The 72,089-nt window shown below is 44.5% G+C and overlaps 1 protein-coding gene and 2 long non-coding RNA genes across 3 annotated transcripts; all 3 read right to left on the bottom strand.

The window, feature by feature from the left end:
- Positions 1 to 12,534: 12,534 nt before the first annotated feature.
- On the bottom strand, positions 12,535 to 14,731 carry LOC139434049 (uncharacterized). Its single transcript, XR_011643446.1, has 4 exons — positions 14,622 to 14,731; positions 13,965 to 14,173; positions 13,724 to 13,850; positions 12,535 to 13,641 (listed from the first exon to the last, which is right to left on the bottom strand). It is a non-coding gene; the product is annotated as an uncharacterized lncRNA (long non-coding RNA).
- Positions 14,732 to 21,767: 7,036 nt separating this feature from the next.
- Positions 21,768 to 48,350, bottom strand: LOC117448331 (carbohydrate sulfotransferase 1). The gene is made up of 3 exons (XM_034085586.2): positions 48,130 to 48,350; positions 26,436 to 26,607; positions 21,768 to 23,743 (listed from the first exon to the last, which is right to left on the bottom strand). The coding sequence occupies exons 1-3, from the start codon at positions 48,130 to 48,132 to the stop codon at positions 22,617 to 22,619; spliced, it is 1,302 nt and encodes a 433-aa protein (XP_033941477.1). The 5' UTR covers positions 48,133 to 48,350; the 3' UTR covers positions 21,768 to 22,616.
- LOC117448332 (uncharacterized) lies at positions 39,536 to 43,198 on the bottom strand. The gene is made up of 3 exons (XR_004552323.2): positions 43,039 to 43,198; positions 40,409 to 40,518; positions 39,536 to 39,870 (listed from the first exon to the last, which is right to left on the bottom strand). It is a non-coding gene; the product is annotated as an uncharacterized lncRNA (long non-coding RNA).
- Positions 48,351 to 72,089: the final 23,739 nt, after the last annotated feature.

The following is a 72,089-nucleotide window of genomic DNA, read 5'->3' as shown; positions in this document are numbered from 1 at the left end:
TCACTCCTTTAGTTTCTCACCTGATAGGCACAGAGTAAAATACTTTTGCTTGGTGAAACAAGGAAGTAATATCTAACACCAGTGTGATTTCAGTGAGATTATGAGAGCGAGAGAGAGAGAGAGAGATCCGCTGAAGAGCTGGGTGCATATGGAGGGCTGTGTGTGTGTGTGTGTGTGTGTGTGTGTGTGTGTGTGTGTGTGTGTGTGTGTGTGTGTGTGTGTGTGTGTGTGTGTGTGTGTGTGTGTGTGTGTGTGTGTGTGTGTGTGTGTGTGTGTGTGTGTGTGTGTGTGTGTGTGTGTGTGTGTATGTGTGTGTGTGTGTGTCGCATGGGAGGAAATAACAGCATTTGAATGATGGGTGTGACAGAGGCTGATGTGAGCTCAGGGCCCGTGTGGCTCCAGTAATAAAGATAATGTGGCTCAAAGTCGTTTCATTCTGTTTTAAATGCTCCTTAATCTCTCTGTAAATGACGTCTCTGGCTCCCAGTAAGGAAGGTGAACAATTCAAACTGTTGGTGCCAGTGCAACTGGGATTTCAATGGTTGTGTCAATAGAGAAAAAGCTGCAGGGCTTTAATGTCAAGAGAGCTCTGTGTATTTTCATTTTTTTTAATATTACATTACATGTTACTTGTTAGACGTTTTTATCCAAAGCGACTTACATACTCAATGCTGTGGACAATCCCCACAGGAGCAATTTGGTGTGAAGTGTCTTGCCCAGGGCAATACACTCTCACTCCCTAAGCGTCCAGGAGTGACGTTTGGTCAGTGTCCGTGGCGTCCAATTGTGACGCTCCTAGGCTCCTTCAGCGTCATAAAGGGACGCAAATAGCTTTCAACTGATTGCAATGTATTCCCATCTGCGTCGGGATTTGACGCTCATGGAAGCACGGCATTCGTTTGAGTCGGCTGCCCTTAAAGACAATGTGAGCGTCCATTCCCATTGGATAACGGAGAATTGTACACCCGGAAGTAAGTACTCCTCTTACTGTCGATTGATTTTACAGTGATACCTGCACTACTCATCGACTAAAAAACACCAGATTATCCTTGTTAATTACACAACATTGATTGGTTTAAATTGTGTGCAATGCTTTTTTATTTTTCCCCTTCGATTCGGAGAAACAAATATTTTTTCTGAGTAAAGGATGGCAGAAGACACTACACTACCCAGAATCCCCAGCTATGGTTTGGACTACACCATGTGCTCTGTTTGACAAACCCCGTGATAGTCCTCAAGCTCTTTGATTGGAGAGTGTGCTCCGAGGGTTAAGCCGATTCTCGAACAGCACTTGAAATGGGATGGAACCACGGCAGACTGTCCAAAACTGGATTTGAACGGGTCCACCGCGTCCCCCCTCCCCCACCCCCTCCCCAGAACTACACATGCTGGCTATTCTGTTTCGCAACATGTTCTCTATGGCACGTCTCTACTGGGAGTTGTAGTTTTAAAAGACGTTTTCGTATTTCCCATAATAAGAAGTTGCCAGTATTAAACTGTGTACATCCCTGGAGGTTTAGGGGATAGGAAAGACTCACATTTAAAAAAAAATAATAATAAATGGGTGAAAATTGCTTGTGCCCATAATGGGCAGTATTAATATATATACCCACATGCCAGCTAAGGTCAGAAGAGCTTTATTTAACAGCTGGTCTTATGTTTGTGACCCCTCCTGTTGTTCATTGATAACATTACATTAATTGATAAGCCTGAAACATGCACTTGTCAAAGTTCAGAGGCACATTTTGCAAATATGGCAGTAGCCATCGATCAGCTTAAGATAAGATATACTTTATTGATCCCAAGTTGGAACATTTGCGTTACATCAGCATGTTTAACAGTTAAATATGCAGTGGTGTTTATTTGAAAATAATGTAGTATAATCACACAAATTCTGTGTTTTATATTCAACAATTCTGTGTTCTTTATTTATTGATTCTTCAATACCTGACAAGGCCGGAGATGAAATATCTACATACATCTTATAAGAGTATAATACATTATGTATAATATCAGTTAAAATAAGTGCTTCAACATAGTTAACATTGCTGGAGGTATGCACACATATTGATAGATGTCTTTTTTTTTTAACTGCAGTGTGTGTGATAATGCTGACAGTGCTAAGTTTGACATAGGGGGGGGGGGTCTGCTTGCATCTACCTTGAGGAGCTCAACCCAAGATGCAGCTCCGCCAGCTGGCCTTTTGATGTTCACTACGAAAGCCCCTTATTAGGATCAGTGAAAACAAAATAAAGAGATTGGGCCCTCGTACATCTATGCACATCGGGATACTTCCAGGATTAATGCAGCGCCATGCATGACCGCTGGAGACAGGCCCCAAGGAAGACAGGCCCCAAGGAAGACAGGCCCCAAGGAAGACAGGCCCCAAGGAAGACATTACTTTTTGCATGGAGGGTGATACGTTGAAAATGACGTATTGCAAATCTAGCAGTACCTCTGGTTAGGCTGACCAGCAGTCCTGCTTTGTGAGGGACTGCACAGCATATTTATCATTTGTCCTGTGTCCCACTGATTGAGACTTTGCAATATACTGGCATCCAGAACACCAGCTCTGTCATATTTAGAATCACTCCTTTAGTTTCTCACCTGATAGGCACAGAGTAAAATACCTTTGCTTGGTGAAACAAGGAAGTAATATCTAACACCAGTGTGATTTCAGTGAGATTATGAGAGCGAGAGAGAGAGAGAGAGAGAGATCCGCTGAAGAGCTGGGTGCATATGGAGGGCTGTGTGTGTGTGTGTGTGTGTGTGTGTGTGTGTGTGTGTGTGTGTGTGTGTGTGTGTGTGTGTGTGTGTGTGTGTGTGTGTGTGTGTGTGTGTGTGTGTGTGTGTGTGTGTGTGTGTGTGTGTCGCATGGGAGGAAATAACAGCATTTGAATGATGGGTGTGACAGAGGCTGATGTGAGCTCAGGGCCCGTGTGGCTCCAGTAATAAAGATAATGTGGCTCAAAGTCGTTTCATTCTGTTTTAAATGCTCCTTAATCTCTCCGTAAATGACGTCTCTGGCTCCCAGTAAGGAAGGTGAACAATTCAAACTGTTGGTGCCAGTGCAACTGGGATTTCAATGGTTGTGTCAATAGAGAAAAAGCTGCAGGGCTTTAATGTCAAGAGAGCTCTGTGTATTTTCATTTTTTTTAATATTACATTACATGTTACTTGTTAGACGTTTTTATCCAAAGCGACTTACATACTCAATGCTGTGGACAATCCCCACAGGAGCAATTTGGTGTGAAGTGTCTTGCCCAGGGCAATACACTCTCACTCCCTAAGCGTCCAGGAGTGACGTTTGGTCAGTGTCCGTGGCGTCCAATTGTGACGCTCCTAGGCTCCTTCAGCGTCATAAAGGGACGCAAATAGCTTTCAACTGATTGCAATGTATTCCCATCTGCGTCGGGATTTGACGCTCATGGAAGCACGGCATTCGTTTGAGTCGGCTGCCCTTAAAGACAATGTGAGCGTCCATTCCCATTGGATAACGGAGAATTGTACACCCGGAAGTAAGTACTCCTCTTACTGTCGATTGATTTTACAGTGATACCTGCACTACTCATCGACTAAAAAACACCAGATTATCCTTGTTAATTACACAACATTGATTGGTTTAAATTGTGTGCAATGCTTTTTTATTTTTCCCCTTCGATTCGGAGAAACAAATATTTTTTCTGAGTAAAGGATGGCAGAAGACACTACACTACCCAGAATCCCCAGCTATGGTTTGGACTACACCATGTGCTCTGTTTGACAAACCCCGTGATAGTCCTCAAGCTCTTTGATTGGAGAGTGTGCTCCGAGGGTTAAGCCGATTCTCGAACAGCACTTGAAATGGGATGGAACCACGGCAGACTGTCCAAAACTGGATTTGAACGGGTCCACCGCGTCCCCCCTCCCCCACCCCGTCCCCAGAACTACACATGCTGGCTATTCTGTTTCGCAACATGTTCTCTATGGCACGTCTCTACTGGGAGTTGTAGTTTTAAAAGACGTTTTCGTATTTCCCATAATAAGAAGTTGCCAGTATTAAACTGTGTACATCCCTGGAGGTTTAGGGGATAGGAAACACTCACATTTAAAAAAAAATAATAATAAATGGGTGAAAATTGCTTGTGCCCATAATGGGCAGTATTAATATATATACCCACATGCCAGCGAAGGTCAGAAGAGCTTTATTTAACAGCTGGTCTTATGTTTGTGACCGCTCCTGTTGTTCATTGATAACATTACATTAATTGATAAGCCTGAAACATGCACTTGTCAAAGTTCAGAGGCACATTTTGCAAATATGGCAGTAGCCATCGATCAGCTTAAGATAAGATATACTTTATTGATCCCAAGTTGGAACATTTGCGTTACATCAGCATGTGTAACAGTTAAATATGCAGTTGTGTTTATTTGAAAATCATTTAGTATAATCACACAAATTCTGTGTTTTATATTCAACAATTCTGTGTTCTTTATTTATTGATTCTTCAATACCTGACAAGGCCGGAGATGAAATATCTACATACATCTTATAAGAGTATAATACATTATGTATAATATCAGTTAAAATAAGTGCTTCAACATAGTTAACATTGCTGGAGGTATGCACACATATTGATAGATGTCTTGTAATGCACTATTGAGGAACCTGCAACCCAAGTTTTTCATTCAGTGCAGAACTACACCACAGTTGTGTAGGCCTATATGATATGTCAATAAACCTTAGCAAATCTTGAAATCTTGAAAGGGATGTGCAAAATAGTCATTATATACAGTCTTTAATTAACTATTAGAAGAGAATAACGAGTAATGAATATACTTTATAGGGATCCTATTAATATCTAATAATAAAAATAATTAAATTCAATAACATGCTTTAACCACTAGGTTAAATCAGCTGTGCACCTTTATGGTGTAAATACAGCCTATCTACCAATTGGATCAAATATAAAAGTGAGCCGAATTAGTGTTGATACTGCAAGGAGACGTATTGTGTGAAAAGAAATGTAGATGTTGTTTAATGGCTGATATATTTATGATCCACGTCACGTTTTCAGTTCCTCATGTTTGTCTAGAAGTCTTCTCATCAGGGCTCTATAAATACAGAACTACGGCAGATATGTAATATGTAATGCAGCCGAACTGTGTATTACAATGCCGTTATGTGATGACTTTCAAAGAGAAAAGCAAGTACACTCGGAATAAAGTATTATTATTTTTTTTAATGTTTTCGGTCTGTTTCCGGTATTTGTTAATGACGATGTGCTGTGAGATGTGAGACTGGAATTGCACAGGGGGAAATAACGTAGGCTATCTTTAGATGCAGATTTTGTTAAACTAATATGTTTGCGCTGTGGACCAACACTATACATTGACGGGGAAGGGGGTAGCAATAAAGATAACACCATTACACAGTTACACAACATAACAGAAATAATATCGATAGCAGCGTCCCTAGCAACCACCTTGGTAACAATGAAAACGTTGCGATTTCCTGAAGTAATCTTCGTAATAACTAGCAAACTAAAGATCATGTACATCCACTGCACACATAATCTGAAATAACAACTAATATTTCTCACATCAAATGACATCAAAACGCATTTTAATGGCCAAACTAACTTTAAAATAGGCATTTTCCACCGAGAATAAAACTAAGTTCGGCCATGTTTTCTTTTTCTGCAGGGAGAAATTTGAAGATCACGTGACATAGACGCCAGCCATTGGAATGAATGGTGAAAAAAAACGGGGTTTGTCAAACAGAGCACATGGTGTAGTCCAAACGATAGCTGGGGATTCTGGGTAGTGTAGTGTCTTCTGCCATCCTTTACTCAGAAAAAATATTTGTTTCTCCGAATCGAAGGGGAAAAATACAAAAGCATTGCACACAATTTAAACCAATCAATGTTGTGTAATTAACAAGGATAATCTGGTGTTTTTTAGTCGATGAGTAGTGCAGATATCACTGTAAAATCAATCGACAGTAAGAGGAATACTTACTTCCGGGTGTACAATTCTCCGTTATCCAATGGGAATGGGCGCTCACATTGCCTTTAAGGGCAGCCAACACAAACGAATGCCGTGCTTCCATGAGCGTCAAATCCAGACGCAGATGGGAATACATTGCAATCAGTTGAAAGCTATTTGCGTCCCTTTATGACGCTGAAGGAGCCTAGGAGCGTCACAATTGGACGCCACGGACACTGACCAAACGTCGCTCCTGGACGCTTAGGGAGTGAGAGTGTGTTGCCCAGGGACACTACGACATGCTGACTGCAGTGGGGTTTGAACCTGTAACCCCTTGATCCGAACACCAACGCACAATGCACTGCACCACACGCCTCCCTAATATAAAACATTCAGATATGATACACAGCACATACTTATCTTGTGGACATCACAGCATTACAGTAGCTCTCAGCTCTTAAGTGACATGGAAAATGATAATGTTTGTGTAAGGCTATTGATATATCAGTCTTGGGCAGAGTTGGGTGTACCGACAAAGTGTACCTACTTTTATAATCCAGTAATCACACTACAGTTACTAACATTGCCCCGACACGCGTTACTTCGTTACTTTCTAAAATCAGTCATAATCAAACCTCAACAAACACCTGCAAAGAACGATAGTTACGGCTGTAACTACGGTTCTATGAGTCCCGGATGACCGCCAGAGGCGGTGCTTTAGCACTGGATATGTCCATCGCGCGCATGCGCAGCTCGAGTACCAATAACAACAAAGTCACCTGTGACCCACGTGACACCGGCTATATCAGCCGGTATTGTCAGAGGATCTGTTCCCAGAATCTTCTCGCGAGCACACAAGAATTCTGAGTGACAGGGAACTCTGGCGGTCATCCGGGACTCATAGAACCGTAGTTACAGCCGTAACTATCGTTCTATTTCATCCCTACTGACCGCCAGAGGCGGTGCTTTAGCACTGGATGACCTATACCAACAATGTCATGAAGAATCCAAGCCCTTGCTCACCACTGGAAGCAGCGGAGCTCGGCAAAAGGACCACGCCCAAAGAATGGGGAGTGGCGACATTGACCTGATGACAACTGGAGAATGTGCCAGAAGACGCCCACGACGCCGCGGCGCAGATGGTCTCCAGGGGCACCCCTCTCAGGGCAGCCCAATATGTTGAGATGCTCCTTGTAGAGTGGCATCTCAGCCTGGTGGCAGGGGGCGGCCACTGGCCCCGTAAGCCTGTGAGATGGTATCGACAACCCAGTGGGGAAGCCACTGGTTAGAGGGCATAACCTCCTTTAGTGCCACCAGGGCAAAATCAAGAGTTGCTCCTCCTGCCGTATACAGGCAGTAGCCTTGATATACGCCCTTTGGGCACCCCCCGGGCACAGCAACTTCGATGTGCCGTACTCCTGAATGTCAAAGCGTGCCAGCTGGGCAGGCTGATTGGAGTGGGTTTGTGGAAGGACCCCGGCGGGAATGCCACATTTGCCCAAAGGGCAACGCATGAGAGTCCCACCTCGGGCATGTATTGTTTATGGAGAGGACATGCAACTCCCCGACTCACTTCCCTGAGGCTATGGCAAGCAGAAATGCTGCCTTGGTGGGCAGCCACCTAAGCCCCACCTGGGCCAGGGGCTCGAAGGGAGGAGGTGATAGGGCATCCGGCAGCAAGGGCAGGTCCCAAGCCGGAGCCCTCGGGGTGCAAGGGGGACGCTGCCGTAAAGCCCCTCTCATAAAGAGGGACACCGACCTGTGGCACCCCGCCGTGGCGCCGTCGACCCGAACATGTCGGGCAGAATCGCAGCCACATAAATTCAGAGTGGAGTGAGAACGTCCACTATCTAGAAGGGACTGTTGTCTAAGCAACAATGTACATGCTGTCCCCAAGGAACACGCACATTCTTGCCCCCCAGTTGGGGTAGAAAGTGCGTGAGTGCAAGCTGCACGGCCCGAAGCTCTAGCACGTTGACCTGGCGCGCACTCTGCTGGGCAGACCACTGACCCTGAACGGTCCTGCCCTGCCGCACTGCACCCCACCCTGAGAGACATGCACCTATGGTGATGGTCTCCTGGCGGGATGGGATGGCGCCCATGGGCACGCCTACCAGAGATAGGCCCTGCCCCTCCAGCGTGACGGAGAGTGGAGCAATGCTGCGACACCCTGACTTCACTGTGCCTGTGCCACTTGGCGTCCAAGTGAAGGCTGTTCAGCCACATCTGCATGGGGCACAACGACAGCGGGCCTAAGGGCCCAGCGGCCGAGGCAGCTGCCAGTCTGCCCAAGGGCCGGAGGAACTGAATATAAGGCACCCTCTTGCCCGGCCCACGTGGAAGTAGGCATCCCTCGGTTGGGAACCACTCCACCTGTGCGTATGCAGTAGTCAGCATATAGAATGGCAGCACCTTCAGGAATCTGTTGATTCCTCTGAGGTCCAAGATCGGGCGAAATCCGCCGACTTTCTTGCTCACGAGAAAGTATGCCGAGTAGAACCCCCTGGCTAAGCAGAGGGTCTTACTGGGTTGATTGCGTCCTTGGACAAAAGGACGGACAACTCTTGGCCCAGAGGTAAGGCCCCTGCCGGATCGCTGACGACTGTCAATTAGACCCAGCCGAAGGCTAGGGGCCGGAGCTGCGGTCCGTACCCCTGGGTTAAGGTGAAAACCACCCAAGGGACGGAAGTACAGACTGCCCAGAAACTGAGCTGCTGCTGGGAAAGCAGCCGCCGACCACCCCCGGGATTTCAGAGCCCAGCCCCCCGGACCCTGGAGCCTCTTGGGGGGTTCCGGTCAGGCTCTGGGGCACGAGGCCGCCTGGAAGGCGGGCGACATGGGGCACGAAAGTCATTGGGAGGCGGTTGAGTGGGCCGCTAAGACCTCTGCAGACCACCCCTGTAATCCAGCGGCTGAGTGCGGCTGCTAGAGCGGCCCCTGGGCCTGCTGGGAGTGGGCACAGGTCTGCGAGGACCCGAGTGCTGCTGCCTGGTCTGCCTAGCTTGGGCGGCACACTCCAGTGCCTCCGAGGGCAGCTGATCTAAACAGCTCCCCTGGCTCGACTGGTACGCGACGGAGGACTCTCCGTCAACCGGAGGAGGTGCGTCAGCCGAAGGAGGGGCGCCCACCGAAGGAGGGGGGGGGGGGGGGGTTAGCAGGCTGATAGGGCCAAGAGGCGACTTCATCATGCCCCTATCGGCAGCTAGCCGATCCACTTTAGAGGACAGCCTATTTCTAGTCCTTCTATTGGGGGGAGCACACAAAGCCATCGCTCCCTCAAGTCGCCGGGAACGGCCGAATTGATCTGGAGGAGTACGTGACAAGGAGAGGTGTCTGTTGGCTGCTGCCAGACGTTCCACCTCAGTGATTCGAGCCACTCTGAGCACCCGAGGCATGCAGCTACAGCTCATGCAGGCGTTTACCGTGAGAACCTCCCTCAGATGCTCGAATTTCGTCCCCACTGACCGCCAGAAGCGGCCGAGGCAGGAGGGGCAGCGGTCGTGGCCGTCCTCGGGCTCAAGAGAAACCCTACAGGCGCTACATGAATGAACCATTCTGTAGGTAGCCAGATGCAGCGTAGCCGGGAGCGGGTGCGGGAACACGCCTTCACCAGCTACCTGCTTAATGGAAAGAGTAGAGCGTTGCTGCTACTCGCCGAACAGAAAGAGGGATGTAATTACACCCACGTTACGGCAGAGGAAGCGGGATCACTGCCTTCACCTAGCTGGATTATTAAATAAGGCAGTTTACCAAGAGCGGGGGCGAAAACACTGCCTTCACTGGCTGAGCTAGAGGCGAGTGCCAGATGCAGCATAACCGGGAGCGGGTGCGGGAACGCAGCCTTCACCAGCTACCTGCTTAACAGAATAAACCAGGCAGTTTAGCGGCTACCAGGAGCGGGGGCGAGAACACTGCCTTCACTGGTTGAGTTGGAGACGAATGCCAGATGCAGCGTAACCGGGAGCGGGTGCGGGAACACAGCCTTCACCAGCTACCTGCTTAACAGAAAAACAAGGCAGTTCCGCGTCTACCAGGAGCGGGGGCGAGAACACTGCCTTCACTGGTCGAGTTAGAGACGAATGCCAGATGCAGTGTAACCGGGAGCGGGTGCGGGAACACAGCCTTCACCGGCTACCTGCTTAACGGAAAATCAAGGCCGTTTGGCGTCTACCAGGAGTGGGGGCGAGAACTGCCTTCACTGGTTAAGTTAGAGTCGAACGCCAGATGCAGTGTAACCGGGAGCGGGAACACAGCCTTCACCGGCTACCTGCTGAACGGGAAGAGTAGAGCGGTGCTACTACTCGCCGAACAGAAAAAGGGATGTAGCTACATCCGCATTACCGGTAGAGGGAGCGGGAGCGAGAGCACTGCCTTCACCTAGCTGGGTAAAATAAAGAAGCTAACAGTATACGCAAGACGTTAGCCGAGCGGCTGCTGCTAACGATCAAGCGAGATCAAGTCAAATAACACACGGGTTTAAGACCAGATAACTAGCTTCTAAAGAATAGAATAGCACAGAGCCGTAGTTACAGCAGTAACCATGGCCAGGGCTCACATGGCATCTAACCGTAGTTACAGTAGTAACTATGGCCAGTACTTACACGGCTTAGCACCGTCGTTACAGTCGTAACTCTGGCCAGTACTTGCACGGCTTGGATACTTACACAGCATAGACCCGTAGTTACAGTAGTAACTCTGGCCAGTACTTGCACGGCTTGGAACCGTAGTTACAGTAGTAACTATGGCCAGAACTTACATGGTTTAGAACCGTAGTTACAGTAGTAACTATGGCCATTACACGGCATAGAGCCGTAGTTACGGTATTGCCTATGGCCAGTACGTGCACGGCTTGGAACCGTAGTTACAGTATTAACTATGGCCAGTACTTACACAGCTTGGAACCGTAGTTACAGTAGTAATTATGGCCAGTACTTACGGCTTAGGACCTTAGTTACAATAGTAACTGTGGCCGGTGCCTAAAAGTGTCAGCCCACTAGACAATATAATATTGGGAGGATGAAATCCTCCTTAATGGCCATACATGCAGAGCACACGGCACACACAGTGAAGATTGTTCTCTGCATATCGTCCTAGTGCTAGGAGTCTAGTACTAGGAGCAGTAAATACCACGATATAGCGTTACTGCAACCATACCATGCGTTTACCGGGAGCAGCAGCGAGAGCACTGCCCTCACCGGCTGAGTTAAATAATGAAGCTTAACCGTACATGCAAGGTGTTAGCCAAGCGGCTGCTGCTAACAATCAAGCAACCAAGTCAGAACACAATGTTAAGACCAGATAATTAGCTTCTAAGAAAGAGAACAGCCCGCATAGAACCGTGTCTGGTTACAGTAGTAACCGCACATGCCGAGCACACAGCACCCGCCGTGAAGATGTTCTCTGCATATCATCCTAGTGCTAGGAGTCTAGTACTAGGAGCAGTAATACAACGAACTAGCGCTACTGCAATCAAACCCTATGCTACAGGGAGCGGGAGCACTGCCCTGAGTTAATAGTTAAGCTCAACAGCAAGGTGTTAGCAGCGGCTAGTAAGCGGCTGCTGCTAACAAACAAGCGACCAAGTCAGAACACAAATGTTAAGACCAGATAATAGCTTCTAGAAAATAGAAAGTACTTACCTTACTTTCTGCATCTAAACAAAAACGGGTTTAAAGTATGACACTCTTGGCTTTCCATACTAAATCGAATGAGGGACGCAGCCAAAGCTGGGACTCAAATGCTAATGATAGCTCGGGCACAACGCCACAAGCAGAACTTTCAAAAGAGCATAAGGGCAACTTTATGGGAGAGGAAGCGGGAACACTGTCGTCACCAGAAAGTCTAAGCCACAAACAATAAGACGGTAATCAGGACAACTTGGCTGGGAGCGGGTGTGGAAACACAGCCATCACTAGCAACAAGCTGACACAAACCTGTCTGTCGAGGCTCTGCACAGCCGGCGCAGCTCCTGGAGGACGCGTCTAACGACCCGTAGCTCCGACTGTCAGTCGCGAAGCTTCACGCGGCCAGCTGTTTGCAGAGAAATCCCTCCGATCAAACGTTCAAGCCTGAACGCTGTAGGCTACGAAAACGTAGCCACGGTACCCTCGCGCAGCGAGAAGATGAAAAGGAACAGATCCTCTGACAATACCGGCTGATATAGCCGGTGTCACGTGGGTCACAGGTGACTTTGTTGTTATTGGTACTCGAGCTGCGCATGCGCGCGATGGACATATCCAGTGCTAAAGCACCGCCTCTGGCGGTCAGTAGGGACGAAATAGAACACATGCTAGGTGAAGCTAACGCACATAGCTGTTGTTTATTTATATCACACACACACACACACACACACACACACACACACACACACACACACACACACACACACGTAGTTCTTCTTCTCTGTTTTCCGGTTGTTGCTTGTTTTGAATGACGAATACACACTACCGCTGCCTGCTGGTAAGGAGAGTTATTGCCACTCACGCATGCGCAGTTCGTACGTGCTCGGCTGAAGTCTGGCTCCAGTGCAACACATCATAGACATATAAAGAGTAGACGCCGCATCGACCGCTGCTGCCTATTGGCGCTGACGAGCCGTGGGGCCGCCATCTTGGACCGGTCACCCGCTCCACTCAGTGTAATCTGTCTGGCAGGCGCAATGAAGTGTCAGCGCATTTTATCAATCATAACTCGCTGAATACAAAACTGATTTTCACGGGGGGGGGGTTTCTGCAAACGTCATATATGTAGGCATGATACCGGACACATGATTCGGCGTATTTTAATATTCATAGTAGGCTTAACAGCAATAGAATATTCTGGTATTTGATAGCCTATGTTATGTATGATAGGTATTTTGCAAAAGACACACGATATATAATATATACACACACACACACATAAAAAAACACTAATGGTCTATATATGATAGAGAAGCATATTGTGTAGGCCTATACTCAGCTATTTTAATAAGTTGAAAAATGAAGAAACAATAATACATTATACATAGACAGAAGTTATATATCAGTAAAAATGAATATCTATGTCATAAAAAATGAAAATGTACTTCTACATCTATATAAAAAATGTAAATGTTCAAGTTAAACACAAGAACATGACACCACCCCGCCCAAACCATATTTACACAAAGTTGCTCATGACACCCGAATGCCCCGTGCATGCTGCTCCTCCAAAGCATGACTGAGAACCTCTTTCTCATATCTTTGTCTTTGGGAAACCATCAAAATAAAAACGGGAAATTTGAGAGTCAACACAAAAACATTTTAAGAAGGAGGTCAAGCTTATTTTCTTCCTTCTCCTTCCTAGATAGATTAGATTAGATTTTAGATTTAGATTAGGACCCTTTGTGTTTCAGGTGACAAAGACTTCGTCAGGTAATATGCAATGGGAGCCTTCCAATGTCCGTGTAGGCCAACCACCATGAACACAAGAGCCTCAGTAGCAGCATCGGTCTCATTGTTTCCATCACCCATGTCTACAAAAGCAGACATTGACTGGTTATGTGGATTATATTGCACATGTTTTCTGATGGCCATGTCATCCAACATGAGTGAAACACATCCATATTTAGCCTGGTCGTCCTGGCATCTTCTCTCCAGCATATCCAGCATCATCTTGTTCAGGCCAGGCTTGCCATCCACCGAACACAGCCACCTGTAAAAAAATTGAGAAGTAGCTATTTAACGTACTTGCAACCGTAATTTCCAAAAATGAAATTGAACAACATTAAGACTACCTTTTTGTTGTAGTCTCTCTGAGGTATTTGTATGCCTTTGGACCATGTAGATGGAGTGTGAGGGCACATTCTCTGTGGTCCTTTGAGTACTCATGGCCCTGCTTTGCCTTCAAGTCTATTTGAAGATCTGAAATTGTATGAGAAAAAATTAATAAGTCCACTTCATATAATAACAAAGGAGTTTAATAAAGAGTGTAAGAGTAAGATGTACATGAATTTCAAAGTGCTAATTTCATCTTACCTGAGTAGAAATCAAGCCTCTTTGAGTTCTTCATTAATGAGGTTCTTTTCCCTCAAATCCCCCAAAAGAGTCCTCACTGTGGTCTCTGCCCTCTTTTCTCTAGCCATGGCATTCTTCCTCTCTCGCTCTCCACTCTCCACTCTTGCTAAAGCTTCATTGAGTCTGGCCTTAAGAGCAGTAGGAGAAGCAGGCAAGACATAGCTATGATCCTAGTAGAAAGAGGGATGAACATGGTTTGAGTGATGTTTCACTTCACACACATCACTTTGACACAACTAGAGTATGGCCCACATTCTTTCTTATAGTCATCACCTGTCAAAGCCACTGCCAGCATCATGCGTGTGTGTGTGTGTGTGTGTGTGTGTGTGTGTGTGTGTGTGTGTGTGTGTGTGTGTGTGTGTGTGTGTGTGTGTGTGTGTGTGTGTGTGTGTGTGTGTGTGTGTGTGTGTGCGCGTGTGTGTGTGTGTGTGTGTGTGTGTGTGTGTGTGTGTGTGTGCGCGCGTGTGTGAGTGTGCCAGGAATGCATGTTCAACATGTCTTCAATTGTGTGTGTATGTGTTTATTTGTGAGTGTGTTTAATATGAGTGGCAGCAAACAAGAGAGATTTTACTTTGTCTAGGACCATTATGATATGATGTTGAAAATAGAAATACTCACATCATTAGGCTGAGGTTGTGAGTGTGAGGTTGAAGCTTCTGGGTCGTCCTGAGGGGCCACAGACAGGCTCTCTTCAGCTTTTCTGGAAGTAGACGTAGTCCTGCCCTTTTCTGGCTAAAAGCAGAAACACACACACACACACACACACACACACACACACACACACACACAGTAACCGTATGATGATACACCTACTGTTTGGAGGTGAACCGGGAAGCTGAAGATGGAGGGAATAACACCATCTCTGAGTCGGACAATCTGTCCTGTCCTGTCAAACTCGTCCTGCTTAAAATGCTCACTGCAAATCACGGATGACTCGCTTGCAGTGAACCCTTCCCTCCTCAAAGCAACTTCCCACTTCGTTCTCATATCTTTGTCTTTAGGAAACCTTCAAAATAAAAACGGGAGATTTGAGAGTCAACACAAAAACATTTTAAGAAGGAGGTCAAGCTTATTTTCTTCCTTCTTCTTCCTAGATAGATTAGATTAGATTTTACTGTATTCATCCCACAACGGGGACATTCACTTGTTACAGCAGCGATTTATAAAGTCTCAGTTGGCCATGAACATAATGTTTGCTGGCTACGATTTCGCTGGCGGACATCAATACAGTACAATAATATTCTATTTACAAAATACAACCAATTATAATGTTGAATCTTACTTGTGAAAAGTAATCCCCCGACCCCTGTTCGCAATCGTCCGCCGATTTGCACAGCAATATGCTGCACAGTGCTCTGGCATCTTGAAACCTCTGCTGTCTATGGGTAGAATGTCTGTAGGATGACCGGTCCAAGATGGCGGCCGTATTTCTTGCGCCCCAGCAGCCAATGTGGCGTCTACTCTTTATATGTCTATGCAACACATGGCCAACACGCAGGAGAACACGCTGACGCAACAGCGTGAGCAGAGATAGACTGCGCAAAATATACAGATAGCAGGAGACAGAGGACAGCCACGGTCAGATAGCAGGAGACAGAGGACAGCCATGGTCAGATAGGAAAACATTCAGGAGCTATCTGGATCAGTCTTATGCGACAATGGAAACTGAACTAAAGAGAACATTTGAAACTTTAGCAGTCTGCGTGATCTGCCTGTAGGGAGGGGCGGGCCGGCCCTGCGAGTAAAGTAACGAGTAAAGTAACGAGTAAAGTAACGAATTACTTTATGTAGATAGTAACGAAGTAGTGTAATATATTACTTTTTTTTAAAGTAATATGTAATATGTAATATATTACTTTTTTTTAGTAACGACCCCATCTCTGGTCTTGGGCCATAACTAGGTCTGTTATTGAGTTAAGTTTCCAGAGCAAAGAGGCCCATCGTCTCTTCCGCAATTATTACCAGATGCATTCACGCTAAGTAAATTGACCAAGGTCAGCTGAGGAGCAAAGAGGCCCTGATTAGATTAAAATGTAGTTTGTCTTGTTCGTTGGGTAATTCATATCCTGACAGGGCATGAATTACTCCGAAAGAGGTCATGAGATAGTGACCTTTCGACATCTGGAACATATCCACGTATGGCATTTAGAGGGAAAATTAGTGTGCGTTCATTTGCAAAACGTATGCTGTATGGAAACTTGTACTCTTCGGGGCATTTCCGCCATTGGTTGCTGTTGAAGCAAGGTGATCCATTATTGTTGTTGTTGCGCAACTGAATAATAATTCATCTCAACCATATCTGTGTTTGTGTTTTATTGATCTCTCTCTCTCTCTCTCTCTGTTAACATTTAAAGTTGGTGAGCGATTAATTGCACTAACACTATCTTTAAGTGCTATTAAGTGTTCCGGTCATCGACAGCACTTTTCACAAGTATTTTAACTGGATTGTCAATATGCTTCGTGCTCTTCATCAGTTTGATGAAATCAATATTTTCCCCATAAAGAGGGCAATTTGTGGAGCCTCTTTGCTGCCGCGTGTCACCTTTGTCATATGCCATATTTCCATTATGACCCTTTATGTATACAGTCTATGTTATGAACACAGGTACACACATGTTTATGTATGCTCACATTCACACAGGATGACATTGATTTTGATCAAAGCATGCAGTGATGTGACAGCGAGAGAGCTCATCATTTTCTGGCTCTTCCCCCAGATAAGGACCATAAAGAATCGACGGTAGGATAATGAACCTGGATGGCACACCTGCAGCTAGAGGAGCGGCTCCAAGGACAGCGGCGCAACCTCTTCGCTCACACATCTCATTATAGGAGCGAATGGTTAAAGCCGGTGATTACAGGCAGGCATCAGGGTGGAGCAGAAGGACTGGATTTACGTGATTGAGCTTTTTTCGACTGACACGAGGGAGCTGGAAGGTCAAGAAGGTGTTCGAAACCTTGTTGTGGAGGCAGGTTCAGACTGTGCTCCTAGAGTCCTGTGACCTGCAGTTGTTAAACATTATGCATCTGTGGCCCCAGCTGTTCGAACATTTTAATTGCAGGTTAACTTTTTGGGCACCATGTTGCAAAGGAATAATTTGTGACAAATGATGTTTCTGAGTCTAATTAAGTCAATGTTAGTTGTTATAATAGTATGATCAATGTTATACCCTGAAAGAAAATCTCAATTTTGTTCACACTGTAGATGAGAATGCATGTGTCACAAACGAGCTGAGGACCAAAATGCAGAACACGGGAAACCAGGGATAGTCGATAACCAGCTTTATTGAAGGCAATAGGCTGGTAGGAGACAAAACGGCAGATAGTAGGCAAAGGGCTGGTCGGGGACAGGCGAGGGTTCCAGGAGAAAGCAGGACGGGAGTCGCAGGTACAGAACGGGTCAGGGAGCAGGCGAGGCAGGCTGGTCAGGGACAGGCAGGGTCGAAACCGGGAGAGCAATCTGAAGGGTAATGCGGGAAAGACTGGCATGCTGCAAAGTACGATCTGGCCAACACATCCTCACTCCCAGGTCGGCCTATGTTGACGTTATGTCAAGTCCCCTGCCGGCTTTTTCCAACGCAAGGGGGGGGGCCTTAGCGTCCATTTTCAACGCAAGGGGGGGGGCCTTAGCGTCCATTTTCAGCTTTCCGGGATGTCCATGTGCTTCTATGGACGCTCATGGAAGCACGGCATTCATTTGTGTCGACTGCCCTTAAAGGCAATGTGAGCGTCCATTCTCATTGGATAGCGGAGAATTGTACACCCGGAAGTAAATATTCCCCTTACTGACGATTGATTTTACAGTGATATCTGCACTACTCATCGACTAAAAAACACCAGATTATCCTTGTTAATTACACAACATTGATTGGTTTAAATTGTGTGCAATGCTTTTGTATTTTTCCCCTTCGATTCGGAGAAACAAATCTTTTTTCGGAGTAAATGATGGCAGAAGACACTACACTACCCAGAATCCCCAGCTATCATTTCTCCCTGCAGAAAAAGAAAACATGGCCGAACTTCGTTTTATTCTGGGTGTTAAATGCCTATTTTAAAGTTAGTTTGGCTATTAAAATGCGTTTTGATGTCATTTGATGCGAGAAATATGAGTTGTTATTTCAGATTATGTGTGCAGTGGATGTACATGATCTTTAGTTTGCTAGTTATTACGAAGATTACTTCAGGAAATTGCGTCCAACGTTTTCATTGTTACCAAGGTGGTTGCTAGGGACGCTGCTATCGATATTATTTCTGTTATGTTGTGTAACTGTTTAATGGTGTTATCTTTATTTCTACCCCCTTCCCCGTCAATGTATAGTGTTGGTCCACAGCGCAAACATATTAGTTAACAAAATCCGCATCTAAAGATACGTTATTTCCCCCTGTGCAATTCCAGTCTCACATCTCACAGCACATCGTCATTAACAAATACCGGAAACAGACCGAAAACGTTTAAAGAAAATAAAATAATACCTTATTCCGAGTGTGCTTGCTTTTCTCTTTGAAAGTCATCACATAACGGCATTGTAATACACGGTTCGGCTGCATTAAATATTACATATCTGCCGTAGTTCTGTATTTATAGAGCCCTGATGAGAAGACAAACATGAGGAACTGAAAACGTGACGTGGATCATAAATATATCAGCCATTAAACAACATCTTACATTTCTTTTCACACAATACGTCTCTTTGCCGTATCAACACTAATTCGGCTAACTTTTATATTTGATCCAATTGGTAGATAGGCTGTATTTACACCATAAAGGTGCACAGATGATATAAAGAGACACCTGGTGGTTAAAGCATGTTATTGAATTTCATTATTTTTATTATTAGATATTAATAGGATCCCTATAAAGTATATTCATTACTCGTTATTCTCTACTAATAGTTAATTAAAGACTGTATACAATGACTATTTTGCACATCCCGTTCAAGATTTCAAGATTTTCTAAGGTTTATTGACAGATCATATAGGCCTACACAACTATGGTGTAGTTCTGCACTGAATGAAAAACTTGGGTCGCAGGTTCCTCAATAGTGCATTACAAGACATCTATCAATATTTGTGCATACCTCCAGCAATGTTAACTATGTTGAAGCACTTATTTTAACTGATATTATACATAATGTATTATGCTCTTATAAGATGTATGCAGATATTTCATCTCCGGCCTTGTCAGGTATTGAACAATCAATAAATAAAGAACACAGAATTGTTAAATATAAAACACAGAATTTGTGTGATTATACTAAATGATTTTCAAATAAACACCACTGCAGATTTAACTGTTACACATGCTGATGTAACGCAAATGTTCCAACTTGGGATCAATAAAGTATATCTTATCTTAAGCTGATCGATGGCTACTGCCATATTTGCAAAATGTGCCTATGAACCTTGACAAGTGCATGTTTCAGGCTTATCAATTAATGTAATGTAATGTAATGTTATCAATTAACAACAGGAGGGGTCACAAACATAAGTCCAGCTGTTAAATAAAGCTCTTCTGACCTTAGCTGGCGTGTGGGTATATATATTAATACTGGGCACCAGCAATTTTCACCCATTTATTAATTATATGTTTTAAATGTGAGTGTTTCCTGTCCCCTAAACCTCCAGGGATGTACACAGTTTAATACTGGCAACTTCTTATTATGGGAAATACGAAAACGTCTTTTAAAACTACAACTCCCAGTAGAGACGTGCCATAGAGAACATGTTGCGAAACAGAATAGCCAGCATGTGTAGTTCTGGGGACGGGGTGGGGGAGGGGGGGGGGACGCGGTGGACCCGTTCAAATCCAGTTTTGAACAGTCTGCCGTGGTTCCATCCCATTTCAAGTGCTGTTCGAGGCTCGGTAACCCTCGGAGCACACTCTCCAATCACAGAGCTTGAGGACTATCACGGGGTTTGTCAAACAGAGCACATGGTGTAGTCCAAACGATAGCTGGGGATTCTGGGTAGTGTAGTGTCTTCATTGCCTTTAAGGGCAGTTGACACAAACGAATGCCGTGCTTCCATGAGCGTCCATAGAAGCACATGGACATCCCGGAAAGCTGAAAATGGACGCTAAGGGCCCCCCCCTTGCGTTGAAAATGGACGCTAAGCCCCCCCCCCCCTCGCTTTGAAAATGGACGCTAAGGCCCCCCCCCTTGCGTTGGAAAAAGCCGGCAGGGGACTTGACATAACGTCAACATAGGCCGACCTGGGAGTGAGGATGTGTTGATCTGGCACTGAGGTGAAAGTGAAGTGGGCTTAAATACTAATGAAGCTGATGGGTGTAACAGAGTGAGAGAGAGAGACAGGGTGTGACTACCAGGTGACTAAGGAATGTTAATGCAGAAAATAGGTGAGTGAGAAAGCAGAATGTGACAGCATGAGTGTGGACAGCTCAGCTAACTTGATAAAAAAAGACATTGTGATTTGAATACAAATATTATGCACATATTGATTCAGCAGCAGGAGTAGAAGTCTCAGGATTTAGCTAAGATAATGTACAAAAGGTAAATTAGGAAGCTACTTTAAATGTAATGGATGTTGGTTTAAATTAATCAATAAAGAAGTACTTAAATGTATCTGGCCAGGCACCATGGATGTAGATTAACAGTGGCCGATGACCCATTGCATGTACCTTATATTTGTTACTCATATTGATAAGACCTAAATTTGTCAGCACAGTTAAGCAGACAGAAAGAGGTTGCCGGTATTGAGTGCAAAGAAATGGGTAATTAGCTGACGGCTGACTCAGGCCACTTGCTGCTTTGTGTGTCAGGTTGAGGATGGAAAAACCGATGAAGCACATCTCCCCGGGTGTCATAAAGCTTTGCTTTATGGCCAGTTTGTGTTGCCTTGCAGATGAAGTTCAAGAAAGACGGCCAATCTTTTCTCCATGCATCTTAAATCCTGTTTCTCCTCAGCTGGATGTATGGATCAATTCTTTGGTGCGCTGAGATATCCCTGGTGTCAGCAGCTATAGGGCTTCTACAGAAAAGATGGGGAGGACTGTGTGTCTATAAATACATTATTATGGCGTTATTAAAGGGACAATTTCACCTCAGATTTAATAGTGCTCACAGAGCAGCATGACCGTTCCACTCAAATTGCATACTTTCCGCCACTCTGGAGTGGCTTTCTGCAGCGGAATAAGCATTAAAGCTCAAAGCTCCCAGCGGGCTTCAATTGCAGCCTCCATAGGAAGATGCAATGTTAGCATTTGAAAGGCAAGCAAATCACAGTCAATCAATGGTTCCTCCATGATTCATGCAATGAGTTCCTCCTCAAAAACTCCCTCCAGCATGTATCTCAAGAGAGCAGCTTTACATGGAAATAAATGGGCTGGTGTCTGGAGATGGCAAGCTTCCTTTTGTGTTTAGACACAAAGACCAGTTTCAAATGGAGGGACTGGCAGAGAACCTGCAGCTGTTTGATATCTGACTGTCCTTCACAGCAGTACATCTCAATGGTCCTGGTATTCATATTTTTAGGTTCAAAGTTAACCCAGAATAAAACACAGTGTGGTACATCCGGTCCTACAGACACATCTGCAGGATGGACATTTGGCAAAAGAACAAACCAAATACAGAGGGATTACAAGATAAAAGACAATGAATTTGCAGTGTGTCAGTTTTCAGCACTAACGCTCAAGCACTTTCTTCTCAGGATTGAAGAAATTAAAAAGAACACATCAAAGAAATGTGGTTTCAAGAAGATTTCATATGTATTACTTATAAATAATTTATTTTATAAAGGCTAGAAAATATAAACAGTATAGTAACACTGACAAAACTGTTCAAACACATCATAACATTTGCACACTTGCATTGCAACGGTTTATCAGTATTTACAAGAAAAAATGTTTTGTCATGGTCTCAACGTCTCAACATAGAAATTAGACCTGCTGTGCACTGCAGAAGATTTTCTACCAAAGATGTGACATTTTAATATTTTCCCGAAATGCATTAGAGACACTTGGAATGCAAGCCCTATTATTTTCTAAATAAATCCACTTCTGTCTCACCTTCAGGAACATCACTTACTTCACTGTGGTACCTAGGCTCTTTCAAGTATCATATTTCTCACGATAAAAGTAATACTTCAAGCTCAAAACTACCTTTAGTATATACTCTCCCCATGTTACCTTTAATTCTAGCATTAGCATTCTGCTCAGAGTTTTAAATGAATTATTTGATATATAGTTTTGCTGTTGTTAGAACCAATCGTCTTCATTTTGTGTTCACATTCACGGCGGGGAGAGAACGTTTTCTTCATAAATTGAATCTAGCATTTGTGACTAATTGATACACAAATGGTGATTTTGTGAGTGAAGCATTCCCTTGAACAATGAGAACATGGTATCATAAAAACATGTTCCATCAACACAGCAGTACAGACCATATTCTGGATAATACCTTTCGCAGCATCACACTCGCTTGACATTTGGCACTTATATATTTAACAAAACCATAAAAAGTCATGTTGAATTACTTTATGGTAAAATAAAATAGATTACATTCATGTCTTCAGCATAGAGACAGAGGAAAGTCAGCTGAAATAAATAAATAAACAAACAAACCAACCAACCCACCAACCAACCAACCAATCAATCTACTACTTGACTGGTTGAAAAGTCCTGTGTTCCACTAAACTGTGAGACAGGTTTCTGAGATCGGCTGCAGAGTGAACCTGCTTGTATCCCAGCAGCGCCAGAGTGTCGTTGCACAGATTCTGCAAAGTCCTGACGATGTCAAAGCCCAAACGAAGCCTCCAGCTCTCCGCTGTCGCTCTGGAGTCTCTGGTGGTTGAGTACCTGTAGTTCCACTCCGACGGAGACGACACGTTACTGTTTGTGTTCTTTGCAATCCACAACCGCACCCTGTCCTCCATCTCCAGCCCCACAAACCTGTAGATCTCAGTGGCTTTGTCCTTCGGATTGAAGGCCAGGTCCTCATAGCGCACTAGCAGGTAGCGTCCCCGCAGCCATGCCGGTGTTTGCAGGCCTGTTGCCGCGGAGGCCGCCATGTCTTTGCAGGTGCTGGTGATCTGCGTCAGGTCCACGTACCGAGGCTGCCGTCCCGTTGCGTTCCATATTTTCCAAGCGCGGAATTGATCAGAGAACGCCATCATGCGCGACGCTAGGATAGCTCTGGGGTCTCTCACCAGGTGGATGATCTTCAGGTCTAAACGAGGATCTTCTGTCAGGGTGCGCAGGTCCCCCACCTCCGGGACCCGCACAGTCTTTATGGCTACATGTTCCTTTGAAAGACACGACATAGAGGCAAGGGTGATGTTCAGGGCCCCACACTTCTTTGGACACCAGGCTTCATCCGGGGAATCCGAAACTGCTACATCCCCTGCTTCCATGCACACGGGAGGGGAGCAGAGGGCATGGCTGGAGCTTCTGCGAAAGAAGGAGCTGGTGACGTGGTCCTGGGGCTCCGGGCGGATGTAATTCTCCATGAAGTGAAGATCGCAGGTGTACAGGTTGAGGAGGAGATCCCTGTATGCTCCCAGGAGGGATCGGCGGTCCAGGGTGCGATGCAGCCTGCTGCTGGAGTTGGTGAAGGCCTGCTGGACGTGGTAGAGAGGTTCAAACACGTAGAAGATCCCTGGGTGCTGATTGAGGAGCTGCCCGGTGAAGGAGGAGCCGCTGCGGGTGGTGGCGAACAGCAGGATGTGCTTCCGAGGCGAATCTACAGGCATCCAGCTGTCATCGCACAAGGCTCTCCACCTGGAGTCTGGAAGAAAGAAACAACAAATAAATGTGCTGTATGTTTAACTCAATGTTTGCTACACTGACATCAATTGCATCATGTTTTTTCTTACAAAGAGGTAATTAACAACTCTAAATCGCACACTAAACCACATGTTTTTCTCTTAGATTCATAGATTCAAGTTCTGGTGAAAGAGAGGGGTAACATTTTCTATGAAATACACTTCTATAGTGTATGATTAGGGCATTTTTAGTGGATTATCATGCATTTATGGTACTCTGGTACCTTATCACTGTAGGCTACTTGTGTCTTGTCTATAATATAACTGTTTTATGAATATTCTTGACTCGTGTTAGAAATTAAAATCAATGTTTTATGGCATAATGTACCTTAAACATACCGTCAGTTTAAATCATAGACTGGTTTAAATGCTATTTTATTCTGGAAAAAAACGGAAGTTCTCAATACCAAGCTTTTATTCTGAAAATCCTTCATGACGACTTCCGGGACTACCGCTCATTAGTATCATTAAAGTGGCTATTGACGCCGTTAACATGTATTACATATAAAGTTATGAAAGAGATAAGGAGGAGAAAAGGCATGTGGAAGTAAGCAATGAATGTAAAATGTCGAAATCCTCTGTTTAACGCGATATCGGACACAGGAGAACGAGGGGGGAAGTCCCCTACGTCACTACAGCTCCCAGAGAGGAGGAGCGACCAGCCAGCAAGCGGGAAGGACGAATGCTTGTAAGCTCTCTTCTGCACGGCAATCACAGGGAGAGGAAGCTGCAGACTTTCTCTCCTGACTGAACAATATCCTGCTTGTAACATTACCGCGCTTTTTATTAATTAAAGTACCAATTTTGAACCTTCTCAGAGACTCCATTTAGTCTCCTTTTAAGCTTCTTACCTGGACGCGAGAATAACGAACACAGTATAACACTAGTTATCGGTTGACTGATAGTGTTTATGAGCGTATTCATGATGCATAGCATGCTATTCTTTCACACACAGTGACGTCACGAGCTACCCACAATGCAACACGCGCCATATATATATATATATATATAAATACGCCATTTTCCTGGAGGTGCTAATATCCTGGAAGTGCAAATATAAACAGCTAGCTAACGTAGCCAGGCAGAGCGCACTAGGTTTTTTTTTTTTTAATTAACGACCGAAGAAATCGCTGCATGTCTTCGGATTACATCTCTGGACTTGAGGGGTGTGCTTTAGGTCGTTACCAGCGTAAACTAGAGCTGTGTGGGTTGTCGGATTGCCCTTACAGACTGCCTGCAGATGTATGGAAAAACGACAGTGGCCATCGTCGATTTTGGCTGCATCTACGTCTAATTTCTGGAAACATCAGGTGAATACCCCACTTGTCACAATAATATTATCATGCCATTGCATATATGTGGTATTTTAGATTTGACTAGATATTGATTAAGGCAATAGACTATGATATTCAGTACAGGAAGCTTAGCAACACCTAGACGGTGTACGGCTGCTTGCACCTTGCGTAAAACGGCGGATACTGGAAGTACGGTGTCGCGCTCGGCCCAATACCCGTATGTGTGTGTGAAAGAATAGAAGTGGCATTCATAAAAAGCGTAACTAATAGGCTTTATCTTACTTATTTTGGAAGAGTTACTTCAGCTCATAAAAGTGAAAAATAATTGGTTTCCGTCATAACTCTAGTCCAGGAGAAAGTGAACTACTGAATCAAGCCAATAAAGCTTAAATAATTTAGAGGGTAAACATGCCTGAGTAAGTTGCTTGTCTGCTGGTGGTTACTGAGGGGGTTTATGAAATGGCGGATCTCTAAATATAGCCTAGCGCAAATAGCTAATGTGTAATTACTGCTGATGAGGAGTTGATTGCAAAGGGGATGTTTCTTTCGTACACAGGAGCTTGGCGCTGGCAAACTACAGCGGCGCTATGAGACGGGATTAATGGGGATAAATTGGAGGATAATTGTAAAATGAATCACACATATTTCATTTCTTTATCCTCCCTACTTGTTGGGAATTCCCTCATTAAATGAACCTTTTTCTTTAGCTTTAGTAACAGCTGTAATGCTGGCACGGATACTCTATGCATCAGGTTTTCTTCTAAAATTATGTTAGTAATCAAATGTGTGTTTGTGCATGACCTCTGCAGGTGCCTCACAGGCAGGGTGGGAAGTAGATGTACTCAAGTACAATTTTGAGATACTTGTACTTTACATTTCAATTGTATGATACTTTGTACTTCTACATCACTACAATTCAGAGGTAAATTGTGTACTTTTACTACACTACATTTACTTTGTACCTTTAGTTACTTGTCAGATTTGGTTTAATGATGTGAAATATAATCGACACTTAAATAAGACTTTACCTGGAGAATATTCACAAGCTACCCTGCAGTATACAAAGTAATTAAAACTAGCTTTGATAACACTTTAATGCATCTATAATTATAATAAAAAGAAACATATAATATATATTATTCTGAAATCTGCCAATCTGCAGCATGAGTACTTTACTTTTGGTTACTTTAAGTACATTTTTAATAATAATAATAATTAATAATTCCTTACATTTATTATAGCGTTTTTCCAGATGCTCAAAGCTCAAAAATAATATTTATGTAACTTTTACAAAATAATATTACCATACAGCCACACACATCATGCTCTCCTGTAGTGAGGTATGTTTGTGGAGGTGTACCTCTGAAGTGCCTGCTCTGGCAGCGGTAGGGTCCCTGACAGGGCCCGGACAGCGAGTCCCTCAGGGTGCGGATGGCCGTGTACTGGACCCCCAGAGACGCACACACCAGCAGCAGCACCGTCTTCCAGGAGCACTCCATCCTGCCCCTCCCTCTGGCTCTACATCCTTCACGCTAATGCCGCGCAGGGAGGCACAGAGACACACACAATGAGATTTCACCTTGATGCATTTTCTCAGCTTCATACAGGCATGAAGCTCCCACTCCTTCTAGCCTGCAGTCCTCTACTGATAGCCAATGAACAGCTATTATGATTATTGCTAAAGGCCACTTAGACAGTAGAAGGTAAAGTAAGTCACATTCATCCAGATTTCCCTTGCCAGTTAAGTTTGTCCTTACCTGGCAAAAAAACTGAAATGCAATTATGTGTGCAGAGTATTTTGAATAGTGGAGTTACTTTAGATTTAGGGACACCATTTTCCAGTAGAGGTCTGATCTTTTGGTCATGTTTTTGCTGAACAAATCTATTGAGCCTTTAGGAAATAAATCCTGTACTTATTTATTCAAAGCGTTTAAGCTACTTATGGTAGAAAATAAACAGCATGTGTAACAGGGTATTTCTTTAGTTAAGCAAAAACAATCATTAGAGCAAATATAGGAATAGGTCAATATTTTTTTAAATATTCTTTCTTACTGAGAGTTTAATGAAAAGATTGATAATCCTCGCATGTCTGTACCATAAATATAAAATGACAGCTAGCTGCCAGTTAGCTCAGTTTAGCTAAATGTAGCGTAAGGACCTTAAACACGTCAAAACAGTTAGCTTTGCTCCGCTGTTAAACTCACTCAAATGACATTTATTTCAACGATACAAAAACAACCATGACAATTCTTTTTTTGGTTGTCTATTTAAATGTTTAAATAAACTGTCTAACCTGACTAGCTTGGTCTCCTAAAAAAACTCCTAATTTAAATCCATGATAATGCATTGTCAATTAAGTTTTGAGGGAAATGTATTGCTCCTGGACTACATTTGTTTTTTTGTAAATCCCAAATACATTTCTAGGCAGAATCTGTCCCGTGTGAAACAAAAAAGTAATCTTTGACCTTTTTTGTCAAGCTAAGTAACCTGTTGCTGGTTGTAGCTTCATAATAGTTAGGGAGGTGAAAAAAAGACAATTGACCAAATTGGTCCTTGATAGCACATGTGCTTGTGTTTCCTAAAATGTGCAGATTTGAGGAATGGTTTAGCTCTCTTTCTCCAAGCAGAGCAAACTGATTTGAGCATTTTTACCATAAGTAGCTTAAACGCTTTGAATAAACTGGTACAGAATCTATTTCCTAAAGGCTCCATAGATTTGTTCAGTAAAACATGACCCAAAGGTCAGACCTCTACTGGAAAATGGTGTCCCTAAATCTAAAATAACTCCACTATTCAAACACAGTTGCATAATTGCATTTCAGTTTTTGCTTTCCTCTCTTCTGTAATTAAGCCTCTAAGCCCAGCAGAGAGCTACAAACCCAGATAAATATAGCTGTCTTCACTTAGATGAGTGGAGAGGTTTCCTTTGTACACGTATGAGTTGTTTGCCACTGGGTATGAAAGAGCAAAGGGAGATGTGATTTTCCAAATGGGTTTTAAAAGAAAGTGGACTGCCATTGATTTGTCCCTCTGCACCAAACTGATGGTAGGTAATCACACCAGATCCGTGGGCGCCAAATGTGTCTCCATCACTCACTGAGGCAATCATCATCAAAACCACAGGTAAATATATATCATATTACTGACAACATATTGCCTTCCTGTTTGCGTCCTCTCACCCTCTCTCTGTCACTCTGTCGCTCTCCAGTCTGCCTCTTGTTCATTAATGATGTTCATGTGTCCCTGGCAGACTCATGTCCTCAGGAATGTATCACACTGAGCTGAGATCAGCTTTTGATGTTCCATTAATCACAAACAACGCAAAACCAAAGACATTTACTCTGTGGGTGAGGGGAAAATAAATCTACATCATGAGCCATTCTGTTTGAGTACTGCTAAAAACAGCAATCGCAGACTGAACCCATCAGGGGGAGACACTGTGTTAGTTGAAGACAGGGTGACAGGGACACTGTGCTGTTTGTCTCTTGTTTCAGAGTACATTTAAATCTGCTCAGTCTATTTGTGCGCTCACTTGAAGGACAGAGAAGACGTATGATAAACAGAGAAACAGAAGATCAAATGACTGCTGATAATGTAAAACTTGGACCAAGCTTCTTACTATCTCTGATACTTTAGGAAAAGATGGTGAAAATCTGTCAATTTGACAGTCCTGCCATCCAAACCCTACAGTATGTGATCTGCACAGCTGGCTGACCGAGGCACAACAGATGATTCCTCAGCGACAGGTTTTGTTTTCCTTTCCAGTCATGATCAGGGCTCAGTGCCTCCTCGCACACCCTGCTGCCCTCTGGAGACTGAGGACAGATGCTTCAATGGATTAAAGCAATTTGATTTGCAAGTCCTCCTTACTCCCTGGCATATAATTCCCCCATCGGCACTCACACCAGGAATAAAAGACACCCTGAGAACATCTGGAAAGGGAACTCAGGCTTCAGATGGCCCCAGCTTTTGTTTTCCTCAAACAATAAAAGTGTTCAGAGGATGAAAGCCTCGGGGACAGGATCAACCAAAGATTACACTGCACGCCTCCTCTGGCAGGTTGAGTTGTACATGTTGGCATCACTGCTGCTGAGATAACATAGCTAGCAGCAAAAGTGTTGGAGGTAATGACATTTGGGAATGGTGCGGGGAAGGCAATTGCCTCTGTGGAAAATAAAGGCAACAAATGAGGTTATAAGTTAGTGATGAGGGTGGGACTGAGGGATTTGAGATTCAAGTGATTGAGGGATGTGACAGTGCCAAAGATTGTTCTATTAAGGCACCTTAGTGTGTTCACAGTTCCTCTGAGTGAGGCTGTTTATTGGCAAAGCCTGATGATCAATCCTGGGAAGCACAGAGAGTTGAGCAACAGTAGCAACGCCAGGAGGAGCTTCAAGTCCTCAGTCACTCATCCATCTTTTCCCCTTCTCGTTCTCCCTCTAAACCACCTCACACACACAAATATGAATATGCGAGAGTGCCACAGGCGGAGAGCAGAGCTGCTGCTGTGCGGAGAGGAGCTGCATCTGACCCCGGGCTACAGAGGAGCGCTGTGATCGGGGAGAAGATGAATCTTGTTCTACATGATTCACACACACACACACACACACACACACACACACACACACACACACACACACACACACACACACACACACACACACACACACACACACACACACACACACACACTAAAAGCACTTTAGCCTATGCAAATGGGAAGGAACAAATTCAGAGAAAGATCAACAATAATCTTGTCATTCACAAACAGCAGATAGAAAAAGGGGGTTATTTAACTGTAAGTGAAGAACCTAGAAAATAAGGTAAAGTTGAATTATGATGGAATCAATTAACAGCCACACTCTAAAAACGAATTCAGGCGACCTTTCACCTCCACTTAATTAAATGCATGGTTGCAAGATAAAAATGAGAGTTAATTGATTTAGATAAACATTTTAAGTTGCAAACATTAATGTATAAGTTGTGTTGACGTAATAATGTTGGTAATTACATCAACTTAATATTGTGTGTAATTTAAACTCTGATTTCTGCGTTAATTGACTTAAAACTAAATTCAAGTTGTAGTAAGTAATGCAATTGGCTTGATAACTTAATTGTTCTACTGTACACCTTGAGTTAAGGAGTTCAAGTCCACTCCCACTTAACGTGCCTGGACAAGTTCCCACAGTTAAGACAAATAGAAATATACAAAGGACATTTTAAGGTGAGTGTCATCTTTTGTCATTCAAATACAGTAGATAGCCTTGTAGTTGCACTGTATAGGAAAATTGCTGTTTGACCAAAATTAGCAGCTTTTGAACTGTGAATAGCTCTGTGAGAGGATACAAAGTAGTAGAGGCTAAAAAATACTTTGGTGATATCGCTTTTTATTCAAAATGAATCTCGTGAAGCAGATCAAGGACATGCTTCTTGAGGTAGGATCGTTATTTAGAGTTGTCATTGAAATGCAAGTTGTTGGCAGTCACCCATTCAGAATATATTCATTTAGGTAATTTCTCTTTTTTTCCTTTTTCAAAAATAGCATAATACAATTGAAGTACGCAGAGAACTATAGCCATCCACTGCCTTGTCGTTTACCTTGGAGAAAAGGAAGAGGACCTTTTCAAGGAATTTAGCGGCGTAATTAAAAATCTTAAAATAACATAAAATCCATGGACACAGTGTAAAAACACAGGACAAAAGCACTGCTCTGTCAGTTACATTTTGAAGCATATTGCACTTTTGGGCACACCCCAATCAATAATATCTTAGCAACGTTCAGCATGGATAGGTGTTGACAGCAATGGCGTGGGAAAAGGATTGTGTAACATTTGAAAAGTGGCTTCTGCTCTTCACTTAACCAGTTCAAGTATTGTATGGAACCTGCAAAAAAGATGAGAAGATACACTAAAACTTGCACGGTTGTGATTGACAAAATCTGTCCACATGCATTTAAACACTAGGCAAAGTACTCAAAACCACCTCTGTGTGTCTTCAGGACCACGTTGCCATGACGACACACACATGCAGATTCAATAGGGGAAAACAATACCAGCGTTGCTTTAGCAGCTGGTAATAATGGCTCTGAATTCGCTAAGAGTGACAGTTTAAAAAGTATGCAATTACCTAATTCATTATCTCTGATGTGCTAACCTATTATTTAATGTGCTTCAAAAGGACATGAATATCGCCTTCATCAGTGACCGGTCCACCCCAGGATCTGACCATACGATGGCAACCATCGTGGTCGAGGGAAACAAATGAATGAGCAAGCATTCTGCGTTAAATGTGTTCATACTGTTTGAAATAATGACTGTCGGCAGTGTAAACATCTTTGTTACATCTTTTGTCAAATGGATGTGTGAGATCTGCAGATTGGTGGCCATTGAAAGTTTGTTTCTGTAGTTTTACAAAAACTTTACAGATTTTACATATTTGGCACTGGTTTTAAATAATCAAAGGCCTCTAACTTCGTTGTGATGGCAGCATTTATTTGCTGTGTCCCCATTTCCCATGGTAATATGGCTAATGTGTTTATTTATTATTTGTGGGGTAATTTAAATTTGTGTTATTTATCTTTTTTTCCAAGATTTAAATTAAGCTCAGCGCAAGTTCTTTCAGGAAGACTGGGGCCCGTCTCATGTCGGTTAAATGAAATCCTTGCTTCCCTCACTTGCGTCGTTTCCCTGCGTCTAGTCCCTCCCACCAGGGAAGCATGGAGAGACACAAGGAAACCACGAGAAGCAGGGAAATGAGTTTTAAGAGCAATGGGACGTCCTTTCCTCCGGAGCGTCACGTGAAGCGACGTCCGTTTGTGATGACAGCAGGGTTGCGTTGCGATAATCCAAAAATCAGCTCCTAAATTGTAACCCTATCTCCTATTCCTTGACCTCTGAGTGAAACGTCACGGGGTTAAGGGATAGTGGATAGGAGAATTCAAAAGGACTTAGGAGAAGAGACTGCAGTACTTTTAGAGAATCCGAATGCACTTTCACTATCCGACGTGTTTATGATGCGCCAGCGGACGTCATGAATGTGCGTCTGCTGCTGTGGGGAAACTATGGAAACTACAGTTTTCTATACAGCGGACTACAACATGGATGTATAATAAGAAGGAGGGACTACTGTAAACTCATCTAGAGACTCTGCACCGTGCTCTGGTGCTGTTGTTTTATGTTTTATGAACGGGGACAACAGAGAAACATATTCTTCAGGACCAAAGTTGGAATTGAAATAAAAAAGGAAAGTGAAACTTATGCTCGTCACCCTCTCCCTCCGGTCCACATTAATACAAATGATCCCAATACGTATGATTGTATGAACTATGAAAATATCTTAAAATCAATACAAATATATTTATTATAAACGTTAGTCCTTAACATCTATCACTGTGTATATCACCATTCAAACATCTTTTAAAAGTTGAACAAACCCCACACAGCTCAGTAAAGACTGAGATGTTGACTTTATTTGATAATTCTCTCTTTTTGATTATAATACTGATGAACGTTCAGAAAAAAGCACTTTGGCAACTTACCACATACGTTTTAAAATGCTTAATAAGCACCGTAACTTTCATGATATCATTTCTCGGTCATAATCGGTTGTTTCCGTGAACGGCCGACTGTTGAGTGACGGCAAATGCTGCGGCTGCAATGCATTGTGGGGCAGCATTTTCTCCTCTCCTTTCGGTTAGGGAGGTCCAGTGGTTCCTAAGCTAAAGGAGGTTATAAAGGAAGTTTGAAACCTTCTTTCCTTTCATTTGGAGAATTGGAACAGCACTTATCATGGCTGCCACTGAGGGACTTCCGGGTCATTTCACTTGGTTAGGAAGGTTCCTAAGCTAAATGGACTATTGGAACGCAACCCTGCTCTGTCCCAAGCCCCCAGGAAGTGCGCCGGACTCAGATGAAAATATTCGTGGTGGCCAAACGGCGGTACTACACTTCCGTTTGGTTGCCAGGCCCGGAAACACTTTTCCCCACTGACTTACATGGGGAAAGAGTGGTCTGTAAATCGTTGGATAATTTTTTTTAAACTAAATAAACTACCCAGTATGAACACTTGTATAGCCCTTATTAAAAACATCCGTTCCTCAAGTTGTAATAATGTGCTAATAACATTATTCTGAGAGTTAATTCCCTCTGCATTATGAACGTGCATCTAACCCACGGGACCACGCCGCCCGGCACGTTCATGTTACGTGTTCAGCATTACATGTGTTTATCTTTACCCATGGATGCACAATAACAACGGACCATATCGCCTTACTGCCAGCCCACGGAGCTGTAATAATGGATATATCGCACATGTTTGCTGTAATTCATCATTTGTAAAATATTATACTACATGGGCTGTATGCAGTACTCAAGTTGTAAAAAAATATCAGGGGGGATGGTGGATTTTATCATATGGGGACATCATTTGTGCTGATAACCCGCAGAGGATGGGAGACCAACCAGCATAAAGATAATTATTATATTCCTAAAACAACATGCATGTTATGGATGTTCAGATACTCCTTTCATTGCTCTTGACCAAGGCACCTCAGAAATAGAGTCGGTCCCCGGGCTGCCATGGCACCACTAACATTTAGGGTAAAATGCAGAGGACAATTAGTGCAACATCTTTTTTTCACTTTAATTTAAAGGGGGGAGGGGATACAAAAATGTGGTTATAATGGAAGTCTATGGTACACATCTTGTAGGTTAACAGTCCCTCATTTATTATTCAGATGGATCAGCTGATTATACTAATAATAAAGTCAAAATAGTTTTTAGAATATTTAATTATAGTGTATTTTTTCAAAAAAGCAGTTACTGGTATACGATCAAAACTGGTATCTAAAGGGTTACATTTGTATCGTAATTAATTAAATCATTATGTAAATTAAACACTTCATGAAAAAATTGAGGAAAAAAATGTAGGCCTATCCGTCATCATTTTATTGCAGTTCAAATAGAAATATGTTATGTTAACATTCCCAATGTTACTTTTTTTAACAGGGCATTAAGTGCAAATTGAAATTGTTTACAAAATATGAAAACATATTAAAAGATTATACAGATAATCCAAAATAGGACCAATGTTGTCAATGGCTGCCTACTCCACTCTCCCCATCTCATATACGTTTCCAAAGATTTTCATAATCATGTTTTTTGGTCTAAATTTGTCTGGCTCTTGCTTTCGGATTGTTAGCTAAGCAATGGCTTTGAAGCCAAGTCTTGACATATACCTCTGGTCTGAACTTGTTCAGTGGAGGTCCAACACACTTGATGAAAAGCAAGGCTGACATGCTTTTTACCTCTAGGGAGCTTCTAGTTGTGGTTCAAATGTTCATCTGACTAAACCCACGTTCACACTCAGCTGTGGAGATAACCAGAGTGTTCACTGCTTGAAGGAGGGGTTTCAGCTCTTCTGGTGCTGGTGGTATCATTTCATCAACAGTTTTGAGTCTTACCAGCTAGCTAACACGAGAGAAAAACGGAGCTAAACTCCAAACTAAGTTGTTATTGCTGCTTATGTCCATATATTCCACCTTTGGTGACTAAAGTAATGAGTAATGACTAAGATTAATGACTCTTGACTTACATGAAATGTTATTTTTAGTATTTTTAAATATGAAGTCCCTCAGATCGCGTTGTCCTCCTGGTCGCTTGGCCATTGTGATGACTGTTACCTGCGCTTCTGGCATCGATCAAACAGGCGCATCACGGCGCTCTGGCGCCCTCTAGGGCACTCGCATAGCAGAGCGTCAGTGACTTGGTAAAAATGTCATTGCGTCTGTGCGTGCTCCCTCGCCCACAGTATTTTACTCAAAATACTCAAAATTAATGTTGAAATAGCAGTAATACCAGTGCCCCGTTCATTGATAAAATGACATAAGGGATGGAAAGGGGAAATGGCAGTTTTAGAAGGGGGATGATTTTGACCGTTTTTATTTCAGGGGGGATGCCATCCCCCCTCATCCCCCCTCAACTCGAGTACTGGCTGTATGATTAAATCTTGTACCGTAAATGTTGTATTAAATAAAGTTAATATTACCGACGTTGGATTAATGTCCCTGTAGCTTCTTATTGCACTAAGAAGCTTATTGCACTGTGTGTGTATATATATATACAGTGCAATAATTATTACATGCTAAATGAAGCTCTGTTGCTTGGATATCACTAGATCCTGTTACAACGTAATATAAGTACATAACGATTGATGTTTACATTAGCATCATTACTAGCTAGCCGCTAGCTGCTAACTGCCGCCTCGTTAATATCAAATCCATTATAACAACAATCCATTACCATGCTGTCATGAACGCGCGGTGCTGTTACGTGTACGCAAATTGACGTTCTTGATGTGAACGAGCATTTTGGTTAAAGTTGCGCATGCGCTATGAGCGCATATACGGGTACTTCTCAGGCATGTCGGGTAATCTGTGACGTTTCGCTCTCTCAAAAGTTGGGCCATTTTATCATCATGCGCCAATGAGCAACTCTCATAGGAATGAATGAGGTCCCGCCTCCCACGCTGTATCCAGTTCTATATCGTATAAGGCTTCGCCCTCTAAGGCTATCGCTATTGGGTAATCCCCTCTGCACGTGTGCAGCACTGACAGACTTATTCCACGCCCACCTATGACGTGGGCCCCACCTCCAGGATCACTTCTGTATAAATAGGAAGTAGGCCCTAAAATCCACTCCTACTTTTCTTCAGCACTCCGTTGCAGAAGCATTGACAGGCAAAACAAGTTATTTTAAGAGCTACTTACTGAAAAGCAAACATTCCTCCTAAAAAGCTTTGTTTTTCTGGTAAGATGGAGACTGGGCAGGAAAGTCAAGGCTGCGTTAGGGATTGCCTCGTATGCGGGTCGGGCTACATTATGAGCTTTGACAGGCACTCACGGTGTGAGTCCTGCCTGGGAATAGAGCATGCGAACGCTGCTCTCACTCCCGGGGTATCATGCTCGCATTGTGCCCGTCTTCCGCTGGCCCTCAGACAGCAGAGAGCGGACGCTCTCGCTGCTGCAGCTGCCGAGGACGATTGGCCCGTCCAGGAGGAGTACTCCGGGGACAAAGCCCTTGATTTCCTGGATCCGAATGGCGGGCACGAGTCGGACGACTACGTCCCCTCCATTCAGGGATCACCGGGTGAGGAGTCCCCCATTATCTCTCCCCTCCGGACGGAGGAGACAGGTAGGGGACCCGGTGTAGGTCCGGTGTATGATCCCGTGATCCCGTGATCCTGGAACTTCCGGAGATTATATCCAAGGCGGCCTTCGAGAAATCTCCCCGTTCCCCTAGCTCAGGAGAGCTCGCCTCCGGATGACATGTCCGGGGTGTTCTCCCGGGTACACAGGGTAAGGAGTGACCCGGTCTGGCCACGCTTCCCGGCCTTAAGGAAGTACCAGGAGGGGGCAGCGGCGGACCCTGGAGCAATGAGGGCTCCGATAGGGACATACGTGCCCCTCACGAGAGTGGTGGGATTCACGGATGTAGGTTTCCCGACCGTGCCTCTTCTAGAGCCAAACCTCACGGCATTCTTTGGGGCTAGGCAGGCCAGCAGAGTTACCGGATGGCAACCCATACTGGCTGCCACCAAAGATCGGTTTGTCACCCGACAGACGGACCGAATGCACCAGTGTGCGTTTCAGGCGTCAGCGGCGGCGAACAATATAGCGTTGCTGTCAAACTCCATGGTGGAAATGTCCGAGCGGTCAAAAACGATGTCCTCAGTGGAGGCTGAGGAGATAGGGAAGGCGGCCAGTACTGCACTTACACTGTGCACAGCAGTCGCAGTCTCGCAGGCGCGGATTGCGGCTTCGGCGACACAGGTCCACCGGTATCTCTGGCTACAGCAGGGGAATATACTGGAGGGTGCAGGAAAGGATCTGCTGGAGGCTCCAATCAGTCCGGACGGACTATTTGGACCACAGTTCCACACCATGGTGGAGACTATGAAATCTGCGGCAGAGCAGGCAGATGACATACGGCGTCACGCTAGCTGGCTTCGGGACAAATGGCTTCAGCGACAGCAGCGGCAGCAACGACAGCACCCGCAGCCCCTGCAACAGTCTCAACGGGGGAAGACAGCGGCGAGAACAGCAACGGCGTCAGACTCGCCCTTCGGCAGCTGCAGGGGCTCCGTCCCAGGTCTCCGCTCCTCCGCCGCAGAGACAGGATCTGCAGGCGACGAGCCGGAGGGGAAGGAAGAACCCCCGCTCCTGGTCTGCTCCTCCGAGTGAACCTCCGAGGAAGCAGAACCGAAGATGACTATTTGGCGGGGTTATGTGGGAAGAGAGAATTGTTAATAAAAATGATTCAAATCTCAACAGTGTGTCTGTAGCAACTGTGTCTCACGTATCCCCCACACTAGTCAGGCCGGCTGCCATTAATCCATTGATTAAAAGGCAGCAGGACTTGTTGCATAATCCCTCTGTTTTAAACCTGTCACTTAATAGACAGAGGGACTCGCCGTTTGAGCCAGCGGTTTCTAATCTGTCGGTGTGTGATGCAGCGTGTGGAGACCCTTGCACAGCCCTTTAGGGCGGGGGCCCCCTTGGGTTGCTTCACAAGCAACGGCGGCGAGGACTCTGGCATGGCTTGTCACCATGACTACCACAGCACAACAAAAACAGGTACGCCCGCTTTCAGAGCGATGCCCAGAGCGGCTATGTTTAATGGACGGATGGATGAGCAGGCTGATCAGCAGAGGTTACTCTCTGCAATTTGCCTTACCCCCCCGCAGTTCGAGGGGATTCGGGAAACACTTCTGTCATCCCAAGAACAGTGTATTGCGCTGCAGTCAGAGCTGCGGAAACTCCTGTTAAAGAGAGCAATCTCCAGGGTTCCGCAAGGGGAAGAAAATAATGAGGGGCCGTGTAGGCCAACATTCAAACTCACCTCGCACACACACTACTGAAAACATCTGGCCTTGCACACACACTACTGAAATACTCTCACGTTCACTACTGAACACCTCACACACACACTACTGAACACATCTGGCCTTGCACACACACTACTGAAATACTCTCACATTCACTACTGAACACCTCACACACACACTACTGAAAATTAAGCCTCACACACACACTATTGAAATCCTCTCACATTCACTACTGAACACCTCACACACACACTACTGAAAATTAAGCCTCACACACACACTACTGAAAACATCTGGCCTTGCACACACACTACTGAAATCCTCTCACGTTCACTACTGAACACCTCACACACACACTACTGAACACATCTGGCCTTGCACACACACTACTGAAATCCTCTCACATTCACTACTGAACACCTCACACACACACTACTGAAAATTAAGCCTCACACACACACTACTGAAATCCTCTCACATTCACTACTGAACACCTCACACACACAATACTGAAAATTAACCTCACACACACACTCCTGAAAAACATTTTACTGAAAGGTTCTCAGTAGGGAATGTGCATGTGTTTCACCTATGTGTGTGTGAGGGGATTCTTGCTGTAACGGAAGTCATTCTAATGTAACGGATGTCATTCTAATGAAACGGAAGTCAGTGGTCTCTTTGCTAGCCCCGTTAGCTTCATTAGCTCCAGGCTGCTACTCCGAAGTGTTTGTTTTGTTGATGCCTGGTGGAGTATTCTTCATTGAAATATCGCACTTATCGTATGGCTCTGCGGTTCAAACAGACCGTCCATGAATGCAGTTTATTCGGTAAGTGAAATTCAAGCACTATTTCTTACTTGTCTTTTTATTCAGCTAACAAGCGAGACGAAGCTATATCTGTGCTAACGATGCTATCCGTAGCATACAAGTTAAAACATAATAGAGAAGTGTAAGACATTAAGAAGGATTATACTGTAAAACATAAGGCTTCTCGGTGAGGTTGGTAAAATAAGGTCATGCTTGTACATTAGTTAGCTTGCTAGTTAGGTAACTGTATGCATTGTTATTGTTAATTTAAAATAGCTATGCTCGACGATGCAGACAGCTAGCGTCACATTAGTGTTGAAGAGCAGAGTACTGTATGAGATTAACCTCACTATAAGATCTGTGTATCTGAAAAATATGAATCTCACATTTCCAGTTGGTTCCAGAAATAACGTTGACGTAGATATTGCAATATGGTTTGTTGAGCTGGAGTTGATTATTGAAGCTTACTGGTATTGTCTGTAAAAGACGTGGTAAAAGTGGTTCTTGCAGTGAGACAACAGAGCAGTTGAATATTATTTAATAAGATATTTTAATGTTGATTAACTGCAGACTGTTCATTCATAATTTGATTATCTTTGTAGTACAAAGTGATGAATTAAAAAAACACATTAACATTTAAAAAATACATTATTTCTACAGCCGCTAAATAAACAAACGTTTCATAAATAACACACTTGCTCTGCAAAAATGTCATATGTTTCTTTTCATTTCTGTTAGGAAAGGACATACCTGACATACTGCCTCACCGTTTTCTCAGAGGGGCAAGAAGAAAATGAAAAGCTGATTTCAGATTAAAGACCAATACAGGACATTCACTAAGAAACTACACTTTTATTGTGAACACAAAGTCAAACAGGACCATCATTTGTTTGTGACAGCTGAGCCCAGTATGGGCTCACAGATGCAGTTAGGTGGTTTCTTCATCAGACCTGGTCCTCCTCCATCAGGCCACGTCCTCCTCCATCAGCCCACGTCCTCATCCCAGAGAAAGACCTCTCCACCTTCTCCAGCCAAACCCACAGACAGGACATCCGTCACGCTGAGGTTTCTCCCAAAGTCTATGCACGCTGTCTCAATTGATCCACACTGTGAATATGAGGGGGAAATGTGTGTCATAATTGCTTTAGACAATAAGAAATATGAAGTTAACTGTAAGGAATGGCTCGTTCTTTTTTAAATAGACAAAACTATTACTGTATTTCAATATCTCATGTCTGAAAGTTTAATTTAAAAGAAGAAGGGGCCCCAAAAATAAAGATTGGTATATCAATAAATGTAGTTGATTTTGTCTTTTTAATTGTTTAAAGTAGATAGAACTGGTACTTAAGAGTTTGAATACAGTCTGGTTGTGGAGGAGGCACATAGGTAAGAGCATATAGCTATCATCACATGTAACTAAGCTTGACTTGAATTTATTAAAAGTATAATTAAGTAACAGCAACAAATCAATAACAAATCGTGCAAACATGTGAATCTTTGCTGGGTCCACTGTTGAATTTACCACATTGTATGTTTTAGAAACCTTAAGGCATTTATAGATTTGTATGCAAGTAATATTCCAAAACTCAATAAATACCGTAGATTATTATTGAAAGTTATGCTGAATAGTTTCATGTTCACTTACCTTAAGCAACGTAAAACGTGCAGACCGGGGGGAATACAAATACTTGTATTTCTCTTTTTTGGTTTGCAAGGGTGTCACCTTCCGCGGAGCCCATTTTCTGTAGTATTATCCTAACAGAGAAAACAAGAGGGAACAACCCTTATTTAGGTTTTTTAAAAAGTGATAATATCAGCTTGCATTCATCCGACAAAAATACGACACAGGGTATTGTCTAATTGCTGGTTGTCTTGTGTTTTTATGGGATTTGGATAACGGATTTATTCTATAAAATATTTTGAATGGTTTTCACTTAATACTGTTATAAAGTCGGCTGCGGACAGCCGGGCTGTAGTAAATAGCAGTGTTTCCCCTAGGATGGAGTCATAGCAGCGGTGCTAAGGCACGTGGGCCCAGTATAATGTGAGCGTGGAGCGCATGGAATTTTTTAGTGTGTGAGCGTGCGAAGTGCGCCACGCCAATTTGTTTCTATGTGTCAGCACAAGAAAGGCTCTTGAGGCCTAGTACCAGGGCCGGTTCTAGCTAATTTGTTGCCCTAGATTTTATATGTAAAGAATAAATGAAAAATCTCTACAAAAGGCAAATACACTACAAAAAACAGAAACTTGTTGACATAGGTCATATCCGTCAAAATGGCTTCAAATGTATTCAGTATTGTATGAGCTTGTTTTAATTGGGGGGTGGACGTCACATCCTCTAGGGGGGTCCGGGGGTATGCCCCCCCCCCCCCCCCCGGGAAGATTTGTTTTAACATTTTAAAGTAAAATGCTTCAATCTGGTGCACTTTGAGCACACAATTACTAGAGACCTGATCTAGGGGTTACAACTCTAAAACACCCATATGAAAAAGATCGGTTTACATTTTAATAATCAAATAAGTATGTGTAACCTACCATAGCCAATAACAAATACATGTCACTTATTTTATTTTTGTTGTTCATTCATATCTTATTTGACCTAGTTAACATTTATTTATGCATATTTTTGTATCTCTCCAACTTTAAACGATATTTTTGGTTTACTGTCCTATAGTATACATTGGAATGATTTCAAACCTGTTTTTATTTATCCTAATAATTATAAAGGAGTGCCTTGGAAATATGTGTTTACATAATTTGTGGTCAAAACGTTTGAGACCCACTGAGATAACTTAGACTGAAATGAACTATCTAAACACTCAGAGTCAGAGTCCTTTACCTCACTGAGCCTCTCAGTCTGACAGGAGAGCTCTCCTCCACCCTGGTTGTAGAAACATCTACTTCTTATATCCGTTAGCGCAGCTAGCACCAGATTCTAATAACAACAGCGCCGGTACCGGTGCGCCCTCACTCTCTCGCTCGCACTTTGGCTGTGAGCTGCAGGCGCCTGACAAGCCAACATCCCCCACTTTCATCACTTACAGCGCCTATCGTACAGGGCAAATGGAAAGTGTAACCGGGGTGAAAAGGGTGTTACATTTACTTAATTATGAATGTTGTTACATCAAGGCCGAAAATTAGGATGAGCGCCAACGGTCAAAACATTTGTTTTTCCTCCCAGAGCTGTCAGCGCAGCGCCTCCACAGATCTGGTGCCCTATACCAAAAACCGGCCCTGCCTAGTACAAACAGTGGCAATTTCTCAACATTTAGCAAAAATACACCTTTATTGAACATACAGTAACACAAATACTACAAATCCACATAAAAAACAATGAAAAATGAAAAAGGGTCGCCACTTATTATTATTTTAATTTAAAAAAAAAAAACAAAGATTTTTTTTTTTTTTTTGGATACCTAGCTGGCGCTCCCTAGCAGCGGCGCGCATATTTCAGCAGCGGCGCTGCGCCGCCACTATTTGTATATAGGGGAAACACTGAATAGTGCAGCAGATCTACACAGCTAGCTCGCTAGTTAGCATTATTAACGTCAGCTATTTATGTACATTTGCAAGTTCTGCTTGAAAGCAAGTTCCTGCAAACTGTTCAAACAAACGCTTCAACTTGAACCATTTATAATCTGTATGTTTGAATATGGATCTTAACTCGGTGTGACGTTGAAGCAGCTGCAGTTCCTTTAAGCATAACGTTAGCATTTGCCATTTTGCTTCTGGCAACTAGATTTATGATTTGAAAATTATAAAAGTAGGGTAGACATGTGGATATTATCCGGCTGAACAAAACGTGACCCGTCTCTTAAATGTGTCTCAACCACAGACCTTATTTCCAGCTAGTTTCAAACCATATTGCAATATCTACGTCAACGTTATTTCTGGAACCAACTGGAAATGTGAGATTCATATTTTTCAGATACACAGATCTTATAGTGAGGTTAATCTCATACAGTACTCTGCTCTTCAACACTAATGTGACGCTAGCTGTCTGCATCGTCGAGCATAGCTATTTTAAATTAACAATAACAATGCATACAGTTACCTAACTAGCAAGCTAACTAATGTACAAGCATGACCTTATTTCACCAACCTCACCGAGAAGCCTTATGTTTTACAGTATAATCCTTCTTAATGTGTTACACTTCTCCATTATGTTTTAACTTGTATGCTACGGATAGCATCGTTAGCACAGATGTAGCTTCGTCTCGCTTGTTAGCTGAATAAAAAGACAAGTAAGAAATAAAGTGCTTGAATTTCACTTACCGAATAAACTGCATTCATGGACGGTCTGTTTGAACCGCAGAGCCATACGATAAGTGCGATATTTCAATGAAGAATACTCCACCAGGCATCAACACAACAAACACTTCGGAGTAGCAGCCTGGAGCTAATGAAGCTAACGGGGCTAGCAAAGAGACCACTGACTTCCGTTTCATTAGAATGACATCCGTTACATTAGAATGACTTCCGTTACAGCAAGAATCCCCTCACACACACATAGGTGAAACACATGCACATTCCCTACTGAGAACCTTTCAGTAAAATGTTTTTCAGGAGTGTGTATGTGAGGTTAATTTTCAGTATTGTGTGTGTGAGGTGTTCAGTAGTGAATGTGAGAGGATTTCAGTAGTGTGTGTGAGGCTTAATTTTCAGTAGTGTGTGTGTGAGGTGTTCAGTACTGAATGTGAGAGGATTTCAGTAGTGTGTGTGCAAGGCCAGATGTTTTCAGTAGTGTGTGTGTGAGGTGTTCAGTAGTGAATGTGAGAGGATTTCAGTAGTGTGTGTGCAAGGCCAGATGTTTTCAGTAGTGAGGTGAGTTTGAATTTTGGCCTACACGGCCCTTCATACATAGGTTTGAATCTGACCTACTGGAAAAAAAAACACGTCCTGTCCGTGGGGGTTCCCCTTGGCAGAGTGACGTCACACACCTCGGTGTTTACGGACGCATCGCTCTCAGGGTGGGGGGAACATGCATGTCGCAGGCAGTGGGGGGACAGTGTCCGCCTCACATGTCCCTTCATATAAACACGCTGGAATTACTCGCCATATGGAGAGTAATCCAGCACTTCGCCCGTTGCTGTGGAATCATCATGTGTTGATTCGAATAGACAACAAGACGGCGGCAGCCTACATAAATCGTCAGGGAGGTGTACGATCAGAGCAGCTGCTGAACATAGCCAGACGGCTGTTGTGCTGGGCGTGCACACACATACTCTCGATCAGAGCAGTATATATTCCGGGGGAGTTAAACAGAGGGGCAGACCTGCTCGACAAGGGGACTGGAGCCTCCACCCCGAGCTGGTCTCCCAAGTGTGGAGCAGGTTCGGGAGAGCGGAGGTAGATCTGTTCGCTGCACGCAGGAACGCGCAATGTGCTCTCTGGTTCTCCCTGAGAAGGCAGGATCACCCCCCTCTAGGGGTGGACACGTTCGCACACAGACCTTGGCCCAGGGTGTTACTATACGCTTTCCCACCAGTCCCTTTGATCCCTCGGTTCCTGGACCGAGTGCAGGAGGAGCGACTGATAGCGTTCTTAATAGCCCCGGAGCGCACAGGAGCGTCCTGGTTTCCCTGCATACAGAGGATGCTGTCAGGGAGACTGTGGGAAATTCCGTGGCGGGGGGATGCTCTCTCCCAGGCGAAGGAAGCATCCAGCGGTCACCCAGTGTTAGACCAACGTTTGTGGGCATGGCCCCTGAACGGGAACACTTAGAGGGGCTCGGCCTCTCTCAAGATGTTGTGAGTACTATTCAGGGATCTAGAGCCGTGTCCACCAGGGCGTCTTACACAGCCAAATGGACAGCGTTCCAGCGTTGGTGTGTAGGGAAAGGCTTGGACCCCGTTGCGTGTCCCCTGCCTCACGTGTTATCATTCCTCCAGGACAGGAATTTGGCCTATAGCACGACAAAAACATATGCGGCCGCCATTTCTTCATGCCATGGAGGTTTTCGGATCAGCACGGTGTTTAGTCACCCTCTGACAAAACGATTCCTACGAGGAGTACAGAGACTCAGACCGGTATCACGCGCTTTAGCGCCTCAATGGGATTTGGCTGTAGTGCTGCGCGCACTAAGTAAAGCTCCTTTTGAACCATTGGATCAGGTTCCCCTGAAGTTGTTGTCAGCCAAGGTAGCTCTGCTCCTGGCTCTGACATCAGCAAAAAGGGTGAGTGATTTGTCTGCTCTCTCTGTGGCTCCGTCATGTCTCCAGATCCAAGGAGATGGCAGCTCAGCGGTGTTGCGCCCGAACCCGGCTTTTATGCCAAAGGTGATCACAAGCTTGTTTGGATCGAGAGTGATAACCTTGGAGGGTTTCTTTCCTCCTCCTCACACATCAGAGGAGGAAGCCACATCTCATCTCCTCTGTCCCGTGCGCGCTGGCATGCTATGTTGCACGCACGGCTGCTTTACGCAAATCCCAGCGTCTGTTTGTGCATTATAGAGAGTGCTCATTAGGGCAGCCTCTATCTGCACAGCGCCTGTCACACTGGCTGTGTGAGGCTGTGTCACAGGCGTATGTTTCCTCTGGGTTGGATCCCCCGGAAAACATTAAAGCGCACAGCACCAGGAGAATATCAACTTCTGCGGCGTTACACGGAGGAATGACAGTGGAAGACATTTGCATTGCTGAATCTTGGTCTTCACCCTGTTCTTTTATTCGTTTTTATTTGAGGGATGTCTCCCATTCCTCTCTGACACATTCAGTACTGAATAGTCTGCCAGAATGAGTAATATCGGGGTTTTTACAATTGCATGCCCTCTCTCCTGCCTGTCGGCACTTAGAGAGCGGCCTTTTGTTCCCCTCTCTTGATCGTTTTTAACAAGTGAGACTCGATCTCTACTTTTTATAAACGACAGGTAGCCCGAGTAAGCCTACCTTCGTCCCTGAGGGAGAAATATTCATTTTTTAAATGCTATATTCCCTGGGAATGGGATGCTCCATTTACGCACGGCGAAATGGACATGGCTTATTAACTGAGTAGGTGTCTTTTGTGCTTCTGGTAACGGACGGAACCAGTGGGGCGTGGACGACATCCTGCTTCGCCCTTAACCCAATAGCGATAGCCTTAGAGGGCGAAGCCTTATACGATACAGCGCTGGGGTTACGTAATGTAACCCAGCTTCTATGAGTATAGGCGCAGCCCTCTAAGGTTCGGGCCCCACTGGTTCCGCGAATAGCTGAAGAAAAGCTGTTGGAGTGGATTGTAGGGCCTACTTCCTATTTATACGGAATTGAGCCTGGAGGTGGGGCCCACGTCATAGGTGGGCGTGGAATAAGTCTGTCAGTGCTGCAGACGTGTAGAAGGGATTACCCAATAGCGATAGCCTTAGAGGGCTGCGCCTATACTCATAGAAGCTGGGTTACATTACGTAACCCCATTACTTTTTATACATCCATGCTCTGTCCCCGTTATTTCCACAAACACCCCCGCCACACATTTACTGACACAAACATTTGTATCATCTGTTGTAGACCCCAATAAATAAAATAAATTAAGAACTAATTCTCAAAAAATATAAACGCCATTCTTAAAATGTATATACGAACAATAGTTGGATTAATATTGATTAGAGTGCACAATAGAAATAAAATAATTGAGAGAAGAAAAAGAGATATGTTATCTATCAAAACCGTTAGATTAACATTCATTGGACTGCACACTTTTTTTATTTGTGTGGATATGTAGCACATTAACATTTTAATAGCACTTAATGACTGACTGAATGGAAATGACAATAAATGAAAATGTAAAACGAAAAAAGTGATCATGAAAATGTTTCCAATAAATGAATAAAATGATTTTTGACCACTTTGTTGTTCAGATATATCACATATTTGTAACTAAATGAAACATGAATTGAAACAAAACACGGTATAAACTGAGGAGTGACTCCCGTGAGGTTCATGTGTTTTCTTCACTCCGCTGGGAAACGGCTCTCATGTCAAGAAGCATCAGATCAGTGCATGCGCCGCATCGTCCAATCAGTGAGCGATACACAGTAAGGGGGCGGGGCGAGTATCTGAGGATTTCATCGGAGGATGGTCTGGTGGTTCCTCGGTTATCGCTCCTCCATTATCGCTCCTCCGGCAGAAATAAGAGCCATGGGACGCTACTCAAGATGGCGCAGACAAATCAACTTCCGGTGAGACCGAGGACCGAGGAGCGAGGAAATGAAAATAGTCGACCTGAGACGGGGCCTGGGTGTATATACATACATTCACTCCGCAGCTGCATATAATCAGCTCATTACAGGCGTTCTCTTTAACCTATTACATTTCACCTCATTCTCCAGCAGCCAATCACCGTGATGCAGCCAAACTATAAAATGGTTCTCCTCTCTCCTGCAGTCAGCTGTGATTTCAGGTGTTCATGCACCTTATCATATGGCATGTGTCAATAAATGTTCAAACAAAATGAATTCTCTCCTGATTGAAACTCATGTGTTGAAATAAACAACTGCAGTTCAAAATAAAAAGTGAATTAACATTTTTGTTGTGGAATCAATTAATTTCTTTCTTTAAAGGCAACAACATGAAAAAGCTAAGAAAAAAAACTATTGAATACAATATATTTGGAGCAACTTAATTTATAAATGGTTGTCAACTTCAAAACGTGTGTTCACAATGATGGTAATTAAGTACATACAACTTAAAATTCCTTTTAAATCATGTGGTAAAACTAGTCGGAACAACTTCATCTTTTGAGTAATAAACTTGTGTTTATAATACCAATTATTAAGTAAGGGGTAATTAAAAACACCTCTGATTGTAGAGGAAAAGCCTTCTCCCCTAACTCAAATAACTTTGTAGCTTCAAGACAATTAGAAGTTGTCTTAACTCAATAAACATCGGTGCAAACTGTTGCGTTGATTTTCTTTGTTGAGCCAAGGCATTTGTTTTTAGAGTGCAGGATGAAATGGATGGATTAGAATGAATAGACCTGGAACTTTTGATTTTATCCTGTCATAGTGACTCCTAAAGGCTTAAACAGTTATGAGCATAACTTGCATGTTAAATAAGTAATATTGTTAGTTTTGGAATCCCTTGCAGCTTGATATCACTTGCAAAACATAAACTATAGTATTTAAATACATGTTAGATAGATACAATTAAACATATCAATGATATGGAGTATTATAGCCGATAAAGTGAGTGCAGGTCACTTTTAACTCACCATTTACTACATCAGACCTACTTTTAAGTCGCTGTGTGGAGAAGAAATTGCTATATTTACTGATTGTACGCCTCACATAAACACTACTCTCAGATTACAGCCTCTTGTTTGTTAGATAACAGTTGCGGCTCGATGCGCGTAAAATGCAACAGCAGATGAGAAAAAAGAAGCTCGGCTTACCATGAACGCACTCGATCAGATACAGGAGGATGTCTCCGACCGGTCCAGTCCTCTGCGCTGCATTTGTCAAAGTGTGTGTGTTTGTCAGGGAGTGGATCGAGCGCTGACGGCGGTGTGTGTCCAGAGCCGAGGTGGATTCAGAGCTGGAGATGCGCCATGGATGGAGAGCAGCGAGAGGCAGAGCGAGGAGGCATGTCTCCCCCCTCCAGAGACCACCCAGGCTACTGGAGCTGAGTCGCTAGATTGGATGCAAGATTGCCTCGCCGTGCATTACGCTTGATGCCGTAGGGTACGTTTCATTGCGTCTTGGAAATGCGTCTGATCCCAAAACAGGCAGTAAATAGAACCTACATAATGATATGTCACTATAAGTCAAACTAAAATGTGACCCTTCTTCTGTTTCCATCATAATTTAATTTGTTTTCATGCGTAGGATGACCGATTTTCAAATATATTTCATGGAGGCAGGTTTCATCTTCTCCAACCAGGCATCAATAATTACTTCCTACCATGAGTGTCAGTCCTCCTTCTCTGTCACTGTCATGCTCTCCGCAGGGTCTCTCACTGTACACACACACACACACACACACACACACACACACACACACACACACACACACACACACACACACACACACACACACACACACACACACACACACACACACACACACACACACACACACACACACACACACACACACACATTTGTTCACGCTGGCACAATGACCTCTATTTTTCCTCATTCCTGTGAGGATGACTGCTATCATCATGATGTGTTGGCCCCCCCTCCTCACTTTGCTGCCGGCTTGGTGTGAATGGATGGGTGCCATATTATTGCCCCCCTGGGGTGACTGTGGGGTCAGTCTAAGCCTGTGACAGCTCCATTACTCCTGGGAATGGGGGTCGATTCCGTTTGCGCTCTTTAGATTTATCTCCCTCCCACTTTGGCAGACTCCCACTGTGGCTAAAGTGTGTCTTTACTGTGATTTGCAGACAGATTGTAGAACTAATGTTGCTGTCCACTCGTGGCTGCATCTCAGTCCTCACCATTAATGGGGCGAAGCCTGCGAGCTAGTTCAGGCAGTCAACTCGAGCACTTATGCTGCATTCATACATAACGCCCCTTGCCACTCTACAACCAACCAAACAGAGTCTCCTTAATATGCCACTCTATTTAACTTGCCAGATCTCTCTCCATGCATTGCTTGCTGCTGCTATTGATACCTCGCTGCTGCTTGCCTGCTGCTGTGTTCACTTGCTATTGCTGCGTTCATGTTCCTGCTGCTGTGTTTCATGTTGCTGCTGCTTGCCTGCCGGTAGTGATGGCGAGATGAAGCCTTATGAAGCTTTGAAGCTTTCCAGCCAATTGGTTCGCAAAAGGGTTCATCTCATGAGGCTTCATCATGGGCTTCATTTGAGCACAAACCCCCTGTTGGTCAAAGTGTGTAGAACAGGCAGATTGGACATCTCAACAGTGTGCTGTATATCATACCGAGTCCCCAATGAGTAAAGCCTTAGAATAACTCTAAACAATGAACATTAAATCATATTTTCATGTTAACAATATTGTATTTATTCCAGTTTAATGATTGTGATTGAAAAGCCTAAGCAGGCTGGTAAACATTGCAAAGAGGGATTTGTGTTCCTTAATAATATTCATAAACTTAACCATGTTGTAGCCTGAGAAAGGCTAAACCATATCAAAGAATACATTTATTAACTACATTATCTCATTTAGCTGTAGCTTTTATAAACAACAAAAAATACGCATTGTTCAGTCATTGAACCAGGGACCCTGCGGTCATGAGTCAACTGCTTTCCAACTGAGCTACAGCACACACACTAAAGCTCCCTGAAAACACTGTAAGATATGTATTCCTGTATTTATTGATGTTTTTATTCCTACATTTATTTATGCTTGTATCTATTTATACTTATGACATGTTCCGACCTATATAAGTGAGGGTCTGAGCTCTCTTGATTCCATCGTGTCCCCAGGCCCGCCGGGTACAGGAGGGGTAATACGGTTCTTCTTATTATACATCCAGGTATTATGAGCGTTGTGGTTCAACGGTTCAACCGATCTGAATCGCTTCGTGAAGCAGTCACGTGGTATCGACAGGAAGCGAGGCTTCGTTTGTCATCGATGACGTCACTGGCCCAAAACGATACAAGCCTCGATACATGCTTCACAAAAAGCTTCGGGGATTACTCGACACACGCTCCGAAGCCTCGGCGCAATACGTAACATCACTACCTGCCGGTGCTGTCCTTGCAAATGTCTATTGCAATCTCCGACTCTGGAACCGAATCATCATATGCAAGAAGCCGTAAGAAATGCCTCATTCCCGAAACACAGGCTAGCTCAGAGCATGGTTCAGACGCCGCTGGAACGAGCCACAGCCCCCACACGACACACATGCAGGTGTCCCTTCCGTCCTCATTTGGAGTAACTTTTAATATCCTTTGGGCCAGAGAAAGTCCCGAGTTCTACGCCAGCTCCGGTAACAACCCCTTTCTTGTGTGTCAGCTAAGAGTCGCACTGTCTCTCGGTCGGTGGGTATTTAAACACCAAAAAGGCAGGAGCAAGCTGACTCCGGCATTCCCAAAGTACCTGCCTTCCTGTCCTACCTTCTCGAAGTAAAATCAGCGCTTGAAGCCTTTTAATTGCACGATATATTCCCGTGAACAAACTCGATTTCCTCTGCTTGCAATGTAAACAAATGTTTCTACTTCCGCGTTCAACCACGTTGTGCCGCTGACGTCACACTCCCGAGGATTCTGGGAATTGGAGTCCCAGATCCAGCCACGAGTTCTAGCTTCCTGCCCCCTGCAGCAGCAATTCCTTAGGAATCGCATCTTGGCAGGTATGTATAATACTATTCTGCATAAGCAATGTTTTATTATGGAAATATTTGGCCTGCAGTAAGTCATATTTGAGGCACGTATACAGAAGTTGTGTGTATAAGTATTTATACTACTATAAATCAATGAAATTAAAATAATTTCCATCACGTGAATATGAAGGGAAGCTCGATACATTTTTGACCATCATTTTAGACTTCAATCTCTCCTACAGTGTCTTTTCTATGAATACCATGAATCATTCTCTGCCAAGCGGCCATGTCGGCTACATTTAATCACCTACCAAAGAAGAGTTTTTCCTCACAGGAATTAAGCTCTACCTGCAATATTCTGCCCCTCGCTGGGTGTGCCTCATGCTGCAAATCATTTCCAAGCTCTTTCTAATCACAGATGTTTGTTAAATGACCTTATCACAGGCTTAAATCAAGGTTTCTTAGCAGGTTATGCTGGCTCCCAGGGACCCATGTCTGTTGAAACCTGCACTCAAGACTAAAATGTGCACTGAAGGAGCCAGGAGTATTACACGTGCTGCTATTTAAACGTTTAAAAATACGACAGGAATTATTCTAGCAACGTTTCTTGAGCCGTTAGTTCCTCACGATTAAGAGTATTAATAACTACTAAAGATGTTTCCCGTTTCTATGCTCTGTAGATGACATGGCAGGGGAAGCAGACATCCCATATGCCTTCTGTGGCATATATATTTTAAGGTTTTACAATCAAATGTGCATTTGGTTGCCATAGTAGCCCACATTTCTTTGACACCTCATCAGAAGCATTATGCTGGATTCTCTGCAACACCTGCAAGCACCCCTCGGTGTCCATCTTTTAACCATTTCCTAGTTAACTTTCCCAGATAAAACTTCAACAGCTAGGCCTACCTCTTTCAGTACAGGAATTGGAAGCCCTAGGCTCCACACGTCTAGAATTCTCGGTATCATTCTCGATAGTGTGCTGATGCAAGCTTCACTGCCACCAGACAAGCTGTCCCGCATCAGAACTGCCATAATTACAATTCATGTTATTTATTTGGCGCCTTTCCAAATGTTCAAAGTGCTCTACGTCATACTACATATTAGACTTGTAATACATTCAATACTGATTACTGCCTTCAATTATGGTCTCCCACTGGTAGTCTCTCTAAAAGAGATGTTTTATATATATAAGGAATAAGCGCTAGCCTTTCTGTCCAAACCTTAAGGCACCATAGTCTTAGGTCACATTCACACCTGCTTGGTTAGTACTATTGAATCGGTCCCTGTAGCGTTAACCCCTTGATGTGGTTCGTTGGATTGGTGTGGAAGCAGTCCGATACCTCTGCTACTCCGCCTAAAAGAGGTGGTCTCGGGTCGCTCGCTAGTAAACTCTGGAGAGGTTCATTGCTGGTGTGACGTAGTCCGCATCAAAACATGGGAAACAACTATTTGCGCATCTTCGCTTGTTTTGCTATCTATACTGTGTGCAACATCCAGTAACCTTTAGGGTCATGCATTCATTCTGGTGACTGCTTACCTCACTGGTCCCCTGTGTACAGAGAAAAGGCAGTGGTACAATCTCATCAGAGCCACCTGTCATCGGTGAAACCTCCTCATTGCATAACGTCTCATTATGTGTTATAATGTTTTTAATGCACGTCTGATTTATAATCCTATGCGCCGACCGCAGAGTCTGCTGATGCACTCTCCAGATTAACAGCAGCATGAAAATAACCTACCAATGCTCGATGATGCAGGCTACTGTAGGAATTGCCGGGATCTGCATTTTATCCGCTTAATGTCCTGCCAATTGTTGGAAAAGCATCTCCGTACAATGACTTTAGTTTACAGTTCATAGTCTGTTTGAGGTTGCCTGGGTGAACGCAAACCCAACCTTCTGCAAATGAAACAATGTAATACACTTGCGTCTGGTGTAAAGACGCGGACTATTCAGCATGAATGCAATCTTAGAGATGGCTATTGCTCAGATCTTTAGTCCTTAGCCCCTCTGCGACGGGTGGAAGGTTATGTTCATTCTTTTATAATGACATTGCGGTGTCTTCAGATCCTCTCTAGTTACTTACAGATGCTGCGCCTTCTGCTGGTTCGGGGGATATCACAATGAGTGGTTGCCCCACCAGCTTGCCATGCCCTTCGTTCAACCAAATGACTCTCAAGCCCCTCAAGGATTTCCCATATTCTGCCTCCAACCAAGAGCATGATTCAAAGCATACAATTCAGCTTCGTACTTTATCTTCTTCTGTCCCTCCTCTGTGTACTTATGCAATAGATATAATAGTCGTTCATGCATTATATATAATTGTATTTTTATTCGAATCCTGCAATCTTCAAGTGCTAAGTATTAAGCCATGCTAGAGTTCATTAATTTGCTCCTCAAGGGCCTTAAGAAGGCACGTCCTCCACGCAATGATAAAGACTGCCTCTTAACTTTGCACCCGTGCAAAGGTTAATGTATAAGTTCAGGCAAAGGGGTTTCACTATACATTGATGCAGATGCAGTTGTTACAGCTTTCTTTGGTTTCTCAGGTGGCGAATATACACAGACCTCTCACCTTTTAATCCTCAGCATAATCTCACCCTTACTCAATTAACTTTGGAGATCAAATATACACACTGTTTTTGAAACATTCAATGTCTGACAGTTCTGTCTGGGGAGTCAAGGAACCCCGAATAATCATTGCTAAAACTAACACAGTTTTCTTTGTCCTTTATCTTCCATGCTGAACTTCTCGCATCATTGCCCTCTGACACATGGGTCGGCACCCATGTTTATTCGATGGCTGCAAACCCAACGACGAGGGTTCTCCTCCAAGCTGCGTGATCTCTGCCTAAACTGCGACCTGCCCCCAGATCGCTATTCCCACTGTTTAAGAATCTGCACAGCCACAACCGCAGCTCTATATCCACCAACCTCAACCCTGAGTATCCTGGGCCGTTGGTCATCTTCTGCCCACCAGCGCTATATCATGCCTCACATGAATGAGATCCTTTCAGCACAAACAACCATGAACTCTTGCACTACTCGATGATGAGTAAACGTTCAAAGATGTATATCTGTAGAATTATATTATTGCATACCAGGTGGTTGCTGGGTTAGATTATATTTATTTCATTATAGTATATTCCCCTCATAGTTGCATGCTTGGGGGGGGAAAGCTCATTGTCGCTGCCTCAAAGACCTAGACACAGCAGTCTTGATAGGTAGTATATTCCCCTCAAAGCCGCGGTGCTGGGGGGGGGGGGGGGTCGGCACTGGTCACTTCCAGGCCTACACATAGAAGTCTCTCTAGGTAATATAGTCCCCTCAAAAGCCGTGGTGCTTAAGGGGGATGGCTTTTCGGGCTGTTCCCGGGCCTTCACATACAGTAGCAGTCACTAGGTAGTATATTCTCCTTAAAGCCGTGGTGCTTAAGGGGGATGGCTGTTCCCAGGCCTTCACATAGCAGTTTTATTAGGTAGCATATATAGGTAGTAAATTCCCCTCAAAGCCGCTGTGCTGGGGGGGGGGATGGCTTTCGGGGTGTTCCCGGGCCTTCACATAGCAGTCACTAGGTAGTATATTCTCCATAAAGCCGCGGTGCTTAAGGGGGATGGCTTTTCGGGCTGTTCCCGGGCCTTCACATAGCAGTTTCACTAGGTAGTTTATATATGTAGTATATTCCTCTCAAAGCCGCTGTGCTCGGGGAAGAATCGGCTCTGGACTATTCCTCAGGCCTACACATAGCAGTCTCACTAAGTAGTATATTCCCCTTAAAGCCGCTGTGCTTAGGGGGAATGGCAAGCAGGCCCGAAATGTGGAGGCGCTCCGTTCTCCTCGCGATATCCCCGGTGCAGAACCTCCTCAGTACAGCAGGATAGGCGAAGCAGGACCAGCTCGAGGCGTAGAGGCGCTCCGGTCTCTCAGCGATATCCCCATGGTAAAACGTCCTCGGCACCGTAGAGCATGACAGGTGGAGCAGGTGGATACAGGCCTCCGCTACAGCAGGTGTAAAGCAGGCCGCAGCCCGAACGCGAAGCCGCTCCGGTCTCTCCGTTACGTCCCCCGGGGTAAAATCTCGCCAGGACAGCAGCACACGACAAGTGGAAGCAGGTCCCTGCCACAGCACAACTGGGCAGGTGGAAAAAGGGGGCCCAAACAACAACATGCAGCCGCTCCGTCTCTCCGCGACTTCCCGGGAAAAACCTCCCCACAACAGCACAGGTGCACAGGTAAACCTCCTATCCACGCCGACGGAAGAGAGGCAGCCCTGCCCCTCACTTTCCACGCTCCGTGAGGCGGATGAGAAAATGTGCTCCGCTCGCGAAAATGCGCTCTGATCGACGAGTGTGATCAAAAAGACTTTGTGATTTTAACACTTTTTACTGAAACTAGGCAGTTTTCTTTGATAACTTTACAGATTTTGGAATTTTTTTCTCTCGCCAAGATACCTTTATATAGACTTTGAGGTATGCAACACTTAACAACTGGTAGAATATGAAGTACTTTGTAAGGAATTGGGTTTCTTTAATGGCCGTTTTTATATTATAACACTTGTTAAACCAGGGGTGGGGAACCTTTTTCCTCTCAAGGGCCATTTCAATGTTTTCAACATCCTCCGAGGGCCGTACAAATTATTGACCTCTGCTTAAAAATCACAGCACATTAATGTGGCCTTTCTTTCATGCTGTGCAAAGAAAAAGCAACCTTTTCATCCAGATATCTTACCATGACTCGCAAATGCATTCACGTGCACGGTTGTGGCATGGCCACCAAAACAGAAAGATATGGACACAAGATGTGTGCAAATGTATTTAGTTTCCTATCCATGTGTGGACATGAAGATTTTTGCACTTTGAGAGCAACATTAAGAGATCTATGGATACAACACCCATATGAAACAGAACTGTAAGCATTTTCTTTTTCTTTATGGATATTTTACAAATCACTCCCCTTTCAAACTGTATTCTTGTTTATTAATAACAACTTTTTGTTACCGTCATATAGTATTGTATACCGGTTTACTTTATTCTCTTATTTTTGTATAACTATAATGATCATATAAAGATGTGCCTTTACCTCACTGGTTGTAGAAAAAGCTTCCTATATTTGTTAGCATAGCTAGCTAACCAGATGCCAATAACAACAAAGTTATTGACTGTATGATCAGTATGTCGGATGAACAGATCGCCACTGGGCTTACAAATAAAGACACAGCCACGCAAAAACTGCGGCATGTGTACGGCTCCTTATCGGTACTGCAATTTTTGGAAGTGCAGGAGTGACGTTCTGGTGCTCTCCGTCAGAACTGCACCCCTATCAGACGAGACATATACCACGTGATGACACGTTAAGGCTAGTGTTGTGTTCAAGGATCCCGACCCTGGCCAGGAAAAACAGGCACTCGCTTGATTAATTGTTTTGCGGTCTAAGATTTCTTTTTCTTTTTTGCGTGTGTTTATAAATTACCTCGAGGGCCGTACCAAATTGTCTCGCTGGCCGTATACGGCCGGGGGGCCGCAGGTTCCCCACCCCTGAGTTAAACAATGTAGGTTTTTTTTTCTGATAACTACGGTGGCCCTGAAGTGCAAGACACCACAGCATTTCACAAAACACCACAGCATTTCACAAAACACCACAGCCAGCGCCATATAGATAGAAGAGTTACGACACCGGAAGTCCAAAAACGGTTATCGTCACGTGGTTCATGTAGACGAGGATCGTTCCCCGGAAGTTCATGGCGGGCAATGTGAATGCATTGATAACAGGAGATAGAACTACGATTTTTGTTAATTATTAGTGAATAAAGGTTTTGATTTGCAATATTTATACAACAAATCGATATGTGTATGTATTTACATCAATATGTTTTAAAAAATAAAATCGAATTTGCTAATATTAAGTGATAATATTAGGATTAGTGTGAACAACTAGTTTACATGTTACTAACAGTGCCTTGTTAAAGAGCCCGTTGCTGTTTATTTATAGCTTTGAATTCTTTCAAACCAATATTATCTTCTTAACCCTCTGAGACCCACGGGGCCGTATACGATCCCAAAGATCACGTTGTGTTCAAAGCGTCATAACTTCTCAGCTGTTTCAGCCAGAGACATGCCGTGTTTTTCCTCTTCAACTACAGAAACGGCACTAAACAACTCTATTCAGTTTTTCATTGAGAGGCGTTTACTTATTTCGGTGAAATGAATGCATAAAGTTGTATATGCTGCGGATGGTCTCACCTTGATTCTGGCGCATCGCTCATCATTTATAGATCTATTCTCATCCACCATCTTTGTTTCTGACGTAAAGAGTGAAAGAGTCACGTTTCTGAATCGGACACTCTGCGTGGATGCAGTCACAGCCAATCGGAGTCTGATTCAGAGGGTTGCCTGTCTGTTCTGATATTATGTTTACTGAAATGAGAGCCGGTATAATTCCACGCGCGAAATAAATAAATAAATAAAAGTTGGAATACGTTCTTTTAGTGTTTTGAAAGTAAACAAGGACGGCAAAGACGTTTACTACAGCTGAGGCTTTGGAGCAGATTTTTCAAGGGGACAATGTTGATGAAAATTCAGACGAATCTGCTCAGCATGCCATGTGTGATTGAGGACATGATATATCATGTGTACTCTTCAAAATTGGCAGGACAGAAAATGACAATTCTTCGCAAAAAAACGCCCATGGACACTGCCCAAAAGAATGGGCATAACTATTGAACAGAATACGTTAGAATCTTCTAATCAGTTATGATACAATGATAATAAGTGTGCAATTTTCTGTGTTGAATGTTTCTTTCAATGTTATGGTTAGCAGTTCTTTTTAATGAAATAAGTAAAACATTCAAGCTCCGTTTTTTATTTATTTTTTATTTATGGGCAAATATCCCCTATTATAGTGTCTATAAGTCTCTAATGAGTGACACATATCATTAGCTGAGGTTGTGTTTTTCTGGGATGTGTAAAACTTGATTTTACTGCAAAGAAATGACAATTTATTAGGCAAAACACAAAAATATACAAAAACAGAAATGTCCTATGTGGGTCTCAGAGGGTTAAACCTGTATGGTAGTCAGGAGCAGGGTGGGAATTTCACGACGGCCATGGCCGTCGTTGCCCCGCACTTTGGCCGTCATGCCCTGTTAAAAAAAATGCAATTCACGGCCAAAGTGGCCTTTGTGCCCCTGTCAAAAGTAAAACAAAATGTTCTGTGGTATTGGTATTTTGACTAGCAATTTAGTTAAATTGTTTCGTTTATCAACGCTATAACATAGCGTTTCGTGAGTCGGTTGTCGTTGTTGGGGGGGAAAAGCAAACGGCTGTTTGCTGCTTGCAATGTGCTCTGCAGCAAACAGATGTTTGCTGCTTGCAATGTGCTCTGCAGCAAACAGCTGTTTGCTCCCGTGAGCGGGAGGGCACTCCTTCTTCACTACAGACTATCGTGCCACCTAACCATTCGCCAAAATGTTTTTAATAGAGCGGTAACCGGTCAAGCGCCGGGCAAAAAACAATCTTCAAATAAAAGAAAGTCACCGGAGGAGTTCAAGGAGTGACAGGGAGTTGGCTGCAGTGCCGCGTCCTGAAACCCTTTTATAATCTATCGATTAGATTTATGATTCGAAAATGATAAAAGTAGGGTAGACATGTGGAGATTATCCGGCTGAACAAAACGTGCATCTATCAAACAGGTTTGTTTCCACAGACCTTATTTCCAGCTATTTTCCTAAACCCTGTGGAGAAATCCCAGCTCTCTGTGGAGGGAACCAGCAGCTACTTCCTGGTTTCAGGACGCGTCACTGCACCTCTCAATATGATGCCAGTACAAACAAGGTCTTCTGTCGGCTCTGTACATCAATGCCGACCTATGCTGACGAGTAAGTGAAGAGTAGACAATATAAAGGTATTGGCGAAATGTCCCAGCAGTTTAGGGTAATTAAGGTTCTAATCAAATCAATTACATAGCCATTACATGTCTAACTCCTAATGTCTAACATCCTTTAATACACATGTTCATTTGAATCAGATGTACTGATAATATCCGCAATATAAATCTTTAAACGTCTTCTTACCTTTCAAAGTCCGTCACGAACGGTCTATTATGCTGCAACTCCACAGCTCTGCCAGCCTTGGCGCTAACTTCCGGGGAACGATTGAGAGGCTCCACGATCCGCCATTGCTGTAAAAAAGTGGTCCATTGGCGTGAACGGAGATGTCGTAACTCTTCTATTAAATAGCTCTGACCACAGCATTTCAGAAAACACATTTCCAGATAACCGCATTTTCAGAAAACAAATGCAGTTTTCTGGAAACAACTTAAATTATTTTAGCTTTTTACAAGATACTTATAGTAAGTACAATTTAATGGATGCAAAACTTTATAACTTGGTAAAATATGAATTAATTTGTAATGAATTTAGTTTCTTAAAGAATCAAAGTCTAAATGGAAAGTTTACGATTTTAACACTGTTTCGGTGAAACAATGCAGTTTTGATAACTTGACTAACATTACTTTTTTCAAATATTTGTTGAGATGCTTTACTTTGATTTCTTTCATGGTATCTTAACATAACATCCAACACAAAACTAGAGCCACCAGGGTGGGTGGAGAGGGTCAGGAGGACGGGACTGAGCTGACCGCCCAGGGGCACAGCAGAGGACCAGGAAGGGATCTCGGGCGGACGGCCGGGGCAAGGCAGAAGCCGAGAAGGGGGACTCGGGCGGACGGCCCGGGGGCAAGACAGAGTCCAAGGTGGGAGTTATGGAGGGGCGAAGGCCACCCCGGGCGAACTCAGGGGGCCGAGCATGAGGGCGAGGGCCGCGGCCGGGAAAGTCAGGGGGCCGGGCTCGAGGGCGAGGGCCGTGGCCCTCAGGGGGCTGGGCTCGAGGGCGAAGAATGCGGCTCACAGGGGGCCGGGCTCGAGGGTGAAGACCACGGCTCTCAGGGGGCCGGGATCGAGGGTGAAGACTGCGGCTCTCAGAGGGCCGGGCTCGAGGGTGAAGACCGCGACTCTCAGGGGGCCGGGCTCGAGGGCGAAGACCAGACAGCTCCGGAGGCCGAGCAGAGCCCGGTGTCGGCCGAACAGGAACCGGAGCCGGTGTGATAGGCCTCGGCAGGATCCCCCACGGAAGTGGACCAGGAGTTGGCAGCACCCCCGGCGAGACAGAGGATGGCGGGGCCTCCAACGGAACAGGCCAAGGGGTTGGCAGGACCCCCAGCGGAAACTCCAACAGAACAGGACACAGGGTTGGCAGGACCCCCGGCAGGAGAGTAGTCGACGGGGCCTCCAACGGCACAGGACATAGGATTGGCAGGACCCCCAGCAGGAGAGTAGACGGCGGGACCTCCAACGGGACAGGACAAAGGGTTGGCAGGACCCCCGGCAGGAGAGTAGACGGCGGGACCTCCAACGGGACAGGACATCGAATTGGCAGGACCCCCGGCAGGAGAGTAGTCGGCGGGGCCTCCAACGAGACAGGACAAGGAGCTGGCAGGACCCCCGGCAGGAGAGTAGTTGGCGGGACCTCCAACGGGACAGGACATAGGGTTGGCAGGAGGAGCTGGGTTACAGTAGGTAACCCCAGTTCTATTTCGTATATGGCTTCGCCCTCTAAGGCTATCGCTATTGGGTTAAGGGCGAAGCATGATGTAGTCTGTGCCCCACTGGGTCCGCCCGGCACTAGAAGCACAGACACACCTGCTCAATAACACCCCCTGCCTGTTGTGCCATGTGTAATGGCGCATCACCGTCCCTGGAACATAGCAAAACATGCCTATCTTCCCGACGGGGTGAAGGCTGGGAACAATACATACCGGCCGCTGTGAGAAAGTAGAGACGAAGGTCCCACCTTATCCTGCGACCATAGAGCGGGAACAGCTGCTCTCGCCGTGTCAGACAGGTAGGAGAGCGCTCAGCTGGATCCCTGATGTCACTCACTCTGATCAGGCACTCCGTACGAAGTGTGTCAGAGTAACGGGAACATCCCTCTCATACGAGGGGGGAAAAATGGGCCGCTCTCTGTGTGCCGAGAGGCAGGAGAGAGGCGCACCGCTGGATCCCTGACGTCACTCACTCCGACAGGACACCCAGTACAGGGTGCGTCAGAGAGGAAAGGGAGACATCCCTCAAATAACATTGAATAAATGAACAGGGGGAAGACCAAGATGCAGCCGTGCAAATATCTTCCACTGAAATTCCTCCGTGCAATGCCGTGGAGGCGGAAATTCCTCTGGTGGAGTGCGCTTTGATATTCTCCGGGGGATCCACCCCCGAGGAGACATATACCTGCGCCACCGCCTCACACAGCCAGTGTGACAGCCGTTGTGCAGACAGAGGTTGCCCGATCGAGCGCTCTCTATAATGCACAAACAGGCGCTGAGAACGGCGCCATGCCGCCGTGCACGCCACATAGCAGGCCAGTGCGCGCACCGGACAGGGGAGATGAGATGTGGCTTCTTCCTCCGTTTTATGAGGAGGTGGAAAAAAACCCGTCCAGGGTGATCACTCTTGACCTAAAAGAGCTTGTGATGACCTTTGGCATAAAGGCTGGGTTATTAAATATTAAAGGCTGAACTGCCATCCCCTTGGATCCAGAGGCATGACGGGGCCACAGAGAGAGCCGATAAATCACTCACCCTTTTCGCCGATGTTAGAGCCAAAAGCAGTACTACTTTAGCTGATAACATGTTGAGGGGAACCTGCTCTAAAGGTTCAAATGGGGCTTTGCTTAGTGCTCGTAACACCAACGCCAAATCCCACTGAGGCGCCAGTGCAGAGTGGGTGATTGAACACCGTCCCTGCTCCGAAACCCACGTGACAAGATAATATGGCAGCCGCATATACCTTGATTGTGCTGAACGCCAAATTCCTGTCCAACAACAGCTGGAGGAATGACAGCACGTGAGGCAGGGGGCACGTGATGGGGTCCAGGCTTCTTTCTACACACCAACGCTGGAACGCTGCCCACTTGGCTGTGTAGGACGCTCTGGTAGACGCGGCTCTGGCTCCCTGAATGGTGCGTACAACATCTTGAGAGAGACCCCACCTCTCTAAGTGTTCCCGCTCAGGGGCCATGGCCATAAGGGCTGGCCTATCACTGGGTGACTGTAGATCGCTCCCTCCACCTGTGAGAGAGCGTCCCCCCGCCACAGGATCTCCCATGGCCTGCCTGACAGCGTACGCTGTAGGCATGGAAACCAGGAAGCTTCCGTGCGTTCCGGGGCAATTAGGATCACTGACAGCCGCTCCTCCTGTACTCGGTCCAGGAACCGAGGAATCAGCGGGACTGGTGGGAAGGCGTACAGCCGTCCCCTGGGCCATGGCCGATGTGCGAATGCGTTCCGCGCTGACAGGGAGAACCAGAGCTCACATTGCGCGTTCCCGCGTGCGGCGAATAGATCCACCTCCGCCCTCCCGAACCGGCTCCAAACCTGGGCGATCAGCTCGGGATGGAGGCTCCAGTCCCCCTGGCAAGGACCTCCTCTGGACATGAGGTCTGCCCCTTTGTTCAGCTCTCCGGGCACATACAGTGCTCTGATGGAGAGCACGTGTGCGCGCGCCCAGATCAACAGCCGCCTGGCTGTGTTCAGGAGCTGCGCTGAGCGTACACCTCCCTGGCGATTGATGTAGGCTGCCGCGGCTCTGTTGTCTGTGCGAATCAACACATGCTGATTCCGCAGCAACGGGGCAAAATGTTGAATTACTCTCCGTACGGAGATTCATTCCAGCACATTTATGTGGAAAGACATGTGAGCCGGCCACTGTCCTCCCACTGCCTGCGTCATGCACGTTCCTCCCCACCCTGAGAGAGATGCGTCTGTGAACACCGAGGTGTGTGACGTAACTTTGCCCAGGGCTACCCCCTCTGACAGGACGTGGGGACTTTTCCAGTAAATTAAGTCTGAACCCACGGACAGAGGGATGACCACCATGCGCGTCTTCTGTCGTACGGGGTCGATGCGTAGGCTGATGAACCACCTCTGCAGTCTCCTCATGTGCAGGAGACCCAGGGGAATCACCCCGTGACCTGCTGCCATCATGCCGAGCAGCCGCATCACGGAGAGTGACATCACCACGCTGCGGGGTGTGACACGTCGAAGTAGAGCTGTCAGCTTCTCCACTCTCTGCCGTGAGAGTCGTGCTCTCATGCGGGCTGAATTCAATTCCACCCCCAGGTAAATAATACTCATTATGAAACCCAGCTTTGACAGATGCGATATGAGTTGTACCGTCTGTAAAGCTGCTTCCTCCCTGGAGCGAGCCAGCAGCAGCAGGTCGCCCAGGTAAAATAGTACTCTCATCCCTCCTCTGTGTAGCAGCCGTAGAGCCGTCTCTACACACTTTGAAAAAGTACGAGGAGCCAGGGAATACCCGAACGGCAGACGGTTGTACTGGTACGATATTCCCTGGAATGAAAACCGCAGGAATTTCCTGTATTGCGGGATGATGGGTACATGGAAGTATGCATCCTTTAGGTCTATAGAGGTGAACCAGTCTCCCTGGTGAACACACTCTAACACCTTTTTGACCGTCAGCATGTGAAAAGGCCTCTTCATTATTGCCTTGTTGAAAGCTGACAGGTCGAGGATGGGTCTCATTCCCCCCGTCTTTTTCGGGATAAAAAAATAGCGGGAGTAATACCCCTGATTTTCTTCCTCCTGGGGAACCCTGGAAATAGCCTCTTTCAACAGGAGTTCCCGTAGCTCTGCTTGGAGCGCAAGACACTGTTCTCGGGATGACAGGCGTGTCACCTGTATCCCGTTGAACTGTGGGGGGGGGAGGCAAACTGCAGGGTGTATCCTCTGCTGATCAGCCTGCTTATCCATCTGTCCATCAGACACACGCGCTGCCACTCCGAGAAACAATCGGAGAGCGGGCGCACATGCTCGAGATGTGTTGTCGTTGTCATGACGACGAGCCACACCAGAGCCCTCGCCGCCGCTGCCCGTGAGGCAACCCAAGGTGGGCCTAGAGCGAAAGGGCTGTGAGGAAACCTCCACATGCTGCATTTCACTTCGCCTCTCATCATGACGCGCGTACACGCTCAGAGGATGGATGGGGGTGTGTGCAGTGATATTCACATGAGGCGTTACCACGGCGCTCATGGGCTTATTGTGACCGTGTGTAGGTGGCATATCTCGGACAGAGGAATGCCGCGAGGTCTGTGGTTTAATAACCGAAAAGTCATAACCATCAGGCCTCTGCAGCGACTCCTGCTGCCTACTAATTGTCAAGCCCTTGGGTATTGTTATCTGTGTGTGATTTTTCTAGCGTCCAGGAGAGAAGTTTAAAAAAGGAGACTAAATGGAGTCTCTGAAAAGGTTCAAATTGGTACTTTAATTAATAAAAAGCGTGGTAATGTCACAAACAGAATATAGTCCGAACAGAAATACAGCTGTGATCTCTGGCTCTGGTAGTGAAGAAAAGAGAGCGTTGGCTCAGGTTGTGCTGAATTATATATCCTCTGCTGGCTTCTTCCTTGCTCCCGGCTCTCAACATCCGTTGTTACGCATATCAGAGGATAAAGACATTGTACATTCAATATATATCTAAACACGCCTTTTCTCTTCCTTAACTCTTTCATGACTTTTCATTTAACACATTCTAAACACTGTAATCAATACTCCTAAAAATACAGGAAATACTTCACAGCAGTTTGGTTTCCGGTTGGTCTGAATGTTGTCACATGCTAACCACATCTGTAAACAATAACGTAATCAAATAAACTGTACCTTATCCAACAATAATAATATCTCGACGTCTATAGTTGTAGTGTTGAATCAGTAGGTTTCGATGTGCAACATCATATCATATTGGTGCTAAATTCACCTCTAAATGGTATATTAGCCTCATGCTAACCGGAGATGAAGGATTTTCAGAATAAAAGCTTAACAAGTTCTTGTGCACAAGAACTTCTGGTTTTTCAGTGTAAAACAGCAATTAAACTGACTGTGTGTTTAAGGTGCACTATGCTCTCAAAACATTGATTTTAATGTCTAACAGTCCCTCCTTACACACATAAAAGGTGTGTATAATACTGAAATCAATGAGTTCTTCATCTGAACTCTGCATAGTACATAACTCATATCAAAAAACATACAATAAAATGGAATGGCTTTAATATCAACCTTAGAAAAATACAAAAATACTTTGACTGTTGTAAGGAAATATTTGTATGTATTCATGCAAACTGTGAAGAAGCTTGAAAATGATTTGAGTAAGAAAACTGTGAACTGTTTTCGGGGCCTGTGAACATTTGGTTTTGTGAGGACAGAGGAAGAGGGGGAAGGTGTGGAGTTGACATACAGTCATCTCAGATCCCTGTGATAAGGAAGCTGAGCCACTGGGATTGGGGACTTAAGATGTGAGCTGTTGATACTAATTTGGGCAGCCAATCACTGGTCTGGAAGGGAGGCGCAGATAACTCCTCCTCTGGTCAGCGAAGTATATAGACAGGAACCCCGCTGTGCTCGCCCTCTCTCTTCACGCGTCGCTGGGACTGGAGGTCCGGGGGCCTGTGGGCAGGAGCCAGGAGTAGGCCAAACTCCTGACAGTACACATGATACGATATGGTTGTGTATGGTAATGTATTTGATTGTATTGCATTGTATATTACCATTAAAATGGATTATTGTTAAACGGTTACTTGTATGATCTGGATTCCCTTCCTGTAAGATAATGGCTTGTGTAGGGACGCGAGGAGATTTGGAAATGCGGCCTAATTAACATTTATATCTCCTAACAAATGGTGACTCGACGCTGAATAAACATGAGCTGTGGAAGGATTCAGAGGACCACACTGGGTCGGGAACAAGCACTTTTAGACGCCTCGGACAATAGCAGGGCCCTGTGGGATTGTCTGTAGGCGTTTCAGAGTGTTTTTGAAGTTTGAATGGAGTATACAATGCATCTTTTTTACCATGTTAGGAAAGTTATATATAACACGTGAACCTTGATCGCCAGGTATAGAGAGTCCTGCGTAACGAGAAATTAGAGCAGTTTGCGTGGATCTCAGGTATTTTAGTCCTGAAGTGGCGTAGGAGCGGTGCAGTTCGTGGGATGTGAGTGTAAGTCTCACACGGCGAAACCTGGATGATCGATATTTCAGATCGGTCCGCCGTTTATAACTGGGGGTAAAATAAGAGTCCAAGACCAAATAAGCGAAAGTGTCAGCGGACTTTTATCTGTTAAATCCTTGGGAGAGAGCGCTAACGTCACCTACATTGTGACGAGACCGGCTCCCGTTTCCCTTGTCTGTAAAAATTAATTTGAAAGGCTGACGTAAACATAACGTTGATCGCAAGGTAGGCAGAGAGTCCTGCATGACGACATATGAAGCACGTTATCAAGCCGGACAAACTGTACGGGGAATAAATCTGTGTGATTTTTACCTAAATAACCTGTATGAGCATTGTCTATGGATATCAGACATTGAGTCAGAAGAGTGAAGCTCATTTGTGCTCTGCTGCTGCCATCTAGTGGCTGAAAGGGGGGGAAGCACGTTAATTAAGTCAGATAAATAAAAGCGAAGTCAATATATTGCGTATATTTAACTAAATGAGCTGTCTGTGGGTTGTCATTGTTGATTAGTACAGACCTTGTTTTATGTTGGTAAATGTAATGATACAAAAGCAAGCTATTCATCACAATTGTATTTTTAGGTTATGAATAAGACAAAAAGTAGTGGCCTAAGGGATAAGCAGAAAGGTTTTTGAACGCTTGTCAGTTATGACAGGGCGTTTAGGTTTTCAATGTGCGCCATCACGTTAAAACAGGATTGGTGGCATTTTCAGTTCATTGCTTGCTTCCACACGCCTTCCCCCTCCTTGTCTCTTTCACGACTATAGTTAATGCATTAGAACGATTGTCAACTTGCCGTGTTTCTAGGAAACACGGCTGTTCCGGAACGGCCTTTCAAAATAAAAGCCAAAGGCCGCTGTTCGCCAGAGATGCCTTCACAATAAAACAGCAATTTGCTTAACAATATATTTAACTTATATTACGTCCTTAAATATTGATTTTAATTCATTACAGATCTAACCTGCTTGTAACACAACTTTGATCAAATAATAGGATAAGCAAGTGGTTAAAGGGGGTTTCCTGTCTGGCTCATTTGATTTAGAACTGAAGTAAGGGAGAATAGTGTTTTATGAGTCATTCCTCATGGTTTCTGAAGATAAATCATCAGTTTGTCTGGACTTTGATATAGAGATAGGATCATGGTGGAGAAGGAAGACCTTTTTTGGTTTCAAATTAAAGAAGAGTTTAAGGATGAAGTAAGCAGGACTTCAACTGGCCAAAAGACATTTTAAAGTTTAATATTCTTGGTTAGCAAACAAGACATCTGATTATTATGTCACACATGATAATCTTGCTATAGAAACTAGCTTAAAATATTGGAGAAAATATGTGGATGTTCTTTCGTAGTGTGTGGAATATGTGATGCTGGAAACATGTACGTTTTTCAATGTATAGGAGAAAATGGTTTCCTGAAAGAGTTATGTTGGGTACATATGTAGCAATGGATGAAACAATTTTTAGAGTGAGTTTTTGTAATATCATTTGTAGACATCAATTAGGTTGTTTAGATGGCATTTAACAATTAAGACAGATAGTATGATTACAAAGAGTCAGAGTGGAAAGGGTTGGATTTATTTAACCTCAGTGTGCTAGATTTTTTATAGGTAATGCGTCCCGAGACCTGGACTCCCCTCTGGTCGTCAAGCCACGACCCCCTCAGATTCTGCTGGCCCGTGCCAACTCCTCCGTCCTGTCCTCTCCTCCGTACTGTCCTCTCCTCCGTCCTGTCTCCTCAGTCCATCTGCTCTTGAATCCTCCCGCTGTAACTCTTTCCAGTGGGCCAACTGCTTTGCATTTCATCTCCTCCTTTTCAGTCTCTACGCTGTTGCATGGAGGGCGTATTCCGCTCTCATGTCCCACACTCTGCTCTTGTGCCAAATTTCGTGGCTCAGTTTGGAACTTCGTGTCCTGATTTAGGAACCGATGAGTTTGCCTCTTTGTCAGCATGCTGGTTTGGTTCTGGATGCCTCAGGCGGAGCTGGTTCTGGATGCCTCAGGTCGTTGTTGGTTCAGCTCGGGTTCTCTGTCTGTTCGATGGAGGAGGGGGAGGAGGAGTCTCCTGTGGTGAGGTCATTTGTCTGAAGATGGGGTCGTAGCAGTCTGACAGGCAGAGAGAGAGAGAGAGATCTCTGGACGCATTACCTATATCTAATTCTAACAAACTGAGGTAAAATATATATCCAATCCTTTCCACCATTTTCCTAATCTTACTATCTGTCTTAGATGTTAAATGCCATCTAAACCCAATTAATGTCTATCCCTAATCATTGTTTCCACCCACTGTAACATGGCTACTCCAAATAACTCTTTCAGGAAACCATTTTCTTCTATAAATTAAAAATACCTACATGTTTCAAGCACCACATATTTCACACACAATAAAATAACATCCCCATATTTTTAGTAACTTTTTTTACTGGACATATCTGCAATGTCGCCACAATCTGCTGGGCAATTTTGTTTATAGAGTTTGTACGTACAAAGCTGTACTTGTGGGTTAGTAGCCAGTTTCTACTGTAATCATTTTCAATAATTTGCTCAGGTCACCGGTCGGTTGTCCATAAACTTAACAGGGGTGTTTCTGGTACAGACTAAAACATGGATCCATTGTATTTGGAGATTCCCCTTATCTGTAAATTCCCATCACTTGCATATCCCAATCACTTAAACCCATCTCAGCATTTGATACAATAACTGCATATATGGGGGGTGAATCATCTTGATTGTAACCTCCTCACCTTTGGGACCGAGTATTTCTAACTCCTCCTCTTGTTGCTCAGCTGATCTTTTGGCTCTGGGGATAAGTGAAAGTCTCTGAAACACAGCTGGAGTTTTGTTAGTGATGTGGGCATTCTCTATGAGTGAACTAATGGATCCATGTCTTACTTGATATTGTACTCCCCATCCAACCAAAAAGGTGCCAAGTGTAATGAGCACAATCAACAATGCTATTCTGACTCTTATCCCTAGGGGACCCCACAATTGGTTTGGCTTTGTTCTTGTCATCTCTATTTTGTCCATGGTTGTGTCAGTTACAGAATTTAAATAATGAGTACTATAATAACGTATACGAAAATTGGACTCTTTTTCAGATGTAAAACAAAAAAAAAAAGGTTTTCACTTTAGTATACAATCTATAAAAATCTATAGACAATTTGTCTGTTGAGCTGTTTCTGTCTTTATCTTATTTCTATTTATTGTTTTGTTCCAGCTCTGCCAAATCAGTCCTAACTCCCAATAATGTTCTGGAAGTTGCCAGTGAAGGGTGACAATGTGTGAGGTGGTGTCAATTTGCTCCTTTGTCTTTACCTTTAAACCGGAGCGCGTGTGAAGTTCATTACAACTTCTCACTGTTCCGTCCACCCGGATCAGCTCACTGTCTTTTGTGAACTTTCACCCTCACCCAATCACCTGGCCGAACAGGAGTCTCTTCTGGAGTCTCGTCTGGTATCTCTGTAGCTTTCCAGCCTGTGTAGACAAAACTTGGATAATATTACTCAGAGTTCTGACATATTCATCACTTCTATTCATCTAATATCTTAAAACTGGACCACTCCCTCCTTGGAGGAGGCCCAGGCTTCGGCATACCTTTTGTCGTTATGAGACCTATTATTAAATACATGTTATTATTCATTAACTACAACGTCACTGAAAGCAACATGTCTGCATAATCATGACACTCCCTCCTTTGAGCATTACATGCTCAATCAATATTGCAATGATTACCCTATTCTGAACAGGACACGCAAAACCCATAACGTTGCACAAAATAAATATAACTTCTCCGTGTACCCATAAGGTGTACAAAAAATATCGTATGATGTATGGCTTTCTGATGGTATACAAACATTCACTCATTTGCCATTAGCACAACAAATGTGTTTACTTGTTTCAGGAATGGCTTTTGTCCTGGTATTGTGCATCTGGTTGCTGCGAAAAACAATACCCCTGGTGTCGCTAATGCGTCTCAATAATTTTAGGATTAGAGGATTGGTTGATACCGCTGAACAAACATATGATAAAATAATATTTCTCCAAACTAGAGGGAAAATATGAACTATTCTCACCGAGGGTGACATGCATGGAGGGCTGGTGCCCCTCACTCAAAATGAGATATTGCCTTACGCACTACATTATAAATCAGTAAAGTCACTCAAGAATAAATAAATAAAAAACTGATTCTTGAAACTGTTGTAAAAACCCTACAACTTCTTTATCCAAGCTCTCAATCAGTGTTATGTTATTTAATCTGCAGCTCATTGCCATAAAACAGATACTTCAGACCGATTATAAAATTGTGTTTATGAGAAAAAAATGTAATCTGACTCCATAAATCACATAATTATTTGACTAAAAAACTACACTTCTACTAACAATAAATGAAGTTCCCCTTTAAACACAGCCCCGTGGTTCTGACGGGGTCCATCTTTGTACTGGCTGGAGAATGTTGGGCCAGTCTCTGTCGCTCCGTCACTGTTCTCCCGCCAACAGTCACTCTCTAGTTCTGCTGAGTTCTTGTTGACTTCTTCACTGGTTTGAGACAAGCGACCCTATCGGACACCTCCCTTTGTAGCCAGACTTCACCACAGCAGAATCGAGTTTCTGTTTTTAGTTCTCAACAGCTCCACGTCTGGTGTATCGCCGCCCCTTGAACTGCAGTCGGAGGAAACAGGAGGTAAGGATCCTCCGTCTTGGGCGAGTACTAAGTTTCCGTCTTCATATTTTTTGGTGGAAACCCGTCGTCTTGACCTCACTAGCTGTGTGGACACAATAGTTTTCTGTGTAGGGGAACAACATCACTCGTAATCTCTTTCCTTCTCATAATTACAAAAATAGTCTGCTAAATGTTCTACTATGTTTTATGCTTTATGTGTAAATGCAATATGCTACTCACTATCTTGTTTTACATTAAACCTCTCCCTCCTGTGGTGACAGCTATGGCTCAATGTAGCTGAAGATTTCAAAATACCCTTGTGCTGAAGATGCATCACCTGGTGGTCTGGTCCTCTGAGCTTCCTCATTGTTGTGGTTGATACCAGGGTGTCAGTGGCATTTGGGTCATGTTTGGCACCCCTGTTCGTCTTTGACATCTCTGGGACCCCCTTCCTCCGTCGTAAACCTCCCCGGGGTATCTACATGGAGGGCCGTTGTTTGGTGCAATGTTCTGCGGACACTCTCTGGACCAATGTGTCAGCTGACCATATTTGTAGCAGCATTCATCTGTTCTTCGTCTTGATCGTGATTGTTGATTCTGCACCTGAATCTCTGGCACCTCCCGAGCTTGAATTGTTGGAGGTGTCTGACCTGCTTTCTCTGGTTCTATGGCCATCCCTGATGTAACTGCCATTTGCCTTGCCGCTTTCTTGTTTTTAATAGCTTCGATTTCTTTCTCAGCTATTTGCATCTTCAAGAGTCTCAGTTTTAGTTGTAGTGTTTTCATTTCTTCGTCATTTTCTTCTAATCGTATGTTCTCTTCTATCAGGTGTTTTGATTGACTGGTTAGCACTCTTACTTCATACTCCAATTCTTTGAGATGTTTGTTCATGGAGACTCCATCCAACTGCAGGACTTCTCCTATAGAACCAACATTCGGGGAGGGAGGAGGGACTTCGGCCAGGCTTAGATACAGCTTCGGAGTTTGGATAACTGGAGCCTCTTTGTTTTTTTCTGCTATGTCTTCCCTCACTGGCAGGTCTGCTACTCGGACCCCATTTATGCTGTGTGCCAATAGGCTGGCATATTCCAGGTGGAGTATCAGACTTGTAACTCTTATAAATCTTTCTTCAGCTTCTCTCCATATAGTTAGCTGTTGTAGGCATTGTTCGTGCTCATAGTCGAGTACTGCTCTTCTATGGGCTTTTGTTGGTCCAGGTTGATCATCAGCTGGATACAGTCCTCTTGTTTGCCATTGTTCCAACATTTTCTCCATTTGGCTCCATGTCTTTTTTCTAAGATTTGGAGCCGTTATAGCATCTGATCTGATTTTTATCCTTCCCTTGATATCTGCAGTTGAGCCTGGCTCTGCATCTAGTCCCATCTTAGT

The sequence above is a fragment of the Pseudochaenichthys georgianus genome, chromosome 6 (genome assembly GCF_902827115.2).
Source record: "Pseudochaenichthys georgianus chromosome 6, fPseGeo1.2, whole genome shotgun sequence".
Classification (NCBI taxonomy): domain Eukaryota; kingdom Metazoa; phylum Chordata; class Actinopteri; order Perciformes; family Channichthyidae; genus Pseudochaenichthys; species Pseudochaenichthys georgianus.
This window is presented reverse-complemented; position numbering and strand designations above follow the sequence as displayed.

Coding starts and splice junctions, on each gene's coding strand:
- LOC117448331 (XM_034085586.2), bottom strand. Junction 23,744..26,435: donor CCAGAGCAGGCACTTCAGAG/GTACACCTCCAC, acceptor TCTTTCTTCCAG/ACTCCAGGTGGAGAGCCTTG.